The sequence below is a fragment of the Rhinoderma darwinii genome, chromosome 4 (genome assembly GCF_050947455.1).
Source record: "Rhinoderma darwinii isolate aRhiDar2 chromosome 4, aRhiDar2.hap1, whole genome shotgun sequence".
NCBI lineage: Eukaryota > Metazoa > Chordata > Amphibia > Anura > Rhinodermatidae > Rhinoderma > Rhinoderma darwinii.
The window spans coordinates 36831335-36892282 of record NC_134690.1 but is presented as its reverse complement, the minus strand read 5'-3'; the positions used below and the strand labels follow the sequence as shown (position 1 = coordinate 36892282).

Genomic DNA, 60948 nt, shown 5'->3' with positions numbered 1-60948 from the left:
CATATGTACATACCTAATAGAAAAATAATAACATAATTACTTACCTATCCCCATTCCCACGATGGGTGGAGAATCCTTCTCCTCCGGTCTGTGCTGTGAGTGACTCACTACATCGCGCCTGCCTGCGCCGAGCCGCTCGCGGCACAGTGAATACTGGAGCAGGACTCCAGCATTGCACTGAACTGTATTTGCGTCCTGAGGACGCAAATACAGTTGGAAGAGCGGTCAGCACTGGGTGCCAACGGGGCCCTACGGGCTCCACAGGCTTGGGGGCCCGGTCGCAGCTGCGACCGATGCGATCTCTATAGCTACGCCACTATACAGATACATATATAGGCACTTAAACACACACACACACACACACACACACACACACACACACACACACACACACACACACACACACACACACATACTGGAATTTATACACACACAAACACTCAGACTCACAGACAAATGGAGGCACAAACAACAGACAGACTGAGCACACACATCTCTTTCCTCACAGGCTTCTTGCAGGTCGGGCTGTGGGTAGAGATAACTGTGCCTCGGGCACCACATCCTTGCCAAATATGATAGATGATTTTTTTGGTAGGTTTCAGTTTTGTTATTCTAACTGGATTTGTATTTTCTCTTCCAGGCCATCAGGATATGGAGATGATCCTTTTTGGATTACCATTGAGGAAATACCGTAAGTCTGTAGAACAAAAAGGATTATATTTTTCCTGTCAAAATGACGGACACTTCGGCGGAGCCCAGCTGACCCATTAAAAGTCAATGGCGTCTGCAGGGCACCAGTGGTATTCTTAGTGCAATAGATCCAGCATGGTGGTATTATTCAGTCACTACATGGTGGTATTATTAAGTCACTCTATGGTGGTATTATTTAGTCACTGTACGGTGGGTGGTATTATTCAGTCACTGTATGGTGGTATTATTCAGTCACTGTATGGTGGTATTATTCAGTCAGTGTATGGTGGTATTATTCAGTCACTGTACGGTGGTATTATTCAGTCAGTGTATGGTGGTATTATTCAGTCACTGTATGGTGGTATTATTCAGTAACTGTATGGTGGTATTATTTAGTCACTGTATGGTGGTATTATTCAGTCAGTGAATGGTGGTATTCAGTCACTGTATGGAGGTATTATTCAAATACTGTATGGAGGTATTATTCATTGACTGTATGGAGGTATTATTCATTGACTGTATGGAGCTACTATACAGTCACTGTATGGTGGTATTATTCAGTTACTGTATGGAGTTATTATTCAGTTACTGTTTGGAGCTATTATTCAGTCACTGTATGGTGGTATTATTCAGTCAGTGTATGGTGGTATTATTTAGTCACTGTATGGAGGTATTATTTAGTCACTGTATGGTGGTATTATTCAGTCACTGTATGGTGGTATTATTCAGTCACTGAATGGTGGCATTATTCAGTCACTCTATGGTGGTATTATTCAGTCACTGTATAGAGGTATTATTCAGTTAGGCGGAATTCACACGACAGGGTTTCCCGGCCGGGTGCCGGCCGTTCATAAATCGGCCGGCACCCGGCTGCATTAGGAACAATAGACCCCTAATAGGGCTATTCACACGACCAATTTTTTGACGGCTGGAAAAACCGGCTGTCAAAAAATGGGACATGCCCTATTTTCGGCGGGGTACCCGGCCGTCCGGCTCCTGTAGAAGTCTATGGGGCCGGGTAATACACGGCCATCACCGGAATATGTCCTGAGTGATGGCCGGGTCTACCGTCTCTCGCGCACTCTCTCTCCTCCTCCTCACAGTGCAGAGTGCATGTGAGGAGGAGGAGGAGGGTCTTTTTTGCTCCCTGTAGGAGTCGAAATCCCCAATCCCTGACCGGGGATTGGGGATTCCGCTACAGGAGAAGTGCGTGACTACACTGTCCATATATGGACACAGCGAAGTCACTCATTTCTGCAGCGGAATACCCGACTCTATAGCCGGGGATGCCGCTACAGGAGAAGTAAGTGACTACACTGTCCATATATGGACACAGCGATGTCACTCACTTCTGTAGCGGAATCCCCGACTATATGGCCGGGGATGCCGCTACAGGAGAAGTAAGTGACTACACTGTCCATATATGGACACAGCGATGTCACTCACTTCTGCAGCTGAATCCCCGACTCTATGGCCGGGGATTCCGCTACAGGAGAAGTGAGTGACTACACTGTCCATATATGGACACAGCGATGTCACTCACTTCTGTAGCGGAATCCCCGACTCTATGGCCGGGGATTCCGCTACAGGAGAAGTGAGTGACTACACTGTCCATATATGGACACAGCGATGTCACACACCCCTGCAGCAGAATCCCCCACTCTATGGCCGGGGATTCCGCTACAGGAGAAGTGAGTGACTACACTGTCCATATATGTGGCATCACCAACAGGGGGCTGTGTGGCATTACCTACAGGGGGCTGGGTGGCATTACCTACCAGGGGGGCTGTGGCATTATCTACAAAGGGCTGTGTGTGGCAAAAAATGTAAATGAAATTCATCCGATTTTAAAACGGACAGGGAAAAAAACGGATGCAAATCGGGTCCAAATCGGCCGGTAAAAACGGCAACTCGGTCCGAAACGGATGCAAACCGGATGCAGACCGGCCGGGAAAATCGGCCAAAAACAGCCGATTTTCCCGGCCGACACTCGGACCCTGTCGTGTGAATGAGGCCTTAGTGTATGGTGGTATTATTCTGTCAGTGTCTGCAGCTATTATTCAGTCAGTGTATGGTGGTATTATTCAGTTACTGTATGGTGGTATTATTCAGTCACTGTATGGTGGTATTATTTAGTCACTGTATGGTGGTATTATTTAGTCACTGTATGGAGGTATTATTCAGTCAGTGAATGGTGGTATTATTCAGTTACTGCATGGTAGTATTATATAGTCACTGTATGGAGGTATTATTCAGTCAGTGTATGGTGGTATTATTTAGTCACTGTATGGTGGTATTATTTAGTCACTGTATGGAGGTATTATTCAGTCAGTGTATGGTGGTATTATTCAGTTACTGCATGGTAGTATTATATAGTCACTGTATGGAGGTATTATTCAGTTAGTGTATGGTGGTATTATTCAGTTACTATATGGTGGTATTATTCAATTACTGCATGCACACCTTACCCAGCCGCCTTGCACGACAGACCCCATGAATGCCTCCACAGTATAATGCCTCCCATAGCTGACCCCACAGTATAATGCCCCATAGCTGCCCCTACACGGTATAATGCCCCCATAACTGCCCACACACAGCATAATGCCCCCATAGCTGCCCACACAGTGTAATGCCCCATAGATGCCACCACTCAGTATAATGCCCCCCATAGCTGCCTCCACAGTATCATACCCCCATGGCTGCCCCCACAGTATATTGCGACCCATAGCTGCCCCATACAATATAATGCCCCCATAGAGTATAATGCACTCCATACAATATAATGCCCCATACAATATAATGCCCCCTATTGCCGCCACATACAGTATAATGCCCCCATACAGTATAATGGCACCCATAGCTGCCACACACAGTATAATGCCCCCATACAGTATAATGCCCCCTATAGCTGCTCCGTACAGTCTATTGCCCCCATACGGTATAATGCCCCCTATAGCTGCCCCATTCAGTATAATTCCCCCATACACTATAGTGCCCTACATAGCTGCCACATACAGTATAATGCCCTATACAGTATAATGCCCCCTATATCTGCACAGTACAGTATATTGCCCCCCATAGCTGTCCCATACAATATAATGCCCCATACAGTATAATTCCCCCCTTAGCTGTCCTATACAGTATAATGCCCCCATACAGTATTATGCCCTCCATTTTGCCACATACAGGATAATGCCCCCATACAGTATAATGCCCCCTATAGCTGCCCCATACAGTATAATGCTCCCCATACAGTAGAATGCCCTCCATAGCTGCCACATACAGTATAATGCCCCCCTTAGCTGTCCTATACAGTATAATGCCCCCATACAGTATAATGCCCCATTAGCTGTCCTATACAGTATAATGCCCCACACAGTATAATGCTCCCCTTAGCTGTCCTATACAGTACAATGCCCCCATACAGTATAATGCATCCTATAGCTGCCCCACACAGTATAATGCTCCCCATACAGTATAATGCACTCTATAGCTGCCACATACAAAATAATGCCCACATACAGTAAAATGCCACCTTTAGGTGTCCTATACAGTATAATGCCCCCCATACATTATAATGCCCCCTTAGAAGTCCCATACAGTATAATGCCCCCCATACAGTATAATGCCCCCTCAGCTGTCCTATACAGTATAATGCCCCTATACAGTATAATGCCTCATATAGCTTCCCCATAGATTATAATGCCCCCCATAGCTGTTCCATACAGTATAATGCCCCCCATGTAGTATGATGCCCCCTCAGCAGCTGCCATATGAGCCCCCCTCCCATACCCAGTATAATGCCCCCATATGTACATACCTAATAGAAAAATAATAACATAATTACTTACCTATCCCCATTCCCACGATGGGTGGAGAATCCTTCTCCTCCGGTCTGTGCTGTGAGTGACTCACTACATCGCGCCTGCCTGCGCCGAGCCGCTCGCGGCACAGTGAATACTGGAGCAGGACTCCAGCATTGCACTGAACTGTATTTGCGTCCTGAGGACGCAAATACAGTTGGAAGAGCGGTCAGTAATGGGTGGCAACGGGGCCATGCGGGCTCCACAGGCTTGGGGGCCCGGTCGCAGTGGCGACCGATGCGATCTCTATAGCTACGCCACTATACAGATACATATATAGGCACTTAGGCACACACACACACACACACACACACACACACACACACACACACACAAAGACACACATACCCACATACTAGAATTTATACACACACAAACACTCAGTCTCACAGACAAATGGAGGCACAAACAACAGACAGACTGAGCACTCACATCTTCTTCCTCACAGGCTTCTTGCAGGTCGGGCTGTGGGCAGAGCTAACTGTGCCTCGGACACCACATCCTTGCCAAATATGATAGATGATTTTTTTGGTAGGTTTCAGTTTTGTTATTCTAACTGGATTTCTATTTTCTCTTCCAGGCCATCAGGATATGGAGATGATCCTTTTTGGATTACCCATGAGGAAATACCGTAAGTCTGTAGAACAAAAAGGATTATATTTTTCCTGTCAAAATGACGGACACTTCGGCGGAGCCCAGCTGACACATTAAAAGTCACTGTATGGTGGTATTATTCAGTCATTGTATGGTGGTATTATTCAGTAACTGTATGGTGGTATTATTTAGTCACTGTATGGTGGTATTATTCAGTCAGTGAATGGTGGTATTCAGTCACTGTATGGAGTTATTATTCAAATACTGTATGGAGGTATTATTCATTGACTGTATGGAGGTATTATTCATTGACTGTATGGAGCTACTATACAGTCACTGTATGGTGGTATTATTCAGTTACTGTATGGAGTTATTATTCATTTACTGTTTGGAGCTATTATTCAGTCACTGTATGGTGGTATTATTCAGTCAGTGTATGGTGGTATTATTCAGTCACTGTATGGAGGTATTATTTAGTCACTGTATGGAGGTATTATTTAGTCACTGTATGGTGGTATTATTCAGTCACTGTATGGTGGTATTATTCAGTCACTGAATGGTGGTATTATTCAGTCACTCTATGGTGGTATTATTCAGTCACTGTATGGAGGTATTATTCAGTTAGGCGGAATTCACACGACAGGGTTTCCCGGCCGGGTGCCGGCCCTTCATAAATTGGCCGGCACCCGGCTGCATTAGGAACAATAGACCCCTAATGGGGCTATTCACACGACCAATTTTTTGACGGCCTGGAAAACCGGCCGTCAAAAAATGGGACATGCCCTATTTTCGGCCGGGTACCGAAATCTATGGGGCCGGGTAATACACGGCCATCACCGGAATATGTCCTGAGTGATGGCCGGGTCTACCGTCGCTCGCGCACTCTCTCTCCTCCTCCTCACAGTGCAGAGTGCATGTGAGGAGGAGGAGGAGGGTCTTTTTTTGCTCCCTGTAGGAGTCGAAATCCCCAATCCCCGACCGGGGATTGGGGATTCCGCTACAGGAGAAGTGCGTGACTACACTGTCCATATATGGACACAGCGAAGTCACTCACTTCTGCAGCGGAATCCCCCGACTCTATGGCCGGGGATGCCGCTACAGGAGAAGTAAGTGACTAATTAAATTATTTGGGAAAAGGGAAGAGAGGAAAAGAACTGTGGTTCTAGTAGGAAATAAAAATAATAAACTTTATTAATATATTTATGTTAAAATAATTCTATCTTTTTCAATGTAGGTCAAAAATAATTAGCAGTGCAGAAGACCCCTTGTCCTGCACTTAAAGAACAAAATTTGTCTTGTATATGTTTAATTGTAAGTTGCTACTATCATACAATATCAAATTGGACTTTATTGCTTACTAGAGTGAGTAAAGATCTGACTACACTGGTATGTTATGTGCACTACGTATTTCAGCACTGGCTGTCAGTCTCTGAACATTGTATCTGCTGTTCTGTGTACACTGATAGTTGCAATGTTTCTGTTAGTAAATAGACATTGTATCAATTCCTTGGTTCTATGCTATGCACTGTTTGTGTCAATGTTGGCTAGCTAGTTCATAGAAATGTAAGGTTATTTAAATGCTCGTATTTACTGAAAAAATCAGCACTTGCTGCTAGTTGATATTCTCAAGATTGAATTACTGTTGGAGTATCGTGCTAGATTTTATAAAGTGTCTATTTTACAATTGTTATGTTAATATAACAGTCCACATTTGTTTGTTATGCCACGCTGGTCATTTCTACCAGAAATAGCAGTGATGCGGTAACCTGTGTGAATGAGCACTACAGGGAGTGCTCTGATTCTAAATTGCTCAATGTCAGTTCCCACCCTGCGTTTGTGAGAAGCTGTGAATAGCAGGGTGGGAACTGACATTGAGCAATTTAGAATCAGAGCACTCCCTGTAGTGCTCATTCACACAGGTTACCGCATCACTGCTATTTCTGGTAGAAATGACCAGCGTGGCATAACAAACAAATGTGGACTGTTATATTAACATAACAATTGTAAAATAGACACTTTATAAAATCTAGCACGATACTCCAACAGTAATTCAATCTTGAGAATATCAACTAGCAGCAAGTGCTGATTTTTTCAGTAAATACGAGCATTTAAATAACCTTACATTTCTATGAACTAGCTAGCCAACATTGACACAAACAGTGCATAGCATAGAACCAAGGAATTGATACAATGTCTATTTACTAACAGAAACATTGCAACTATCAGTGTACACAGAACAGCAGATACAATGTTCAGAGACTGACAGCCAGTGCTGAAATACGTAGTGCACATAACATACCAGTGTAGTCAGATCTTTACTCACTCTAGTAAGCAATAAAGTCCAATTTGATATTGTATGATAGTAGCAACTTACAATTAAACATATACAAGACAAATTTTGTTCTTTAAGTGCAGGACAAGGGGTCTTCTGCACTGCTAATTATTTTTGACCTACATTGAAAAAGATAGAATTATTTTAACATAAATATATTAATAAAGTTTATTATTTTTATTTCCTACTAGAACCACAGTTCTTTTCCTCTCTTCCCTTTTCCCAAATAATTTAATAAGTAATTATTGGTGGTATACACCTTTGTGGTTCTCTCTAACTCACTTTGTATATAATAAATAAGTGGGGGTATCAGCAAAATCCCTGTTTTTGACGAAGTAAGTGACTACACTGTCCATATATAGACACAGCGATGTCACTCACTTCTGCAGCGAAATCCTCCACTCTATGGCCGGGGATGCCGCTACAGGAGAAGTAAGTGACTACACTGTCCATATATGGACACAGCGATGTCACTCACTTCTGCAGCTGAATCCCCGACTCTATGGCCGGGGATTCCGCTACAGGAGAAGTGAGTGACTACACTGTCCATATATGGACACAGCGATGTCACTCACTTCTGCAGCGGAATCCCCGACTCTATGGCCGGGGATTCCGCTACAGGAGAAGTGAGTGACTACACTGTCCATATATGGACACAGCGATGTCACTCACTTCTGCAGCGGAATCCCCGACTCTATGGCCGGGGATTCCGCTACAGGAGAAGTGAGTGACTACACTGTCCATATATGGACAGTGACGTCACTCACTTCTGAAGCGGAATTCCCGACCTGTGGCAGGGAATTCCTCTCCAAGAGAAGTCAGTGACTCCACTGTCCATATATGGACATTGAAGTCAGTGACTTCTTCTGGAAGGGGGGGATGGGTGCAACCTACAGGGGGCTGTGTGGCATCACCTACAGGGGACTTGGTGGCATCACCTACAGGGGGCTTGGTGGCATCACCTACAGGGGGCTTGGTGGCACCACCTACAGGGGGCTGGGTGGCATCACCTACAGGGGGCTGGGTGGCATCGCCTACAGGGGGCTGGGTGGCATCACCTACAGGGGGCTGGGTGGCATCGCCTACAGGGGGCAGGGTGGCATCGCCTACAGGAGGCAGGGTGGCATCGCCTGCAGGGGGCTGGGTGGCATCGCCTGCAGGGGGCTGGGTGGCATCACCTACAGGGGGCAGGGTGGCATCGCCTACAGGGGGCAGGGTGGCATCGCCTACAGGTGGCTGTGTGGCATCGCCTAGAGGTGGCTGTGTGGCATCGCCTAGAGGGGGCTGGGTGGCATCACCTACAGGTGGCTGGGTGGCATCACCTACAGGGGACTTGGTGGCATCACCTACAGGGGACTTGGTGGCATCACCTACAGGGGGCTGTGTGGCATCACCTACAGGGGGCTGTGTGGCATCACCTACAGAGGGCTGTGTGGCATCACCAACAGGGGGCTGTGTGGCATCACCAACAGGGGGCTGTGTGGCATTACCTACAGGGGGCTGGGTGGCATTACCTACCAGGGGGGCTGTGGCATTATCTACAAAGGGCTGTGTGTGGCAAAAAATGTAAATGAAATTCATCCGATTTTAAAACGGACAGGGAAAAAAACGGATGCAAATCGGGTCCAAATCGGCCGGTAAAAACGGCAACTCGGCCCGGAACGGATGCAAACCGGATGCAAACCGGCCGGGAAAATCGGCCAAAAAGGGCCGATTTTCCCGCCCGACACTCGGACCCTGTCGTGTGAATGAGGCCTTAGTGTATGGTGGTATTATTCTGTCAGTGTCTGCAGCTATTATTCAGTCATTGTATGGTGGTATTACTCAGTCACTGTATGGAGATATTATTTAGTCACTGTATGGAGATATTATTCAGTTACTGTTTGAGGGTATTATTCAGTCACTGTACGGTGATATTATTCAGTCACATAATGCTGGTATTATCTAGTCACTGTATGGTGGTATTATTCAGTTATATATGAGGGTATTATTTAGTCACAGTAAGCATTAAAGGGTTATTCTCAATATGATCATTTATCCCCGATCCATGGAATAGGTTATAAATGTCTGATCAGTGGTGGTTCGACCACTGGGACCCTCACCTATCCCAAGAACAGGTGTCCTGAAGTGCCCTATGTGAATGAAGCGGTACTGTGCATTCTTGGCCACTGCTCCATTCACTTGCTATGGCGCTGCCGGAGATAGTTGATCATGCGCAGCGACACATCCTGTAGACAGCCGATAAATGATCATTATCAGAAAACCGCTTACAAATTAATAAAAATTGTTTATGCCTCCTCGGGTGGGGAGATATGTGGATACATTTTCTAGAAATAACCCTGTTTGTATGTAACTTTTTTATTTGTGGTTCAATAGTGAAGAAGATGAGGATGAAGAAGGAGTGGAAGAAAATTTGACACAAATACAGTTGGAAGAGAGGTCAGCTGTATCGAGCTATTATTCAGTCACTGAATGGAGGTATTATTCAGTCAGTGTATGGTAGTATTATTCAGTCAGTGTATGGTAGTATTATTCAGTCAGTGTATGGTATTATTATTCAGTCATTGTACGGTGGTATTATTCAGTTACTGTATGGAGGTATTATTCAGTTACTGCGTGGTAGTAGTATTATAAAGTCACTGTATGGTGGTATTATTCAGTCAGTGTATGGTGGTATTATTCAGTTACTGTATGGTGGTATTATTCAGTTACTGCATGGTAGTATTATATAGTCACTGTATGGAGGTATTATTCAGTCAGTATATGGTGGTATTATTCAGTTACTATATGGTGGTATTATTCAATTACTGCATGATAGTATTATGTAGTCTCTGTATAGTGGTATTATTCAGTCACTGTATGGTGGTATTATTTAGTCACTGTACGGTGGTATTATTCAGTCACTGTATGGAGATATTATTCAGTCACTGTATGGAGATATTATTCAGTCACTGTATGGAGGTATTATTCAGTCACTGTACGGTGATATTATTTAGTCACATTATGCTGGTATTATCTAGTCACTGTATGGTGGTATTGTTCAGTTACTGTATGAGGGTATTATTTAGTCACAGTAAGCATTAAAGGGGTATTCTCAATATGATCATTTATCCCCGATCCATGGAATAGGTTATAAATGTCTGATCAGTGGTGGTTCGACCACTGGGACCCTCACCTATCCCAAGAACAGGTGTCCTGAAGTGCCCTATGTGAATGGATCGGTACTGTGCATTCTTGGCCACTGCTCCATTCACTTTCTATGGTGCTGCCGGAGATAGTTGATCATTTGCAGCAACACATCCTGTAGACAGCCGATAAATGATCATTATGAGAAAACCGCTTTAAAATTAATAAAAATTGTTTATGCCTCCTCGGGTGGGGAGATATGTGGATAAATTTTCTAGAAATAACCCTGTTTGTATGTAACTTTTTTATTTGTGGTTCAATAGTGAAGAAGATGAGGATGAAGAAGGAGTGGAAGAAAATGTGACGCAAATACAGTTTGAAGAGCGGTCAGCTGTATCGAGCTATTATTCAGTCACTGAATGGAGGTATTATTCAGTCAGTGTATGGTAGTATTATTCAGTCAGTGTATGGTAGTATTATTCAGTCAGTGTATGGTATTATTATTCAGTCATTGTACGGTGGTATTATTCAGTCACTGTATGGTGGTATTATTCAGTCACTGTATGGTGGTATTATTCAGTTACTGTATGGAGGTATTATTCAGTTACTGTATGGAGGTATTATTCAGTCACTGTATGGTGATATTATTCAGTCAGTGTATGGTGGTATTATTCAGTTACTGTATGGTGGTATTATTCAGTTACTGCATGGTAGTATTATATAGTCACTGTATGGAGGTATTATTCAGTCAGTATATGGTGGTATATTTCAGTTACTATATGGTGGTATTATTCAATTATTGCATGATAGTATTATTTAGTGACTGTATGGAGGTATTATTCAGTCACGCTATTGAGGTATTATTCAGTTGCTGTATGAGGGTATTATGTAGTCTCTGTATAGTGGTATTATTCAGTCACTGTATGGTGGTATTATTTAGTCACTGTACGGTGGTATTATTCAGTCACTGTATAGTGGTATTATTCAGTTACTATATGGTGGTATTATTCAGTTACTGTTTGGAGCTATTATTCAGTCACTGTATGGAGGTATTATTCAGTTACTGTATGAGAGTATTATGTAGTCACTGTATGGAGGTATAATTCAGTCACTGTATGGTGGTATGATTCAGTCAGTGAATGGTGGTATTATTAATTTAGAGGCAGAGAACAGAAATTGGATCCAGCGCTGATGAGGTTAAAAAGGAAACTTTTTTCCAAGTTTTATTTTGTCATTTAAAAGCAGAATCGGCAGGATAATGTCCTAGTACAGAGGGAGGTTCAATGGTGTATATCTACACTATTGAACCTCCCTCTGTACTAGGACATTATCCTGCCGATTCTGCTTTTAAATGACCAAATAAAACTTGGAAAAAGTTTTCCTTTTACCCTCATCAGCGCTGGATCCAATTTCTGTTCTCTGCCTCTACTTCTTGATCGTGTGCCAACACGAGGACCCGGGCGCTACTAGCAGTGCAAGTCTGCATACAAGGTGAGCTGGAGGCTTCCTCTTTTTTCTATTATTCATTGACTGTATGGTGGTAATATTTAGTTACTGTATGGAGGTATTATTCAGTTACCGTAAGGTGGTATTATTCAGTCACTGTATGGTTGTATTATTACATAGTTAATACGGCTGAAAAAAGACACATGTCCATCAAGTCCAACCAAGGGAAGGGAAAAGGGAAGGAAAAATTTCTACACATAGGAGCTAATATTTTTTTGTTCTAGGAAATTATCTAACCCTTTTTTAAAGCCATCTACTGTCCCTGCTGTGACCAGCTCCTGCGGTAGGCTATTCCATAAATTCACCGTTCTTACTGTAAAGAAGCCTTGTCGCCTCTGCAGCTTGAACCTTTTTTTCTCCAGACGGAGGGAGTGCCCCCTTGTTTTTTGAGGGGGTTTTACAAGGAACAGGATATCACCATATTTTTTGTATGTGCCATTAATATATTTATATAAGTTAATCATGTCCCCCCTTAGTCGTCTTTTTTCAAGGCTAAATAGGTTTAATTCTTTCAATCTTTCCTCATAACTTAAATTCTCCATGCCCCTTATTAGCTTCGTTGCTCTTCTTTGTATTTTTTCCAACTCCAGGGCATCCTTTCTATGAACTGGAGCCCAGAACTGAACTGCATATTCTAGATGGGGCCTCACTAATGCTTTGTAAAGTGGCAATATTACATCTCTGTCCCGCGAGTCCATGCCTCTTTTAATACACGACAATATCTTGCTGGCCTTTGAAGCAGCTGATTGACACTGCATGCTGTTATTGAGTTTATGATTTACAAGAACACCCAGATCCTTCTCAACAAGTGAATCCGCCAGTGTAGCTCCCCCTAGGACATATGATGCATGCAGGTTGTTGGTACCCAGATGCATAACTTTACATTTATCTACATTAAACTTCATTTGCCAAGTGGACGCCCAAACACTTAGTTTGTTTAAATCTGCCTGCAATTCACAAACATCTTCCATAGTCTGAACTATATTACATAGCTTGGTGTCATCTGCAAAAATAGAAATAGTGCTATTAATCCCATCCTCTATATCATTAATAAATAAGTTGAATAATAGTGGTCCCAGCACTGAACCCTGGGGTACACCACTTATAACCGGGGACCATTCAGAGTAGGAATCATTGACCACAACTCTCTGGATACGGTCCTTGAGCCAATTCTCAATCCAATTACAAACTATATTTTCTAAACCTATAGTCCGTAATTTACCCATTAGGCGTCTATGGGGGACAGTGTCAAATGCCTTTGCAAAGTCCAAAAACACTAAATCCACAGCGGCCCCTCTGTCTAGACTTCTGCTCACCTCTTCATAAAAACAGATTAGGTTAGTTTGACAACTTCTGTCCTTAGTAAAACCGTGCTGGCTGTCACTTATAATGCTATTTATTGTCACATAATCCTGTATATAGTCCCTCAATAGCCCCTCAAACATTTTCCCCACGATGGATGTTAAGCTTACTGGTCTATAATTACCCGGGGAAGACCTAGAGCCCTTTTTGAAAATAGGCACCACATTTGCCCTGCGCCAGTCCCTTGGCACTATACCAGTCACTAGAGATTCTCTGAATATTATGAAAAGGGGGACAGAAATAACTGAACTAAGCTCTTTAAGAATTCTAGGGTGTAACCCATCTGGTCCCGGAGCCTTGTGCACATTTATTTTATTTAATTTAGCTTGGACCATCTCTACATTCATCCAATTCAGTATATCAGCCGATATATTAACAGCACTGGCACCGGCTACATCAGCTGCTCTTTCTTCAGTTGTATATACAGAGCGGAAGAACCCATTTAGTAACTCTGCCTTCTCTTGATCCCCTGTGATCAACTCCCCATTACCACTATCTAAGGGTCCTACATGTTCAGACCTTGGCTTTTTTGCATTTATATGCTTGAAGAATTTTTTAGGATTTGTTTTACTATCCTTGGCCACCTGCCTTTCATTTTGTATTTTTGCTAATTTTATTACATTTTTACAGATTTTATTAAGCTCTTTATATTTTACAAATGCTACAGCTGTACCCTCAGATTTGTATTTTTTAAATGCCCTTTTTTTGTCATGTATTGCCCCTTTCACAGAAGGTGTAAGCCATGTGGGGTTTAATTTGAGTCGTTTATACTTATTACCTGTAGGAATAAATTTTGCACTATAATAACTCAAAGTAGATTTGAAAATCTCCCATTTATCATTTGTTCCATTATTTGACATTAGTTCTTCCCAGTCTATATCCTGAATTGCAGCCCTCATCCTGGGGAAATTGGCTTTCTTAAAATTAAATGTTTTTGCCCTCCCAGCCTGCGTTTGTTTTTTACAGTATAGGTAAAATGTAACTATATTATGATCACTGTTACCAAGGTTTTCACGAACATTGACATTCCCAACAAGCTCTGCATTATTAGAAATGACCAGATCCAACAGAGCTTCACCTCTAGTCGGGTCTTCCACAAACTGGCCCATAAAATTTTCCTGCAACAGGTTGAGGAAATGTCTCCCCTTTGCAGTTGAAGCCGAACCATGACACCAATTAATATCCCGGAAATTAAAATCTCCCATTATCACTACAGTACCCGCCTGTGCAGCCCGCTCCATCTGTTTATATAGCTGAACTTCCATCTCCTCAGTTATATTGGGGGGTCTATAGATTACATCAAAAGTAATTTTTTCAGTGTTTACCTCCCTTTCTAGTTCCACCCACAAGGTTTCAACCTCCTCACAGTCTTCACCCACTATTGTCTCTTTCACACTCGCCTTCATATCACTTCTCACATACAGACATACACCACCACCTTTCCTATTTGCCCTGTCTTTACGAAAAAGTGTAAAACCCTGTAGATTTACAGCCCAGTCATGTGAAGAGTCCAGCCATGTTTCAGCAACACCAACTATATCTATATTTTCTTCCAGTATCAAGGCCTCCAGCTCCCCCATTTTACTTGCTAGACTTCTGGCATTTGTGAACATACACTTTAACTTGCCTGTCAGTTTTTCACTTTTATTATCAGAAATGTGATTTGACATTAATCGGTCCTTTTTATTTACACTGATGTTTTGTAACGAAAGGATCTCCTTATCCTGTTGTCCAGTCCTCTCCCCACATTCTGTTTCTCCCCCACCAATATAGTCTGACCCCTCTCTAACCTGGCTACCCCTTTTTTTTCTACATTGACCTGGTGGTATTATTTAGTCACTGTATGGAAGTATTATTCAGTTACTGTATGGAGCTACTATTCAGTCACTGTATGGAGGTATTATTTCGTTACTGTATGGAGCTATTATTCAATCACGGTATGGAGGTATTGTTTAGTTACTGTATGAGGGTATTATGTAGTCTCTGTATGGAGCTACTATTCAGTCAGTTTATGGTGGTATTATTTAGTTACTGTATGGAGTTATTATTCAGTCACTGTATGGAGGTATTATTCAGTTACTGTATGATGGTATTATGTAGTCTCTGTATAATGGTATTATTTAGTCACTGTATGGAGGTATTATTCAGTCACTGTATGGTGGTATTATGTAGTCTCTGTATGGAGATATTATTCAGTCACTGTATGGTAATATTATCTAGTCACTGTATGGTGGTATTATTCAGTCACTGTTTGAGGGTATTATTTAGTCACAGTAAGCATTAAAGGGTTATTCTCAATATGATCATTTAGCCCCGATCCACGGAATAGGTTATAAATGTCTGATCAGTGGTGGGTCGACCACTGGGACCCTCACCTATCCCGAGAACGGGGGTCCTGAAGTGCCCTATGTGAATGGATCGGTACTGTGCATTCTTGGCCACTGCTCCATTCACTTGCTATGGCGCTGCCGGAGATAGTTGATCATGCGCAGCGACACATCCTGTAGACAGCCGATAAATGATCATTATGAGAAAACCGCTTTAAAATTAATAAAAATTATTTATGCCTCCTCGGGTGGGGAGATATGTGGATAAATTCTCTAGAAATAACCCTGTTTGTATGTAACTTTTTTATGTGTGGTTCAATAGTGAAGAAGATGAGGATGAAGAAGGAGTGGAAGAAATTTATGTAGAGACAGAAAATATTGAACATGTAAAGAGAGAGATTGAGACAGAGAAAGCATATGAATATGATAACATCATTGGGTATGTAAAGAATCCGGCTACAATGAGCTTATGGTATACAGACACTAAATAACGTACATTATAGATATTGATTTGATAATGAATGACTTGGGTTATCCAGACAGAGTAATACATGGCGATACAAATATGACATAGAACACGTGCCGGATAAGTACACAGGACACGTCCACGGGCTAACAATAGGACTAATGTTAGATGAAGGTATATTATTGGGGTTGGGTTACACTCTTGTGCTGGACATTATAACTCATGATACCATTATAACATTGAGCTACTTTATCTGTATTTTAATACTGTCATGTGTAACACAATATGGGTGTGAATATTTCTATGTGGGCAGGGGTGATGTTCCTTAATTATACATCCGTAGAGCAGATAGAGTGCGTCCTATACTCTCACAATCTTTACTTTCTAATAGTATGGAGGAAAATGAGGACGAGACTAAGATAAAACAGGAGAAAAAGAAGATGAACACCGAGAAGGGAGAGATGATGAAGGTGGAGGAGGATGAGGAGGAAGAAGGGATGATGAAAGTGGAGGTGGATGAGACAATGGACAAACATGAGACCACCAGTCGGTAAGTACAGAATCCTGCCACGATGATCTGATTGTAGGCAGACGCTATGTTATCCAGACTTAGAGTGGCATAAAGTATGGTGGCACATATACCGGGTTACAAACATAATTTACACTAGAGGGCGCTAGTCATTTATCATATTAGACATTACAGGGTGACATGAGTGGGTATGTTTCATGTTTCATGGCCCCAGTTACTTTTAAGTTCTTTATACAGGAGAAAGCCTGGTGTGTTTAAAAATATTCTGTATGTAAATAAAGGACAATCGCTCTGTAGAAATATATGTGTCACGGGGCCTATAGAGGATGGTGTGGATCCACTATGTTGCCAACGAATTTGGCGTGGGGCTAAACTGAGGAGCGGAGTCTAAGGGATAGCTAGGTTTATATCTTTTAACCTCTGTATGGAGATGTGGACTTGGCTGCTAGTATGCCAAGGTCGCTACCCCCAGAGGAGTTTCTGTTGGCAGCAGCTGACGTGTAGAGGCGAGGTACAATAACTGCAGACAAGATGCAGCATCCGGTCAAGTTCAGGCAGGGTCGATAATAAATAATCTCAGGAGGATACAACTAGCAAACTGGAGTTTTGAACCTAATTGTTCAGGCAAAGAGCAATGGGAAGGCTTGGTGATTTGGCACGTGCTGGCACTATAAGAAATGCGTGCCTTAGTGGCCAACAGAGGAACAACAGGAGAGTATCGGCGAGAAAGGCAATTGCCGAATGTGGATTCATTCAAGAAAATGTATACTTGGCTGAATTTCCACACTGGAGTCTAGGGGGTCACTTATTTTACTCCTATGAGCGCCGCCTCATTCAGTCTCCGCAGGACAATCTTATTGCATAGACTAATCCTACTAGTCCTTCACTCATGACATGGAGCTGATCTTATTTTATTTTTTTACTTTTTTCTTAAAGAAGACACAAATGGTGGCTACCGAAAAGCTTAAGAGGTACCGGGACAAGAAACATGTGAGTAATTCACGGAGAGTTGGTCCTGCTATATCACATAGTAAGAACTACAATTATAAGTATAATTCTAGTATGACGTTTATCCTACCATAGAACATGTGATGGGATTATACAGGTTATACATCCGGGTTATTAGATGTTTTCTGACGTCACTAGGATTATACTTAAAGTGTAACTAAACTTTCAAAAAACTTTTGACATATTACAGTGACATGTCACAAGTTTTGATCAGTGGGGGTTTGAGCGCTGAGTGAGTGCTGTGCTGCTTAATTTCAGATCAGCTTCACGAGGAAAGCCGCACCAGCGGTGTACGGGTTTATAGACTGTCTATTGACTCTGGAATTCGATGGCTCGGCTTTCCGAGACAAGCTGATCAGAAACAAAGTGACACAGCTTTCATCCGAGCGCTTCTGCCACTATGTTTTAGCAATCAGTGGGGGTCTCAGTGGTTGAACCCCGACTGATCAAAACTTCTGACACAACACTATGACATGTCAAAAGTTTTTTAAAAGTTTAGTTACCTTTTCATATTTCTATTACTAACATTTCACAGGCTATTTATTTATCATTAAATCGTATTTTTTCACCAGCAACGGAAACAGCGGCCGTGCAGCAGAAACACGAACATCAAGGTAATAAATGCAGGTTCCATGTGGGCTTTATCACACCTTATTTTTTTTATGAATGTTCTTGCTGGCAGGAAAGACCAGCTTTGTTTCTCCCCTGCATTTCCAGGTAATACTAGTCCAGTGGTTACTAGACATTATTCATCACTGCCACTATATGAGCAGAAAGCAATGCACAGAAAACAGTTTGTGTTCCCCCTGACATCCCTACACATGCATCAAATACAGAAAGTCCTTCGATGCTATCACTAGCCATGCTTCTCTATCACATAGCGCTCCACTGGACGCCTGTATTGTGCTGATCTAGACATTTACTATATGATTTCCTTCTGATGAAACACTTGTTTTCTTTCGTCAAAGATTCTTCAGAGCAATTTTCTGCTGCGCCACCGTCAACACATCAGAATAAGCAGTAAGTATGTGAGACCCTCCCCAGACAGGGACATTCTCCAGTCCAGGACATGTATACTCTTTGTGTATATAGCTCTAAGGCCACTTTCACACTCAGTATTTTGCATCAGTATTTATAAGCCAAAATCAGGAGTTGGTCCAAAACATGGAAGACATGCAAATCTTTCCATTATACTTTTGCTATTCATGTTCCGCTTCTGGGTTTGGCTTATAAATAGTAAAGCAAAAGACTGACCAAAATCATGCAGTGTGAAAGTGACCTGTCAATCAATCTGCTGAACTCATTCCTCTTTTTTTCTAGAAAATAATATCAACAGTTTCAGAAACATCAGATTAAACAGTGAGTATATAAGACCCTCCACGGACAGGGATATTCTCTAGTCCAGGACATGTATTCTGTATGTGGTATCAATCTGTTTAACTCATTCCTTCCCTTTTTTCTAGACATTAACATCAAAAATTGTCATCAGTAATTTGGGCAGCATAACATCAAAACATCAATAGGGAGTATACGAGACCCTCCCCAGACAGGGCATTCTCCATTCCAGGCAGTGGCGGATCATCATTAGGGAGGTTCGGGTGAACCGCACAGACCCCCTCATGCCCGGTGGCGTCGCTAGCACAGGAGGGGGCCCCGGTGCCAGGGCTGCACCTGTCATGAGGCAAAGTGAGATTCTGTCCGACTCCCAGCTATTAGCAGCCGTGGTCTGTGCTGCTAGCTTACATCTCCCTGTACTGCTTTAGAAGCTCCCCCTCCAGCCCCCCTTCCCTGCTCTACACACCTCTCCTCCTGCTCCTCCTCCTGCTACTGCTGTTACCAGTCGGGATGTGAGGGAGGGGGAGGGGAGACTGTCTGCGGCACTGTGTCGGGCCATCAAGCTGCTGAACGCCCTTCACAAATATCCTACATAAAAGGTAAGTGCATGTGTGTTTACAATGTGTACTTTATATGTGTATAATGTGCATATTCATGTGTGTACAATGTATGTATAGTGTTTGTTTGTATGTATATATAGTGTATGTATGTATATATAGTGTGTGTGTGTGTGTGTATGTATGTATATATAGTGTGTGTGTGTGTGTGTGTGTGTGTGTGTGTGTGTGTGTGTGTGTGTGTGTGTATGTATGTATATATAGTGTTTGTGTCACGGACACAGGGTATGCGAGACAGACTGGGTTAGACTAACAATGCCCAGGCAAGGATCAGAAGGCCTGGGGCCTTCTTATAGACCAGGAAATCATGGCAGTTGATGATGACGATCCTACGGTACACAGCAGGACGGAGCGGAAGTGAGCGCTGGCGTCTCCTAGGAAGTAGACAGAGGCCAGCGCTAACGGATCCATGGCTGCGGGCATCGGGAGGTGTTTCTCTGTTCACAATGCAAATAAATATATATAATTTTGACAATGTGATTTTCTGCTTTTTTTTTAATATAATCTATCTCTCACTGGTAAAATTAACCTAGCCTAAAAATTCTAGACTGTTCATGACTTTGACAGTGGGCAAACTTACAAAATCAGCAAGGGATCAAATACTTATTTCCTTCACTGTATATATATATATATATATATATAGTGTATGTATGTGTATATAGAGAGTATGTGTGTATATATAGTGAGTGTAAGTATGTATGTGTGTATATATATATATATATATATATATATATATATATATATAGTGTGTGTATGTATGTATATATATAAATAGTGTATGTATGTGTATATATAGCGTATCTGTATATATATATATATATATGTATGTGTATATATAGTGTATGTATATATTGTAACAACCTGGGGACCACTTAGCTCACAGGATCGCCATCTCCCGGGTGAGATGGTTGGCATACATAGAAAGTTCACTCCAACTCCTTGAATAAAAGGTTTAAACCAGCCGCAGCTAGCTTTATTGTCTTCACCACAGTAATCAGTGTTACAACAATAAATATACAAAATAAACCCTAGGCCGTCCAGCCTCTAACCAACACATTCAGTGTCCCTCACTACGAGACACTGAGCATTGTGCCCAGCACCTCAAAACCTTCACAGTTTTACCTCACACGGTGGTGACTCTCACAGGCTAGCATGCCTGTCTTCCCCAGACTGAGAGCTCTGTGTGAACTGTACGCACCTTAATTAAAGAGCCGTCTCAGGTGAAGCCTAACTAAGCTCATCAGACAGCCCTATTCCAGGCTTTACACCCAAGCAACAGCAGAGAAAACCCTCTCTGTTGTACATGCTCCCTGGTTGCTTAACACCTGAGTTTCTGCACCGTCCAGTAGCTGCACTGCTACAATATATATGTATGAGACGTCGTCACCTGTGAGTCACTGGAATTGTAGAGAATCTGTCCCCTCTCCTGACATGTTTATTATAGAAAATCCTTGTATTCCACATGAAGTCTTTGTGCAGTCCAGGACTGATAGAAAAATTTGTGTTACCAATCCCCTTGTCAGGAGGATGTGTCCCTAGACAGTGTGATACTGTCAGTATGTAGGGGCACAGCCCTGTGAAAGAGGAATCAGAACATCCATTTGTTAATGCTTGTGCAAAAAGGTAGGGTTAGCAATAGATGCGGCGTGGCGGTGGAGAAGGGGTGGGCCTAAGTTTGGCTAACAGCCCAGGGCCTATGGTCTACTTAATTCGCCACTGATTCCAGGATATGTATTCTGTCTTTGTATTATGTATATAGCTATGTCAATAAATCTGTTTAACTCATTCCTTCCCTTTATTTTTAGACATTAATATCAATAATTTTCATCAGACATTGGCAGCATAACATCAGGACATCATAACATCATTAGTAAGTATATGAGACCCTCCCCAGACAGGGACATCCTCCAGTCTATGGCATGTATTCTGTCTTTGTATTATGTATATAACTATGTCAATAAATCTGTTTAACTCATTCCTTCCCTTTATTTTTAGACATTAACATCAATAATTTTCAGCAGACATTGGCAGCATAACATCAAGACATCATGACATCATTAGTGAGTATACGAGACCCTCCCCAGACAGGGGCATCCTCCAGTCTATGATATGTATTCTGTCTTTGTATTATGTATATAGCTATGTCAATGAATCTGTTTAACTCATTCCTTCCCTTTATTTTTAGACATTAACATCAATAATTTTCATCAGGCATTGGCAGAATAACATCAGGACATTATAACATCATTAGTGAGTATACAAGACCCACCCCAGACAGGGGCATCCTCCAGTCCAGGACATGTATTCTTCTCTTTGCATATATATTTATTTATGAAGTCAATCAGTCTGTTTAACCGCTTCCCGACAATTTGTCGTATGAATATGTCATGGAAAGCTAGTGCTTCCCGCATTTTGCCGTATCTATACGACAAATGGTGGACACCTCCTCAGAAGCTGAGTCGGTGCCACCATCCCCGGGTGTTGGCTGTATGTTACAGCTGACACCCTGGGGTTATGGCATTTAAGGGGTTTGCAGCTCATCGGCACCCCAGCAATGAAATTGCTGGAGTGCCGGTGACTGCAAAGGCAACCGGAGGCCTAACATTTTCCTCCCGGAATGCCTAGTACAGAAGTTTTTCTGGGCCCGCCTGGAGGCAGGGCCTAAAAGGCTTCCAGAGCCGCCTGTAAGCGTCATCAGCGGTGGATGTCAGCTGTATGATACAGCTGACATCCACCAGTAACGGCAAGAACCGGAGCTAGCTCCGATACCTGCCACTAACCCCCTAGATGCAGCGATCGAAATTGATCGCTGCATCTTAGAGGTTGGTAGCAGATCGGCAGCCCTGCCATGCAATCAGGGCTGCCGACTGCTGCTATGGCAACAGGAGGCCTAACAATGGCCTCCTTCTCTGCCATTACAGAAGCCAATTAGGCTTTGCCCGGAGGCGAAGCCTAATCGGCTTGCTGTCAGTGAATGACTGACAGATATAATGCATTGCACTACATTGGTAGTGCAATGTATTAGAAAAATCTGACAGTTGGACCTTCAAGTTCTAGTGGGACTAAAGAAAAGTGTAAAAAAAGTGAAAAAAAAAAAGTTGTGAAAAATATAATAAAAGTTTCAAAGTAATAAAATAGTGTAGTACCGTCTTAGTCAGAGACAATATGAAATGTTAAATACTTTTGTGTCAAAAAAGACAAAAGTATAATAGGTATGATACCTTTATTGGCTAACCATAAAAGTTATATATGCAAGCCTGAAGAAGGAGCCTGTGTGCTTTGAAAGCTTGCATATAGAACTTTTATGGTTAGCCAATAAAGGTATCATACCTAATATACTTTTGTTTTTTTTTACACAAAAGTATTTAACATTTCATAAAGTAATAAAATAAAACACAATCACCTTTTTTTCCCTTATCAGGTCCTTTATTATTAAAAAAAATAAAAATAAACCATACATATGAACTTTAAAAATTGCATGTTATTTATTCCATGCGGTGAACGGCGTAAAATAAACCCCATAAAAACAATGCCGGAATTTCTGTTTTTTGGTCACTTTGCCCTACAAAAATTGGAAAAAAAAGTGATCCAAAAGTTGCATGTTTCCAAAAATGGTACCTATAAAAACTATAGCTCGTCTCACAAAAACAAGCCCTCATAAAGCTCCACTGATGAAAAAATTAAAAAGTATAGGTCATCAGTATATGATTGGTGGAGATCCGACACTCGGACCCCACACCGATCAGCTGTTCCGGCTGCCTCTGGGCATCAGATTTTATGCAGTTAACGGTGTCGGAAGCAGATGGCTCTTTTCACTTGAATAGGAGCAGAGCTGCTGTCTTGCAGAATGGCCACTATACTGTGACTGGAGCCATCTGCTACTGACCCTGACATCTATTGCTCAGAGTCAGCCGAAACAGCTGATCGGTGCAGGGACCAGGTATCCTGTGCATACGTAATCAGTATGAAAACTACTCCATGCCTGGACAACCCCTTTTGTCATTTCTTCCCTTTTTTTATAGACACTAACATCAATATTTTTTATGAGACATTGGCAGCATAACATCTTAACATCATTAGTGAGTATAAAAGACCCACCCCAGACAGGGGAATTCTCCAGTCCAGGACATGTATTCTGTCTTTGCATATACTGTAAGTCAACCAATCTGTATAACTAATTTCTTACCTTTTCTTCTAGACCTTAACATCAATAATTTTTATGAGATACGGGCAGCATAACATCAGGACATCAGAAGTGAGTATATATGTCAAGGTCGGTGGCAGATTTGCAGACCTGTGACCGAAATGATTAGGCAGGAGGGTGATAATATCAAAAGCGCTCAAGTACCAGTCCAGGTTTAGTACGCACTTAAAGGGGTTTCCCACCTTGGACAATTCCCTGGGACCCGAACCTATCTCTAGAACAGGGCCCTCTAAACCCACTACTAGCTCACTCTGCTCCCGCTGCCTCCTGGCCACATCCTGGTTAGGTGGTCGGGAGTTACGGAAACAGAGTACCACGGCGAGCTACGCTGTTTCCGTAGCTACCGAGTTCCTGAAACAGCGTAGCTCGCCGCGCTACGCTGTTTCAGTAACTCCCATTTACTTCTGTGGGAGTTACGGAAATAGCGTAGCTCAGCGAGCACTTAGAGCACTTAGGAAGTGGTCGGGAGGCAGCGGAGTCGAATAAGCTAGAACAGGGTTTAGGAGGCCCCGTTCTAGAGATAGGCGCGGGGACCCACATGGGACTCTGGGACCCACATCTGTCAGACTTTTAATGCATATCCTGTTGATATGCCATAAATGTCCAAAATGGGAAAACCCCTTTAAGCGGCAACAGATTATAGCGTGAGGCAGAGATGTTAGGAAATAATCTCAGTTTGGTTCACATATAAGAAGCAACAGGTTGCAGTATTAAGCAGATATGTGGTCAGGAAACAATTACATTTCGGTACACAAATAAGCTGCTACAGTTTGTAGCGAAAGGAACTAGACTACAGGCGGGAACCTTAATAGTCTGACAATCAGGAAGTGCAAGGGACAGGTTTATATAGTAAGCCAAAAGAGTGAGACCAATCGGGCAATAACGAAAAGGACTCCAGAGGCAAAAGTCAATAAAACCTACACAACAGATTCAGGAGTGGAGCTGTCCAACATCCCCTATAGCTCAATGAGAAGAGCTACTGCCTCGGACACAGGAGTTTCTGTGTTTGAATGGTGATGATATGAGACCCTCCCCAGACTGGGGCATTCTCCAGTCCAGGACTTATATGATGTCTGTGTATACAGCTACAGTCAATCAATCTGCTTAACTCATACTTTCCCCTTTTTTCCCCAGACAATAACATCGTTGATTTCCATCAGATATTGGCAGCAAAACTTCAGAAGACCAGAACATCGGCAGTGAGTATATGAGTCCCTCCACGCACAGGGACATTCATTCTTCAGTCCAGGACATGTATTCTGTTTGTGTATTATATATATATACAGCTATAAGTAACTTGCTCATTATTTTGCATTATTATTTATATGCCAAAAAACAGAAGTGGGCCCAAAACATGGAAGAGGTGAAAATTTTTCCATTTGGGTATGTTTGCAGATTTTCCACAACGGATATCGTTATGTATTACCGTAGCAGCAAAGTGGATGAGATTTGAATAAATTTCATCGACAGAATGCAGAAAAAATCTGCTTAGAAAACAATCATAAATTGACCTGCGGTGCGTTTTTTTAATCCACAGAATGTCAACGGAATTGTTGCACTTTTGATTTGGGTTTTGCCTATTGAATTCAATGAGGAGTTAAAATCCGCAACAAATAACAAATGTTGATATTTTTGCGCAGAAACGATGCGATTTAAAATCTGAAACAATACAAAACCGTTTTTTGTTTAAAATAATAAAAAAGTCTATCTTTGTCATAGCAACGGCTCCTATTCTTCCCAGCTGCTCTTCATGCAGCCCGGCCTTCTGGGATGATGTTTTAAACCAAGTGACAAATGCAGCCAATCACAGGCTGCAGCGGTCACATGGGCAGGAGCATCATCACATTCTGCAGCCCAGGACATGTATTCAGTCTTTGTATTATATATACAATCAATCAATCAATCAATCAATCAATCAATTTGTTTGACTTATTCCCTTTTTTCTAGAAAATAACATCAACAGTTTCAGAAACATCACAATAAACAGTGAGTATATAAGACCCTCCCCAAACAGGGACGTTCTCTAGTCCAGAACATGTATTCTGCCTGTGCAATAAATTATCCAATCTGTTAAACTAATTTCTTCCTATTTTTTCTAGACATTAACATCAAAAATTGACATCAGAGATTTGAGCAGCATAACATCAAAAATTGACATCAGAGATTTGGGCAGCATAACATCAGTACATCATAACATCATTAGTGAGTATACGAGACCCTCCCCAGACAGGGGCAACCTCAGGTCCAGGACATGCATTTGGTTGGTGGATTATGTGTATAAAGCTAAAAGTTAATGGTTCATTCCTTTAATTTTTTTCTAGAAATTAACATCAAAAATTTTCGAGCAGACATGGGCAGCAAAAGATAAGAACATCCGAACATAAGTAGTGAGTATATATGTCAAGGTCGGTGGCAGGTTTGGAGACCGGTGGCTAAAATGATTAGGCAGGAGGTTGATAATAGCAAAAGTAATTAAGAAACAGTCCAGGTTCGGTACACAGATAAGCAGCAACAGGTTGTAGAATGAAGCAGAGACGTGGTGAGGAAACAATACAAGTTCGGTACACAAATAAGGTGCTACAGTTTGTAGAGAAAGGAACTAGTCTACAGGCAGGAACCTCAATAGTCTGACACTCAGGAATTGCAAGGACAGGTTTATATAGTAAGCCAAAAGAGCGAGACCTAAAAGGCATTAAAGGAAAGGAATCCAGAGAGGCAAAAGTCAAGAAAACCTGGACAACAGATTCAGCAGTGGAGCTGTCCAACATCCCCTATAGCTCAATGAGAAGAGCTGCTGCCTCGGACACAGGAGTTTCTGGGTATGAATCCTTACAAAATGTGACCCTCACCAGGCAAGGACATTCTGCAGCCCAGGACATGTATTCTGTTTGTGTATATAGTTATAAGCCCCCTTTTCCATGGCAGTCATTTGGTCAGTATTTTGTATGGGTATTTATAGGCCAAAACACGGAAGAGGTGCAAAACTTTCAATAATACTTTTTATATTTATGTTCTGTTTCTGGATTTGGATTATAAATACTAATGCAAAATACTGACCAAAATACTGCCGTGTGAAGTGGCCTGTCTATCAATCAACTTAACTCATTCCCTTTTTTCTAGACAATAACATCAACAGTTCCATCTATTGGCAGCAAAACATCAAACTAAACAGTGAGTATATGAGACCCTCCTCAGACAGGAACATTCTCTAGTCCAGGACATGTATTCTGTCGGTATTTTATGTGTATACAGCTATAAGTTAATCGGTCTGTTTAACTCATTCTTGCACTTTTTTTTTATAGAAAAATTTCAGCAGATATGGGCAGCAAAATATCAGAGCATCCTAACATCAGTAGTGGGTATATATATAAGGCTTTATGCACATGACCGTGCCCATAATCACAGTCTATGATTACAGGCATATCCGGCCGCAGACGGCTGTGGTCAGTCATACGCATTTGTGGACAGTGTTTCCATTATATAGTATGGGAGCCCGATCCATAAAATAAAAAAATAGGATTTTTTACGGAAGGTTTCTACGGTAAGGACACCTTCCCGTAAATATACGGGAAAGTGTCAGTCGGACATAATAATGAATAGGTCCGTAATTATGGACGAAATCTATGGTCGTTTGCATGGGGCCCTAATGTCGGTGGCAGATTTGAAGTACCGAGGCTGGAACAATCTGATAGGAGGTTCATAATAGCAAAAGTAGTTAACTAGCAGTTCAGATTCGGTACACAGATAAGCGACAACAGATTGTAGCGTGACGCGGAGAAGTGGTTAGAGAATAATCTAAGTTTGATACACAGATAAGAAGCAACAGGTTGTAGCTTAAAGCAGATAAGTGGTCTGGGAACAATCCAAGTTTGGTATACATATAAGTGACAACGGGTTGTAGAGTGAGGCAAAGGTGTGGTCAGGAAACAATTTACTTTCGATACACAAATGAGCAGCAAGTTTGTGAAGTGACGCAGAAAGAAACTAGACTACAGACAGGAACCTCAAAAGTCTGACAATCAGGAAGTGCAAGGACAGGTTTATATAGTATACCAAAAGATTGAGACCAATCAGGCAATAAAGCATGGAATCCATAGAGGCAAAAGTCAAGAAAATCTGGACAACATATTCAGCAGTGGAACTCTCCAAAATCCCTTATAGTACAATGAGAAAAGCAGCAGGAGTTTCTCGGTTTCAATCCCGACAATATAAGACCCTCTCCAGACAGGGACATTCTCTAGTCCAGGACATGTATTCTGTTTGTGTGTTCTGTGTGTGTACTAATAAGACCCCTTTTAAACATCAGTATTTTGTATTAGTATTTATATCCAAGATCGGGAGAGGGTCAAAAACACGGAAGAGATGTACATTTTTCCATTATACTTTTTCTATATATTTTCTGTTTCAAGTTTTGGCTGCAAAATACTGACCAAAATACTGGCGTGTGAAAGTGGCCTGTCTATGAATCAACTTAACTTATTCCATTTTTTCTAGACAATAACATCAACAGTTTAATCAATGGGCAGCAAAACATCAGACTTAACAGTAAGTATATGAGACCCTCCCCAGACAGGGACCTTCCCCAGTCCAGGACATATATTATGTGTAAATAGTTATAAGTTAAGCGATCTGTTTAACTAATTTCTCCCATTTTTTCTAGACATTAACATCAAAAAGTTTCAGCAGATATGGGTAGCAAAAGATCATAACATTCGAACATCAGTAGTGAATATATATGTTAATGTCAGTGGCAGATTTGAAGTCCTGTGACTGAAACGATCAGGCAGGAGGTTAAAAATAGCAAAAGTAATTAGGTAACAGTCCAGGTTCGGTACGCAGATAAGCAACAACAGATTGTAGCATAGAGACATGTTGAGGAAATTATCTAATTTTGATACACAGATAGGCAGCAACAGGTTGTAGCGTAAAGCAGAGATGTGGTCCGGAAACAATCCAAGATTTGTGCTCAAACAAGTGACAACAGGTTGTAGAGTGAGGCAGAGATGTGGTCAGAAAATAATTCAATTTCGGTACACAAATGAGCAGCAACAGTTTGTAGAGTAAGACAGATGGAACTAGACTACAGGCAGGAATCTCAATAGTCTGACAATCAGGAAGGGCAAGGGACAGGATTATATAGTAAACCAAAAGACTGAGACCAATCAGGCAATAAAGGAAAGGAATCCAGAGGCGCAAAAGTCAAGACAACCTAGACAGCAGATTCAGCAGTGGAGCTCTCTAACATCCCCTATAGCTCAATGAGATGAGCTGCTGCCTGGGACAGGAGCTTCTGGGTTTCAATCCAGACAGGGACATTCTCCAGTCAGGACATGTATTCGGAAATGTATATATATATATATATATATATATATATATATATATATATATATAGCTATAAGGCAACTTTCACGCGTCAGTATTTTGCATCAGTATCTGTAAGCAAAAAATAGAAACTGGTCTAAAACACAGAAGAGTTGTGAATATTTATATTATTCTTTTTCTAATTATGTTTTGGTTTTGGCTTATAAATACTGATGAATAATAATGACCAATATACTGCAACGTGACAGTGACCTGTCAATCAATCTGCTTAATTTCTTACCTTTTTTCTAGACAATAACATCAACAGTTTCCGCTATGGGCAGCAAAAAATCAGACTGAACAGTAAGTATATGAGACCCTCCCCAGACAGGGACATTCCCCAGTCCAGGACATGTGTTTTGTATATGATCTGTATACAGCTATAAGTCAATCAATCTGTATAACTCATTCCCTTTTTTCCAGACAAGAATATCTATAATTTCAGAAAATGACATCAGAATATGAGCACATCACCAGTGAGTATATGACCCTCCATAGACAGGGGCAGACTACAGTAAACTCTCTATTCTATGAATTTTCAGTCGCATCCATTTCCCACACCTATTAGTCCTGGTGGGTGGGGTGATGTGGGGCCATATATTGCTCTGGGGCCCTGTGACTGCATGTTACTCCGCTGTGTGTCATGGTCGTATTCTTCTGGTTATAAAATATGTGTTCTTCTACAGGTCACCATGAAGAACCATCATCACTTTTTAATACGCACAATTTGACATCTTATAAAAAAAAAAATGCAGAAAATAACTTTTCTATCAACCAACATTGAAAAGTCAACGAAGACTTACTGGATCCTCGAAAGGGAAAGGGAGTATTTTATTTGAGGCGGCATATAGGACATCAAACACAAAGCTACGAGACAACATGTAGAGCCCGAACATCAATCATCATCAGCGGCAATACCTTTCCCAAATTTGCCACCTGGATTTAGTTAATTCATTATCATTGCGGAAATTAAAAAAATAAATTTTAAAAACTCTGTTCTTCTGTTTTCTCTTTCACTTCATGTCTTTCCTGCTTTATGGGTAAATAAACAGAGTTATGTGGCTGTGGAGAGGGGAGAGTCTGGGAAAGTCCTGGAGGAGTTCTGATGATGACCATAATGGTTGTCACTCGGCTTTGTAACCATTCTCCATGGAGGAAATTAATTCCCATCAATGGAAATATCTTTTTTAACCCCTTAGTGACCACCAATACGCCTTTTCACGGCTGTCACTAAGGGGCTTTAGGCTAAGGCGCCGCCTTTACACGGCAGCGCTTTAGCCTAATGTAGCGCCAAAATAAATGATCAAAGCTCCGTTCTCTCAGTTACCGGAGGTAGTTGAGGGTTCAGAGCAACAACCAGAGACCATAACGAGTGGTCTCTGGTCACGTGATCGCCGTGATTCGTTAAATCACGGCGGTCACTGCAAAGCGGCAGATCGTTACCCTTTCTCTCTCCTCTCATAGAATAACTCCTTAGAGAGAAAGGGTAATAAGTGTTCCCCAGTATACCCCAGATGAATCACCCCCCCTCCCACGTCTGATTCCCCCCTTCCGATTCCCCCCCTCACACACAAAATGGCGCGCGCATGCACTGTGCATAACCTGCCTGTGTCAGCAGCTGGCACAGAAACCATCAGGGACCGTTGTGACTGGTCCCTGATCAGGTGATCTGTGTGATAAAATCACAGAGATCAAAGACAGTTATTTTAATAACACAGCCAGGACATGGGCTGTGTTTCTCTCTCCTCTCATTGTAGTTGTTCCTTGAGAGGAGAGAGAGATCAGTCTGCGTCCTGTGCTGTAAAAAAAAGTGAAGAAACAAATCACCGCTTTCTAGTATATATATATATATATATATATATATATATATATATATATATATATATATATATATATATATATAATATAAAATCTAGACTAGCGTTAGTGCTAGTTTAGTGTAAGTGTTAGTTTAGCGTTAGTGCTAGTTTAGTGTGTTAGTTTAGGGTTAGTGCTAGTTTAGCGTAAGTGTTAGTTTAGCGTTAGTGCTAGTTTAGCGTTAGTGCTAGTTTAGCGTTAGTGTTAGTTTAGCGTTAGTGCTAGTTTAGCGTAAGTGTTAGTTTAGGGTTAGTGCTAGTTTAGCGTTAGTGTTAGTTTAGCGTTAGTGCTAGTTTAGCGTGTTAGTTTAGCGTTAGTGCTAGTTTAGCGTAAGTGTTAGTTTAGCGTTAGTGCTAGTTTAGCGTTAGTGTTAGTTTAGCGTTAGTGCTAGTTTAGCGTAAGTGTTAGTTTAGGGTTAGTGCTAGTTTAGCGTTAGTGTTTAGGGCCATAATAGCCGTAAGACTACATTAGGGCTTTATTTTATTACGTCTGTTATAAAAAATAAAAAAAATAATAGTTAGTGTAGTTTTTAGGTTTACTTTAGGCTGGGTTCACATGACAGCGTCCTATAGGGCTGAAATTACGGAGCTATTTTCAGGAGAAAACAGCTCCTGAATTTCAGACGTAATTGATTGTACTCGCGTTTTTCGCGGCGGAAATTACGTTCGTAATTGGAGCTGTTTTTGAATGGTGCCAATGAAAAACGGCTCCATTTACGTCTCAAGGAGTGACAGGCACCTCTTTGACACGGGCGTCTTTTTACTCGCCGTCTTTTGACAGCGGCGCGTAAAAAAACAGCCGGTGTGCACAGAACATCGTAAAACCCATTCAAATGAATGGGCAGATGTTTGCCGGCGCTTTGGAGCCTTATTTTTGGACGTAATTCGAGGTGTAAAACACCCGAATTACGTCCGTAAATAAGGTGTGTGAGCCCAGCCTTAGGGTTCTTATCGCACTTATAGGGCATATATATATATATACTGTACATACATACATACATATCTATAAATATAATGTCTCAGAGACTGTACAGCGCGAAGCAAGCCTACGCCTTGCTATGTTCCAACAGTTCTGAAAGTGAAACGAGCTTGCGTTCTTTTGGCCAAAACGACAACTAATACCCCATGTTTTTTCATGGTTACTTACATTGTACATACCTTTTTTTCAGGACGCGCACGGATCTTATGATGCTGGGAAAGCCTAGTGTGCGGATGTTTGGCATTGCATGCAGGGCAGCCCGCTCTCTTACAGTATGGGCATTATAAATAGGCTGCTATTCGGCGATATATGCTGTGCCTCACTATCCAAACACTATGCCTCCATGTTTTACACACTACACTCACGTTTTGTTTCACTCACAGCCCTGATTTCTACACACTACACTTAGCCATGTCCCCTATACCTCACATGTACACTATACACAGTACTTTATTATTTATTTATTATTATTACACATTTACTTCCATGCCCAACACACCACTCCCCTCAAGGTTAGTGGGAGCGGCTATCATTATTTAAACACACCTGGGCACTTTCCTTCAACAGCATTCGATGACCTGGTTGCGTCCAGTTTGGAACGGGTTTTTTTACCCACCACCTAATCTGTGAGTATGGCCTTTTCTGTGGTTTTAATTACATTCTATGTCCCATTTTTTTGCATATCTGAAAGTGAAACTGACACCGCTTCAGAACTTTTTCCCGACAGTGACGATTCCTATTCTACCGCTGAACCCCATAGTCCTATGGTGGTAGATACAGCAGTCGCTATAGAGGTGTACCTCGGTAACAGTGATCATAATATAGTTACATTTTACCTATACTGTAAAAAACAAACGCAGGCTGGGAGGGCAAAAACATTTAATTTTAAGAAAGCCAATTTCCCCAGGATGAGGGCTGCAATTCAGGATATAGACTGAGAAGAACTAATGTCAAATAATGGAACAAATGATAAATGGGAGATTTTCAAATCTACTTTGAGTTATTATAGTGCAAAATTTATTCCTACAGGTAACAAGTATAAACGACTCAAATTAAACCCCACATGGCTTACACCTTCTGTGAAAGGGGCAATACATGACAAAAAAAGGGCATTTAAAAAATACAAATCTGAGGGTACAGCTGTAGCCTTTGTAAAATATAAAGAGCTTAATAAAATCTGTAAAAATGTAATAAAATTAGCAAAAATACAAAATGAAAGGCAGGTGGCCAAGGATAGTAAAACAAATCCCCAAAAATTCTTCAAGCATATAAATGCAAAAAAGCCCAGGTCTGAACATGTAGGACCCCTAGATAATGGTAATGGGGAGTTGATCACAGGGGATCAAGAGAAGGCAGAGTTACTAAATGGGTTCTTTAGCTCTGTATATACAACAGAAGAAAGAGCAGCTGATGTAGCTGGTGCTAGTGATGTTAATATATCAGATATACTGAATTAGCTGAATGTAGATATGGTGCAAGCTAAATTAAATTAAATAAATGTGCACAAGGCCCCGGGACCAGATGGGTTACACCCTAGAGTTTTTAAAGAGCTTAGTTCAGTTATTTCTGTCCCCCTTTTCATAATATTCAGAGAATCTCTAGTGACTGGTATAGTGCCAAGGGACTGGCGCAGGGCAAATGTGGTGCCTATTTTCAAAAAGGGCTCTATGTCTTCCCTGGGTAATTATAGACCAGTAAGCTTAACATCCATCGTGGGGAAAATGTTTGAGGGGCTATTGAGGGACTATATACAGGATTATGTGACAATAAATAGCATTATAAGTGACAGCCAGCACGGTTTTACTAAGGACAGAAGTTGTCAAACTAACCTGATCTGTTTTTATGAAGAGGTGAGCAGAAGTCTAGACAGAGGGGCCGCTGTGGATTTAGTGTTTTTGGACTTTGCAAAGGCATTTGACACTGTCCCCCATAGACGCCTAATGGGTAAATTAAGGACTATAGGTTTAGAAAATATAGTTTGTAATTGGATTGAGAATTGGCTCAAGGACCGTATCCAGAGAGTTGTGGTCAATGATTCCTACTCTGAATGGTCACCGGTTATAAGTGGTGTACCCCAGGGTTCAGTGCTGGGACCCCTATTATTCAACTTATTTATTAATGATATAGAGGATGGGATTAATAGCACTATTTCTATTTTTGCAGATGACACCAAGCTATGTAATATAGTTCAGTCTATGGAAGATGTTCATGAATTACAGGCAGGTTTAAACAAACTAAGTGTTTGGGCGTCCACTTGACAGATGAAGTTTAATGTAGATAAATGTAAAGTTATGCATCTGGGTACCAACAACCTGCATGCATCATATGTCCTAGGGGGAGCTACACTGGCGGATTCACTTGTTGAGAAGGATCTGGGTGTACTTGTAAATCATAAACTCAATAACAGCATGCAGTGTCAATCAGCTGCTTCAAAGGCCAGCAGGATATTGTCGTGTATTAAAAGAGGCATGGACTCGCGGGACAGGGATGTAATATTACCACTTTACAAAGCATTAGTGAGGCCTCATCTGGAATATGTAGTCCAGTTCTGGGCTCCAGTTCATAGAAAGGATGCCCTGGAGTTGGAAAAAATACAAAGAAGAGCAACGAAGCTAATTAGGGGCATGGAGAATTTAAGTTATGAGGAAAGATTGAAAGAATTAAACCTATTTAGCCTTGAAAAAAGACGACTAAGGGGGGACATGATTAACTTATATAAATATATTAATGGCACATACAAAAAATATGGTGAAATCCTGTTCCTTGTAAAACCCCCTCAAAAAACAAGGGGGCACTCCCTCCGTCTGGAGAAAAAAAGGTTCAAGCTGCAGAGGCGACAAGGCTTCTTTACAGTGAGAACTGTGAATCTATGGAATAGTCTACCGCAGGAGCTGGTCACAGCAGGGACAGCAGATGGCTTTAAAAAAGGGTTAGATAATTTCCTAGAACAAAAAAATATTAGCTCCTATGTGTAGAAATTTTTCCTTCCCTTTTCCCTTCCCTTGGTTGAACTTGATGGACATGTGTCTTTTTTCAGCCGTACTAACTATGTAACTATGTATATACTCAAGAATGTGGAACCCCACAAGTGTCCCAGAAATGAAAAAAAATTTAGGCATTACCCTCAATATGTGGTTTGGTTAAAAAAAAAACATCTGTCCGGTCCTACTGGACTTCTAGTGCTGTCCACGCTACCCCTGTATTTGCAGCAGTGATGTCCAGAAACCGCTATGAGGCCCTAATGCGGTTCATGCATTTTACCGACAATTCCCAAGTCCCCCAAAGAAGTGACCCAGCCTATGATCGGCTTAATAAATTAAGGCCATTAATCACCCTTCTAAATGATTAATTTCCAATTTTGTACACCGCTGACAAAAATTGGTCTGTAGATGAGCTTCAAAGGCCGGCTTTCTTTTCGTCAATTCATCCCTTCCAAACGAGCCAGATATGGGGTGAAATTATACAAAGTGTGTGAGAGCACAACGGGTTACACCTGCGGTTTTAAAATATATGAAGGCAGGGACCGCCAAATTCATATCCCAGGCTTCCCAGAAACTATTGGCATCTCTGGCAAAATAGTGTGGATCCTAATGGAGCCATTTCTGCACAAGGGGTACTACGTCTATACAGACAACTTTTATACAGGTTGTCGTGGAAATCCATCGCTCAAAATATATTAGACTGAAATTTATACGAGTCCCAACAGACTCTCAAGGCCAGACTCCATTAGTCAGAATCCTAATTAGGATATTTCACCGATATATATCGAGAGACGAGAAGAAAACACACAGACACGCTGAAATGTTCAAAATTCTCATCTGAAGGATTTATTACCAAACTCAAACTGTTAAACTGAAATTCAGAAGGGGTGTAGGCTTGAGGTAAACCAATCAGAGACAATGTAACAATATTTGTTATTCAGTAAAAAGCATACAATAAAATACATCATTATAATTCTTCAGACATTATGTTTACAGGTTTCTTATCTCTCTTTTGGACAGAATGTCCTCGTGGAGATGGGGGGGGAGACCTTCCCTCACGCATACTTGCCATCCCCCCATCTCACTCCCATCTCACTCCCTGTCCATCTTCGCATGGGAACCAAGGTCAAAGATAAAACATACGAAATCAACATTACTTGTATTAAAGGAACAATGTCTTTCTTATTCACTACAAAAGAACCAAGGTGGGAACTCCAGACAAGACGCTGCTGCATGAAACTAAATCATTTAAACATTATCATCACTTTCACATAATACATATCTTAGTAATTCGGCCTCCTGCTTGATAATTCACAATGTAATTTCATACAGAGAATATAAGCAAATAAATCATCCTTCACAAACCTCCCTTTTTCTCATATTAAATTACAGAAATGATATATTATGATTATGAAACTCAAACAATATATCAATAGGGCCACAACTAATATGATGCCATCACCAATGTCCGGTTAGGGTATGGGGTCCCACCAGTGTATCGACAAGTCATGTACATCATCGTCCTCTTCTTCTCCTGTCTTCTGATTAGAACACTTGATACTGCTGACGGATTCACTCAGGTCTTTGGTCTTTACTTGGAATTTTGCTGATGTCATCACGACTTGATTTGGTCCTTTTCATCTGTCAGACACCATCTCTTTTAGTTTACGTCACCGGGCTATACACAACACCTCATGCTGTGAGCCTGGTGTGAGATCCCACGTAGGCGGATTAGTGGGGTGTTATTGTGACCCCACAAACCCTCCGCTCATCTGTCTTCTTATCTTGTCTGGGCGGCTGCTTGGAATTGTGACACTGCCGTCAGTTCATGACAAACGCGTTGTACTGGCTCCGGCTGCTCCTGCCGCACCTCAGTAATGGAGTTCATCGTATTAAAAATCTTTTAGTTCATGTTTACTGCCACTTGCTCGGGGACCCCAACCCTTGTCAATTGTTACTAATCTGGTGATAACATCTACGTAACAATGTCAGGCCCTTAAACTAAATCAAACAAACACCTTTTATATAAGAAAAACGTCTCTGTTCCAATGGACAGGGCACCTAGAAGATGTGTAATTATTGGGTACATTTCATTTGCACTTGGTGTCACGCTTTCCAGCAGGATTTGTACCTTGATCTGATCTGATTGCCTGGAACATTTCCAGCTCACCAAAATATACACAGATTCAACATGTTTATCTGACAAATGTTGCAAACCAATTTTCCTTACTCTAATTTGTATTGCATGGGGAGGCCTCTCAAGGTCTGTTCTCTTCGTGGGAGGCGGGTATGATAAGGTTGGCACCGGTCTACCAGGACTGTTCTGTAGGCAAATCAAACAGCTCTAACAGAATTTAGCAGCAACAGCTGTAAAGCCTGGGACATACCAATTAGATCTCACCAAATCGATCCTTGCAGTCTTGGGGCCTATGTGAGGTCATACACCATCAATGCAAAAGCCATCAAGAGTGCCTTGGGTCTTACCGATTCACGTTCCCTTATCCGTCCACATTCTGTTAGAATCTGGTTCTCACGCCTTCCGCTCCCAGTTGGACTCTTCCTGTGGAGAACAAACTTTTTCATTGTATAAACATTAATTGATCTTAATCAAATAATTAATTTGAAGAAAAACATTAACAAATAACATCTTTACATCAAACGTTCACATTGAGCAATAACTAGAAGTGATACATGCAAACTCATTTTTCTTCTTTATATATAAATATATATATATATATATATATATATATATATATATATATATATACATACACACACACACGAACACTGCACAGAATTTTCCTTTCACAATAACAACGACAAAAAACAAATAACTAAAAATGTTTTCAAATGGGAATATTCCACTTCTGTACCTTTTATCTGACGCATGACTCTAATAGTCCAATGCTAAGGCTGATCCAGAACTTTACATAAAACTTAACTTCAATATTTAATATTCCCACAACACTTCTTAAATACAATTGTTAAACAAACTAACTTTGGAATAACATCTGGAGAACTGCTGATATCTTATTGTACAAACATCAGGTCAATACTTGGGATAACGTTGTTCCCCTGTCACTTACACACAACGTCTGCAGTGGGGTTAAATACAGGCCGGGCTTCAGCCCCCCCTGAGAACAGGTCTACACACACGAGCACCGCGTCATACACGTCTACCTCGGGTAGTTGTATGTTCTGCAGTCGCTGGGACTGTTAATCTGGCCAGGCTGCACTTTTCACAGGTACCTTTGCTGTTTTACCTATGTCATGCCGTGCGCACATCATGCCGGCTGCTACAAACCTAGTGGTGGCATTATTGTATCCAGGGACAAGCCAATTTACTGATACCTGGCTGCATATACCCTTGTTGTCAGTTCTGTTTTCTCTTGCTCTCTCAATTGGCTTACCCAATGATCCAATAAAGTTCCTACTACCAATGGGCCCATAATTGTGGGCGATGCCAAAAGCGTACCTAGAGTCAGTGTAAATGTCGGCCGTCTTACCTTCTGCCAGGTTACAGCCTCAGCGAGCACCTTCAACTCCGCTCCTTGAGATGAACAAGAAGGTGAGAGTGGTTTCTGGGTAATTTACCTGGTGCCTCGTATCCTGTTCTACACATGCTGTATATGATAAAGTATGTCTACATTACAAATTTACATTGGAAACCCATGTCACATATAGATAGAACATTTCAAAAGGGTGGAGTTTTATTGTTCCACATTTATCTGATGATCCAGAACACTTGTAAATCCCACCCACCAGGTCCTGTAAATACCTGATTAATACAAAAACAAACAAAATATGTTACTGAAATCTGGCATAAAAGAAACAATATTTTTTTTTTTTTTGCCTTCTCCCCATCTAAATCTGTAAAGACTCATCTGTGAGTGACGTCACCTCTGCCTCCTGTGTAAATTGGCTGGAGGGGGATCTGGAACCATCTACACATAAAAACCTCAAAATATAAATTACTGTCATACACATTTAATCTGGGTTACTCCTTGAAGCTCATACACATTTAATCTGGGTTACGCCTTGAAACTCATACACATTTTGTAGATCTCCTAGAACCAAATTCATTAATTCAAAACAAAATAAAACACAAAACAAAACTACCTGATCAGTCCCTTCAACATTGGGAAATCTTCAACCCTTTCTCAGCCACTGGGATAGGGCAGTGCTTGGCATAGCTCCCTCTGGCTGTGAAGGGGTCATAAAATTGCCTGTAAAAAGGAGAACAAAAAAACAAAAACTACCAATCAGTCCCTTCAACATTGGGAAATCTTCAACCCTTTCTCAGCCACTGGGATAGGGCAGTGCTTGGCATAGCTCCCTCTGGCTGTGAAGGGGTTATAAAATTGCCTGTAAAAAGGAGAACAAAAAAACAAAAACTACCAATCAGTCCCTTCAACATTCCCTCCTATTTGGACTCTGCGAAAATAATGTAGCAGGGTTCAAAACTACATATTAACATAATGAAATTAGACACTCTATCTGGGGGGGGGGGCACTAGTTTAACCCCCTGTAATACACAACAGCCTGGAACAAAAAAGATTACTTTCTCCTGACAAAAATACATTTTATCTTTAAAATGACCTGCAACCATTTACCTGTAAAACATCTCACATTTTCAAAAATAACATTTAGGCAGCCCCATAGCACGTGCCTCATGTGTGAAAACAAAAACAAGACAAATGTAATTAGTTATTCAATAACACAGAAAATAATATATCTGGTAATATTAATTACTGCAAACCAATAAGCTGTACATAAGAATAGGGAACAAAGGGGGCACATACATGTTCAAGACCCCGTGTCTCACAATATCTGTAGTTTAATACATTTGAATTAACATTAAAACATTCCAACATTAAATCTTATCACATTATAACACATTAATCTGCAGTATAGCTTTATCTTTTTACAAACAGATCCAGCCGGCTGTAATATTTTTCTCGCTTGGTGTAGTTACAGACGACTGCGCTGCGCGAAAATAAAAGACGTTCCATTAAAAAATGAAAAAAAAAAAAAAAAGTAGAACTGATTTTAACCCCATACACAAAACACTAACATTTTTAGACATTACTGCTGTTAAAAATAGGAAACATACAATATAGTTCTGCTTTTATTGTGGCCATTAGTTTCAAACTTCAGACATGTTACACTCCACACATCACACAGATGTCACATCACATCACACATGTTACATTACACACATCACACATCACACAGATGTCTCATCACATCACACATGTTCACATTACACTCCCCCCGTTCTGACCCACGTTAGTCACTGCAATGTACCCGGCTGCTCCGTTTTCTTCACTCTTCCAATGAAAATTTACACCTGTATTTAAATTGTCCTTTCTCACATCATCTTACTTGTAACCACCTGTAATCACCTGCTTTGTCCTTTTAACTTATGCCTTGTCCTGGCCACTCCACTCCTTTTCTCAACTTTCCACAAACCATTGTCTTTATCACATGCAAACATCCATCTTACGGCTGCCAGCCTCTTCAACAATTTTTTTTTTTTTTTTTCAGTGTGTTATTTTGCCTTCACATACTTTATAATTAAAGCCCCAGCTCCTTTTGCTCATTCTAATGTTGGCCGGGACCAGTTCCCCAAAGCATCTTTGTCCAACTTCCTCCTGACCCCATGGTCGGAGAGCAGTAGGGTGATTTCCGGTAAATCCCCCACCTCCAGGCAAACAGGCCACGTTTGCCGACAGATATCTCAGACCAGTCTATCTCCTAGACTGTCTTACCAATACGATATCAAAAGTCGTTCCTCCAGACATTCTAGCAGCAGGATCCTCTGATCCCTCACTGGATTGAACATCAAGAACAGACAAAATGCTGCCAATCAACAATTACAAGAGCAAATTCTTCAACACAATCGACATTCATGAACCTCCATTGATTCAAGCAGGAGTTGGTCACTTCACTTATGCAGAACACTTGCTGCCGGGGTGTGTCTTTCAGTTCATAGAGCCCATGATGTAACATATATCCCAAACTCTTTCCTCTAGCACTTTGCAATGGTTTCACATGCAAATTATATTTGGTAACATATATATATTATCCTCCCCGCTCAGCCGTTCACTCTGTGGGTTGTAGTTTAGGGGGCTGTTATCTATGTTGGTGATAATTTCTTTACGGGCTATGGGTCTGAGCCAATACCAATGTTCTTTACTGTAATTACTACTACGACACAGGTGGCACCTGGGATAAGTGTCAGGGTCATTCATTGAATACAGGATGTTATATTACAACGGTATTCAATCCAGCGGTCTGATGTTATACTACTACAGACTTAATTACTTGGATGTTATTTTACATCAAAGTGTATATGCCGGATTATCATGTGCTAGAAATCAGTCTGTACTGATTCCCACCTTATGCCAGTCTGGCAATGCATACAACTGGTTTATGGACCCTTACACACAATATCACTGTTTGGCAATTAGCCAGGAAAATATAAATGATTTTCTAATACAGTATTCAAAGTTTTTCCCTATTGTACTGGGTAATGGTATTGAGTGCAAATTCAATATAGACACAATTGCTCCTCCTTGCACTGGATTCTACATTATCAGGACTTAACCATTGAAGCCCCTGTGGTACTACAGGATATTACTCACAACTATCTCACCTACAAACAGTCAATACCTCCCAACTATAATCCCAGACAAACGGGTAACAGAACAACTATTAATCCTCAACAATTTTACACAACTAAATAACAAATAACGCTACAACAAAGCAGCAAGCAGAAGTTTTGTTTTTTCCTCACAGTCCAAAACAACTCTTTGCATTTCAAATACTTCACATGTGAGTTACGACTTCTCTCTGCCATGCGCTACGTTACTGCATTCCAAAGGCTTCTCACAATTTTTCCTGGTTAACTATGTATTTGCTGGCAAAAATTCTCTCATGTCTTTCATATCAACAGTTTAAGATCACGTACACACCTGTAATCCTTCATCACACAAAAAGCTTCAACATACCTTTTTGGATCCATCTTTCAACCCACTGACTAAGGAGTCTCGTCCATAGAAGTGACGTTCTGACAGCTGGATTCCAAGGCTTACGCAATACATGTGTGAATGGTGTAAGAATAAGCTCCTTACCTACCGCGGTTTTTTGTAATTCACAGATGCAAAGCCAGACCTCTCCAGTGACAGCTTATCAGACGTGCAATCTTCCTGGGTTTTATCGGCACCATTACTGTCGTGGAAATCCATCGCTCAAAATATATTAGACTGAAATTTATACGAGTCCCAACAGACTCTCAAGGCCAGACTCCATTAGTCAGAATCCTAATTAGGATATTTCACCGATATATATCGAGAGACGAGAAGAAAACACACAGACACGCTGAAATGTTCAAAATTCTCATCTGAAGGATTTATTACCAAACTCAAACTGTTAAACTGAAATTCAGAAGGGGTGTAGGCTTGAGGTAAACCAATCAGAGACAATGTAACAATATTTGTTATTCAGTAAAAAGCATACAATAAAATACATCATTATAATTCTTCAGACATTATGTTTACAGGTTTCTTATCTCTCTTTTGGACAGAATGTCCTCGTGGAGATGGGGGGGGAGACCTTCCCTCACGCATACTTGCCACCCTCCCATCTCACTCCCATCTCACTCCCTGTCCATCTTCGCATGGGAACCAAGGTCAAAGATAAAACATACGAAATCAACATTACTTGTATTAAAGGAACAATGTCTTTCTTATTCACTACAAAAGAACCAAGGTGGGAACTCCAGACAAGACGCTGCTGCATGAAACTAAATCATTTAAACATTATCATCACTTTCACATAATACATATCTTAGTAATTCGGCCTCCTGCTTGATAATTCACAATGTAATTTCATACAGAGAATATAAGCAAATAAATCATCCTTCACAAGGTGCTGCCCTTTATAAAGCCCTCCATGCTGCAAATACAGGGGCCTGTGGGACAGTACGGAAGAACAGAGTGGGATTCCCACAACAGTTGGTGTCCAGGCATTTGGAAACAGGAATATTCATGGCCCTTGCAAGTGAGGAATTACTTGCAGTGAAGTGGACCGACAGGAAGGATGTCTACATGCTGTTCACCGTACACACGGACACCACTGTGGCAATTAGGGAGAGAGGGCTACCACTGCAAGCAGAAACCTGTCTGTGTAACAGACTACAACAAATTTATGGGGGGTGTAGACCTTTCCGACCAGGTGCTTCAGCCTTACCTGGTGAAGAGCAAAAATAAGGCCTGGTACAAAAAGGTAGCAATCTACCTCATCCGGGTTGCTACCTATAACAGTTTTGTTATTTTCAAAAAGGAACGCTCACTTTTCTTCAATTTCAGGAGAAGGTCATTGAGCATCTCCTTTTTGAGTCCACTATACCTGCACAATCCTGTGAATCTAAGGATATGCGCAGGCTTTCAGAGCGCCACTTTTTACACCTTCCACTGAGACCCAAAAATATCCCCAAAAAAAGGTGCCGGGTATGTAGCAAGCATGGCAGGATGAGGGATACCCACTTTTATTGCCCCATGTGTCCATCAAAACCAGCCCTTTGTAAACTACCCCTGTTTAGAAACCTTTCACACGGTTTCAAATTACTAGCATTTAACACAAAAAAAAATGGGTGGGGGGGTATTTTTAGGGAGTCAATTTCTTTATATTTTCTTTTTAGTTTGTGGGCTTTCCAAGTAGGGATTATTTCTTGTGGGAGAGGTTGTAGAGCACATATTTTTCAGACCCGTGAAACAAATTTTACCCCTTATGATTTTTTTTTATTTATTTGTGGGTGATTAAGTCATAGAATTAATTTTCCAGTACAAAATCCCACATCCACAATTTTTTTATTTTGACTGTTCTCATGACTATGTCCTGAAACAAACAGCTGTTACATTCCTAATTCTGTACCGTGATACGGGAATGATCTTTTTTTTATTTGGAGGATCTCTAATAATCGAGCTGTTCCTTATCAATACACCATGGGCTTTGTTACAGTTCTTCTGGAAATACTGACATCATTTTGGGGTTTAGTGATCCTTTACTGTTCCTATAGATGGTTTTGGGCACTGCCCCTCTATATATTCTGTAGGTGATTGGTTGTTTTGTGCACATAGCGGTTCCTATCTTGCCGGGCAGGGGCCTGTTATGGTGTACCGCGTCACTTGGCACATTCGTCCCTCATAAGGATTGATGGAGCCAAAGAGACGTTGCACAACCAGTTACAGAAAAGAAAAAAGCTTGTCATGACAGCCCTGCAGGTGTTCTTCTATCTAGTGAACAGACTCGTGTTTGCAACATAGTTGGATACATTTTCCTCCATTTGTATATATTGCCCTTCACTCCAGCACAGATTATTTTTTCCGCTACAATTTGTTACACATCAGACCAGAACGCTGTTCACAACGGCATCAGAATGATACAAATGTCTAAAAACTGCTTTGTTAGCAAGACATTGTCTATATGACTGTCAAATGCATTTCTAGGCACATGCCTCCCTTATTAGAAAATAGCGTCGCTTTTCTTCTGTACGGCCGCCCAAGATAAGAATGCAATATATTTCTAACACAGCAGCCGATTTACACAGATATATTTTTCTATCACTTCATTTAAAAAAATGTATTAAACATTTGCATAAAACAATATATATCCTGATTATCTGAGAATTCCCATTAATTCATCCTTTTTACATTTTTGCGTTGTGTATCTCTACACCCCTAGATAAATACCTTAAAGGACCAGTGTCACGAAAAAAAATTTTTTTTAGATCAATTTGATTTTAGTGTTTTACTTAAACTTTTATATTTATTTGTGTGTTTGTGTTTTACTTTTTTTTATTTTTTCACTTTTTCTTCCCTATGGGGGCTGCCATTTTTTTTTCCCATTTCTGTATGTGTCGATTAACGACACATACAGACATGGAATACGGCACATACAGTCCCATAGTGAATGCGAACGGGGCCCGTTCCATCCACTATGCTGTACGCCGTCTGTGTGGGAACGGCGCATGCGCCGCTCCCACATAGTCCAAGTTGAACTGTATGACGTCCGCCGCCATTTTCTTGTGGACCGGAAGTCGCGGCCGGACAGTAAGATTACTACTTCCGGTCGCGGCTTCCGGACTTGTGCACTTGGAGCGGAGGTAGCAGACGGACCGGAGGGAAGGGCGGCGGCAGGAGCAGGTAAGTTATTTCTATGTATGTACGTGTTTTACTGTGTATTTACTACTGTGTGTTAACCTACTACACTGTGTGTTAGCTCAAAAAATGGCGACACACAGTGTAGGAGGTTTGACCGTTCAATCCCCTCGTTTTTCCCGGCACTAGCCAGGATAAAGGACGGGGGATACTGAGAGCTCACTAGAGCGAGTGAGTTTTCTCAAATTTTGCAGCATAAAGCAATGTGGTTGCTTTACCACATGCAATGCTGCAATTTTGGGAATTGCTCCATCTAGTGACCAGCACTGGGAAATATTATAAATTAGAATCTAATTTATAATACTTCCTGACTCGTGAAAAAAATAAAAAAAAATAGAACAATGTTTAATACACGAATACACTAATTGTTTAACTAAAAAGTGAGTAGCTGAGTAGCTGACAGTTCTAATACACTGCACTACGCATGTAGTGCAGTGTATTAGAATAGCGATCAGGGCCTCCTGCCCTCAAGTCCCCTAGTGGGACAAAGTAATACAGTAAAAAAAAAGTTCAAAAAAGATGTGTAAAAATAAGAAAATAAAAGTTTTAAAAGTATTAGGCTGGGTTCACACGACCTATTTTCAGACGTAAACGAGGCGTATTATGCCTCGTTTTACGCCTGAAAATAGGGCTGCAATACGTCGGCAAACATCTGCCCATTCATTTAAATGGGTTTGCCGATGTACTGTGCAGACAACCTGTAATTTACGCGTCGTCGTTTGACAGCTGTCAAACGACGACGCATAAATGGACTGCCTCGGCAAAGAAGTGCAGGGCACTTCTTTGCCACGTAATTTGAGCTGTTCTTCATTGAACTCAATGAAGCACAGCTCAAGATTTACGAGCGTCTCAGACGCCTCGCAAAATGCGAGGAGGAGCATTTACGAGTGAAACGAGGCAGCTGTTTTCTCTTGAAAACAGTCTGCCTTTTCACACGTAAATGACAGCTAGCGTGTGAACATACCCTTAAAAGTAAAAATCCCCCTTTTTACCTTATCAGTCATTTATTATTAATAAAAATATATAAACAAACAAATAAACTATACATAATTGGTATCGCCGCGTCCGCAACGGCCTGAACTACAAAATTATTTCGTTATTTATCTCGCACGGTGAACGCCGTAAAAGAAAATAATAATAAACCGTACCACAATCACAATTGTTTGGTCCCTTCACCTCCCAAAAAATGGAATAAAAAGAGATCAAAAAGTCGCATGTACCTAAAAATGGTACTGATCGAAACTACAGTTTGTTACGCAAAAAATAAGTCCTCGCACGGCTTTATTGATGGAAAAATAAAAAAGTTCTGGCTCTTAGAATAAGGTAACACAAAAAGTGAATGATTTTTTATCAAACGTATTTTATTGTGCAAACGCCATAAGACATAAAAAAAAACTATAAACATTTGGTATCGCCGTAATCGTATCGCCCCGCAGAATAAAGTGAATATGTCATTTATAGCGCACGGTGCAAGCTGTAAAAAAAATAGAATAAAAAAACAATAGTAGAATTGCTGTTTTTTAGTCACCACGCCACCTAAAAATAGAATAAAAACTGATCAAAAAGTCGCATGCACCCCAAGAAAACTACAATGGATTCCTCAAGGGGTCTAGTTTCCAAATTGGGGTCACTTTTGGGGGGTTTCCACTGTTTTGGCACCACAAGACCTCTTCAAACCGGACATGGTGCCTAATAAAAAAGAGGTCTCATAATCCATTGGGTGCTCCTTTGCTTCGGAGGCCGGTGCTTCAGTCCATTACCGCACTAGGGCCACATGTGGGATATTTCTCAAAACTGCAGAATCTGGACAATACGTATTAAGTTGCGTTTCTCTGATAAATCCAATTGTGTTGTAAAAAAAATGGAATAAAGAGGATTTTCTGACAAAAAAAAAATGTAAACTTCACCTCTACTTTGCTCTAAATTTCTGTGAAACACCTAAAGGGTTCATAAACTTTCTAAATGCTTTTGTGAATACTTTGAGGTGTCTAGTTTCTAAAATGGGGTGTTTGATAGGGGTTTCTAATATATGGGCCCCTCAAAGCAACTTCAGAACTGAACTGTAACCTAAAAAAATAAATGAATGAGGCAATACTTTGCTTCTTACATTATACTGATAATGAGCCGTGCCCACCCCGAGATGACCCCAGTTTTGACCGTTTGTATAAACGGAGACCCCTATTAGACCGTTTCAGTGCCCAGTTTTCCCAAGCATTCATCCCCAAGAAGTGTATTTCTATTGATGAGTCCCTGGTACATTTTAAAGGGAGGGTTCAATTCAGCGAGTACCTGCCGGGTAAGAGGGCAAGGTATGGCGTGAAGATGTCTAAGCTGTGCGAGAGTGCATCAGGGTATACCTACAGGTTTAGGATATATGAAGGAAAGGCCACCCCCAAACCAGACTGCATCCTGGACTACAATAGGTACATGGGAGGGATGGACTTGTCAGATCAAATCCTGAAGCCCTAGAGCGCCATGCGGTGTGGTATAAGAAGCTGGCCGGGCACATCATACAGATGGCTTTGTACAATGCGTACGTGCTACGTCGATGTGCAGGCCAGAGGGGAACTTTCCTGGAATTTCAAGAGGTGATTATCAAGAACCTAATCTTTAGGGACCAAGAAGGAGGGGGGGGCACCCAGTACTTCTGGAAGCGGGGCCACACGCATCGTACCAGGGCGGCAACACTTTCCAGGAGAAGTTCCCCAAACTGGCAAGAAGGGAAAAAGTCAAAAGAGGTGCAAAGTCTGCTATAAGGGAGGACACAATATATCAATGTGACACGTGTCCCGAATAACCAGAGCTCTGTATGAAAGAGTGTTTTAAAATTTATCATACATCCCTTGGTTTATAATTTACCCCAATTTTACTTACCCTGATGCACTCCGCACAGCTTATCCCCCTCGTCTTTCCCCTCTGAGCCCTGCTGTGTGCCCAGGCAGCTGATAACAGCCACATGTAGGGTATTGCCATACCCGGGAGAACCCACATTACAGTTTATGGGGTGTAGGTCTCCGGTCAAAATGCTCACTACACCTCTAGATGAATGCCTTATGGGTGTAGTTTTTAAAACGGGGTCACTTCTTGCAGGTTTCAACTGTACTGGTACCTCAGGGGCTTCTGCATACATGACTTCGCACTAGAAAATCCCCAGTAGGCCAAATGGTGGTCCTTTCCTTCTGAGCCCTCCCATGGGCCCAAACGGCAGTTTATCACCACAAATGGGGTATTGCGGCACTCAAAACAAATTGCGCAACAGAATGGGGTATTTTGTTTCTTGTGAAAATAAGAAATTTTCAGCCAAAACTACATATTATTTGAAAAAAATAATTTTGTTTTCATTCCCAGCCCAATTCAAATAAGTTCTGTGAAAAAACTATGGGGTCAAAATGGTCACAACACCCATAAATGAATTCCTTGAGGGGTGTAGTTTCCAAAATGGGGTCACTTCTGGTGGGTTTCCATTGCTTTGATACCTCTGGGGCTCTGCAAATGCGACATGGCACCCGAAAACCAATCCAGCAAAATCTGGACTCCAAAGAACAAATAGCGCTCCTTTGCTTCTGAGCCCTCCCATGGGCCCAAACAGCAGTTTATCACCACAAATGGGGTATTGCCGCACTCAGGACAAATTGGGCAACAAAATGGAGTATTTTATTTCTTGTGAAAATAAGAATTTTTGAGCTAAAATGACATATTATTGGAAAAAATATATTTTTTTTTCATTCCCAGCCCAATTCAAATAAGTTCTGTGAAGAAACTATGGGGTCTAAATGGTCACATTACCCATAAATGAATTCCTTGAGGGGAGTAGTTTCCAAAATGGGGTCAATTCTGGTGGGTTACCATTGCTTTGATACCTCTGGGGCTCTGCAAATGTGACATGGCACCCGAAAACCAAACCAGCAAAATCTGCACTCCAAAGAACACACAGCGCTCCTTCCCTTCTGAGGCCTCCCATGAGCCCAAACGGCAGTTTATCACCACAAATGGGGTATTGCTGCACTCAGGAGAAATTGGGCAACAAAATGGAGTATTTTGTTCCCTGTGAAAATAAGAAATTTTGATCACAAATGACATTTTATTGGAAAAAATGTCATTTTTTTCATTTCACAGCCCAATTCAAATACGTGCTGTGAAAAAACTGTGCGGTCAAAATGGTAACAACAACCATAAATGAATTCCTTGAGGGGTGTAGTTTCCAAAATGGGGTCACTATTGGGGGATTCCTACTGTTTTGGCACCTCAACACCTCTTCAAACCTGGCATGCTGCCTAAAATATATTCTAATAAAAAAGAGGCCTCAGAATGCACTAGGTGCTTCTTTGCTTCTAGGGCTTGTGTTTTAGTCCACGTGCGCAGTAGAGCCACATGTGGGACATTTCTAAAAACTGTAGAATCTGGACAATACATATTTAGTAGTGTTTCTCTGGTAAAACCTTCTGTGTTACAGAAAAAAATGAATAAAATCGAAATTCAGCAAGAAAAATGAAATTTGCAAATTTCACCTCCACTTTGCTTTAATTCCTGTGAAATGCCTGAAGGGTTAAAAAACTTTCTAAATGCTGTTTTGCATACTTTGAGGGGTATAGTTTTAAAAATGGGGTGTTTTATCAGGGTTTCTAATACATAGGCCCCTCAACGCCACTTCAGAACTCAAGAGGTACCTTAAAAAAAAGGCTTTTGAAATTTTCTTAAAAATATGAGAAATTGCTGTTTATGTTCTAAGCCTTGTAACGTCCAAGAAAAATAAAAGAATGTTCAAAAAACGTTGCCAATCCAAAGTAGACATATGGGAAATGTGAACTAGTTACTATTTTGGGTGGTATAACCGTCTGTTTTACAAGCAGATGCATTTAAATTCTGAAAAATGCTATTTTTTCAAAATTTTCTCTACATTTTGCAATTTTTCACCAATAAACACTGAATATATCGACCAAATTTTACCACGAACATGAATGTGTCACGAGAAAACAATCTCAGAATCGCTTGGGTAGGTTTAAGCATTCCGACGTTATTACCACATAAAGTGAAATATGTCAGATTTGAAAAATGGGCTCTGAGTGTAACGACGGGGGTAGGGAAACGAACGAGTGAGCCCTAATCTACCCGCCACTCTGTCCCTGCCTACTTGCAATGACCCGCCCTAGGCGACGGGGTACAACTGGGCGGCGGTCCCTACGCTCAGTAAGTGCACGAGACAAACATAAAAGGAAATACAAAGCAAAGGGAAAGGGGCAGTTGCCAATGGAAACACCGTGAGCAACCAGAGAGGTGAAAGAGCCAAGTCAAACCAGGAGAGCACGAGGTACCAAACACAGAGCAGGAGAGTAGTCAGTAAGCCAGGGTCAGTATGGAGCAGGATCAAATAGTTAGGAGCTGTAGCTGGGCCAGGAAACCACACGAAAAGAATCACAAGCAAAGGAGGAACAGGAAAGGCAGGTATAAATAGACAGAGGGCGGGAGCTAGCTCCATCTGGCCAGGCTGCGATAGGCTCTCCCACTCCTAAGCCTGCCATCCTGAGTGATGGAAGATGGAGTCAGTCTCAGAGACGTAGATTCAGGTGTAGACTGATTACCTATGGGAGTTAACCCCGAAGCTGTGCCTGGCAGATCCTTTACACTGAGCCTTAAGGCCAAAACTAGGCTGCGTCCTTAAGGGGTTAAGGGGTCTAGTGTATCCAGGCAGCGTATTAGGGCCACACTGGGGGCATTTTTGAACACAGGAGAAATAGGGTGATAGATTTTGGGGTGTGTTTCTTCATTCTCATGTTCACTTTACAAAGAAATATGTCTTTAAAATGATACATTTGTAGAAAAAGTGATTTTTTTTTATTTTGCACCTGTTTTGCATGAATTCTTACAAAAAAGCTGTGGGGGTCAAAATACTTACTACACACCTTAATAAATACCTTAAGGGGTGTAGTTTTATGGTGTAATTTTTAGTGGTTTCCATCATTCAGACACCTATGAGCCTCTGAAAACATGGCTTGGTGCAGGAAACATTTTTTTACTTCAAAACGTATTAAATTATTATAACAGTTGTAAGTCTCCTAAATTGCTAAAAAAAAATATATTTATTTTTTTCAAAACTGCTTCTAAAATAGAAGTACTTGCAAAAAGACAAAAAAAAAAAGAGAAGAGACGGCGCTCCCTAAGGTGATAACGTACAGATGACAAAATTCAATTGTAGAAGATGAAATGGAGCTCACCTTTTTAAGTTGTGCTATGTCGTTAGCACAACTTAACTTTTGCGCTTCTAAGATGTTTATTCCTTTTTGGACTTGGTCACACTGTGCTTGCCTCTGGAGCTGTAACCGCGTAGAGTGGATACGTGTAGGAAACCTCTTCCTCGTGATTTTCAAGGAAACGAACTTTGGAAAAAAAGAAGCTCCTTGGAATGGGCAAATATGTGTTCACAGGTATTGTTTCTTATTTAATTTGTGTAATTGTGTCTGAATTTATGCTGTCCTCTTGTTCTATATTAGGAATGGATTGCTTTGTTATAGAAAACATTTCTATCATTGTACCTATTGGTTCGCATTCGTTGATTTGTTAATTGTCGGGAAAGAAGCTCTTATATTTTGCTGCATGTCCACGAGGGATATTCATATTAGATCTTTTGAGGTTTTATCTCTGTCAACTCATCTGATGCATTGATGTTTGTTTTTTATGATGTAGAAGTTATTAAACAATGTCTTTTAAAATATTTTCTTTATGTTTTATTCTATTTTGAGCTATTCGTAAATTCCGATAATTTATCACTTGCTAAGAATATGTGAAATTCTTTTTCTATATCTTATTTTTCTGATTTAAACTAGATCTATTTTTTCATTGAGTCCATTTGGACTTAACGTTTCAAATTTAAATATCCAGAACGATTCACGTTTGTTCAGGAGGGAAATTCGGTTATGTATTTTGGGGTTTATTTGCTCAATAGGGGAGATTTTTATATTATTACAATTTGATGCATGATTATATAGCAGACGTCTTGAAAGGCTATGTTTTAAAAACCCATTTTTAGCATTAAAACGGTGACCATTTAGTCTACTTCTCAATGTCTGGGTTGTTCTCCCGACATATTGTAATCCACACTCACATTCGATCATATAGACTACATGATCGGTTTCACAGGTCATAAAGGTGTTTATTTGGAACGTTTCTTTCGTCACGTTTGACATGACCTGTAATTTACCTGCATTTATGCTTAGACAGCATAAGCAATTTATTTTCCCACATTTATAAATACATGCAGGTTTAAGATGATGGTTAGAGATGGAAAAAGAGGTATTTAACCTCAGTCTGTTGGGTGACAATATATTTTTAATTGTTCTCCCTCGACGGAATGTTATACCTGGTTTTGGGGGAATAATCTTATTCAAAATTGGGTCATTTTGAAGTATGCTCCAATGTTTTTGTAATGAGCCTCTGATGGCGTTGTGCTCATGATTAAAAGTTGTGATAAAGTTGTTAGAATAATTATTCGTCGGGATTTCTTTATTGTGTTTTTCATGTACTTTTTCTAATAAGCATACTTCTTGGGAAGTATCCAGATTTCTTTGGTACGCATGCTTAATCAGGTTTTGAGGGTACCCTTTCTCTTCAAACCTTTCTTTGAGAATTTTGGATTGTTCTTTATATATTTCTATTGAAGAACAGTTCTTTCTTATCCTTCTGAATTGGCTATGTGGGATATTTGTTGTCCATCGCTTATAATGTGCACTTTTAAAATTCAAGACACTGTTTTTGTCAATATACTTAAAATGTGTTTTCGTTATGAATTTGTTGTCAAAATGACAAATTTCTAGGTCTAAAAATACTATTCTTTCTTTAGATATACTTTGTGTGAATTGAATTCCCCATGAATTTTTATTTACATTTTTTATAAAACTATTAGCTTCTTCATCAGTACCTGACCAGATAAGAAAGAGATCGTCTATATATCTGCGATAATAGACAATTTTTTTTCTATACATGTGTTCATTCTCTATGTTTTCAGATTCTAAGTGACCCTAAACTTTTGAACGGTAGTGTACATTTTTCCTCAGAGTGGAAAGAATACATGACTATATGTTCTAGGGGTATGATGTAACGTCTTTTTACAAAAAGAACGTCACTATCAGACCATTTTTCTAAACTCCTCAATATTACATGGGTCAAGCTAGAATTATACAAAAAACATCCGGACTTTTCAAAAATTTAGTCATCCGTAAAAATGAGACTAACGAGATTAGAAAGAGATGTAATAGAAAAAAAAGCAGCCAAATTCTAACGAGATCGACAGGATTATGCATGTCGATCTTCAGACACACCAACCATGGGATCTGCTGATCAAAAACATAAAAAACAGCCATTTCAGAACCATCACATTCGGACATATGAAAACCTTAGATCCGACAAAGATAAAAACACAAATACGAGAAAATAGAACAAAAATACCTATAGAAGAAGCACCTCTATATCTCATCACGAAAATACAGTCTCCAGCAATACTCATAACAAATACAATGATAATACTACAAAAGTTTCTGTCCACCACAATACCATCAGACAAATAGACCCAGAACTTAAGAGTGCAGAACCCTGGATCCCACCCAACATAAACCTACCCCCATTATTTCACAAAGCCCCGTCTGAACCATCACACGTAGATATGATATATCACACCAATTCCATTGATAATACATTTTTTACCACCTACGACTCACCAGACGGCACCAATACTACCCTCCGTTGGATAGGTACACCCTTTCATAATGACGTGCGCCCGGAGACGGCTTTCTCATCTCTGTTAGTATTACATCTCAATAATACAGATAGACCTAGTCCAAATTTGTTTGCTCCTGAATTGAAATCACCAAATCCCTCTCCAAGCAGCACATTGACAAATGTTTGTTTTTAAGAATTCCCTCCAGTTCCAAACACCAGCCCTCATATACACACCCCAAAGAAGTCAATATCCACAGGGAATCATGTTATCACAAAATACTTTCGAGCCCTACCGAACCAAATACACTCACCCAAGCCTATAAAAAGAAAAGAAAGATCAGAGGATGCAGAGGAGGGAAAAAAAGAAACATACAAAGAAAGCAAGGAGGATTAAAAAATACTCCATCTGAAACAATAGGAATTCCAATCTCCACACACCAGTCACTCACTCCACTCACACATCTGGCACCCAAACTCGCCCTGGGCGAACATACCTCTTATGGGCACTCGATTTCCAATGACCAATGTTCTTCACACTCTCAACCATTACAGCCAAAGGAGACGCTTTGGGGGCAGCCCCCACTATGAAAGAATGGGTCCCAAATTCCCCTGCAGCCCCCCTAGCTTAACTATAGCCTTCTGGAGGATAGACAGAAACTGAAAGCGAGACAGAAAGGACCCATCAACATGGACAAAAACCAGCCCCGAACTGCCAGGAATCCTAAACTTCTGGAAGGAGTGAAGGTAGGTAGATAAAAACAATGGGAACCAGGTGGGAACCACTGTAAAAAAAAGAGACACCATCCAGGCGCAATACTTCTACGAGTCCAACACGTTTTTGAGAAAAAATATATATATATTTTATTGTCTTAAACAATAGAATCTACATAAAAAAGAGAGATAGAGGGTCTCTTGAGGTACAACACATTTCGGAGAAACAGAACCCCTTTATCAAGTAATCATGAGACCATCAAAGGAGTGGAAGGCAAAAACTAGACAGATCAGCCTGTCCGTAATGGATGAGAATGCAACAAACACTCCCCTTCCTATCTGATCTGTTCTGGATGCCTGAAGCTAGATCCTCACCGACTCTGGATCCCAAATCACGTCTTCATACAAGACACCCTCAGGACGAACTTTACTCGAACTCAACAGCTCCCCACCCGAAAAGCTCAGAAGAAGGCCCAAGTGAAAACCAGCAAGAACTAACTGGCCTCATAATAGGACGAACAAACCACATCCAGCACCACAATCACCTTTCAAGGCAGCGCCACTGTATCCCTACATACTGACAGTTTCACACTGTGCAGGGACACGACCTCCTGACAAGGGGAATTGTCTATCAGTCCTGGACTGCAGGAAGACTTTTTGTGAAATACAAGGATTTCCTATAATAAAAATGTCAGGAGAGGTGACAGATTCTCTATAAATCTAGTGACTCACATGTGACGACGTCTCAGATTCTAGTAGTTTTTTTCCTCTTTTCTTCTCCATCCGGTCCAGAGCACATGACGACTTCTCCCAGCCATGACTGATTTCTGCAGAATTTGCCACTCAGATGTCTTCGACACTTTTCCAACATTTCCACACCTGTAAATGAAAATAAAGCTATCATGGTGCCACATACTGTACCCCTAAATATAATAGCACCAAACACTGCGCGCCTGAATATAATAATACCACACACTTTAAAACACCACATACACACAGCCCCCTGTACATAGTGCCACACATAGCCCCCTGTACATAGTGCGTCATGTCCGTGGCTGCGGGCTGTCAGCTCCGTTCCTCCCCTGACAGCCGCAGCCACGAGTCGGCAAGCGCTGGCCCCAGCCTCCTCCTCAGATCCCATAGGGTGTGCGCGCACGCTTTTGCCCGCTCTTAAAGGGGCAGCACGCGCACCGGACCTCGTTCCTGACCTTTGACCTGTGTGTACTCTGGACTATAAGAGGGGTCCAGCCCCCTAGTTCTATGCCTGAGCTTTGTTGTTGTATCCCTAGTCTGTCTTGCAATGGCCCCCTAGTGTTTCCTGCTCCCAGTGGTTTCCTGTTCCTTTTTCCTGTTCCTGTTTCCTGTTCCTGAATCTAGTGTCGTGCTTGCTGTAGCCGTGCTGTGCTGTATTCCACGCTTGACCTGCCTCTCCACACCTGACATCCACCTGCTGCCAAGTTCCTGCCTAGCCTGCCTCGCTTCTATCCGAGCTGCCACAGGTACCCTATACAAACTATAGACTTTGACCTGCGTCCTGTTGGCCAGCTGCCATACCGCCAAGACGGTACGGCCCAGTGGGTCCACGAACGCTTCACGACAGTAAGCTCAGGCTATGGATCCCGCTGGTCAATTCAAGACCATGACGACGTCATAAGAGATGCGGGCGGATTTGCTAGATTTCCAGTCTCGACAGGACCAACTCCTCCAAGCTTTGAACAATCTCGTTCGTCAGCAGGAAGCAAGAGCTGCCGTTCCTCCTACTATACCTCCTGGCAGTGTCGACCCGCGTTTTTCTTTGCCACTTCCGGACCGCTATGATGGAGACGCAGGTTCCTGTCGTGGATTTTTTTGAACCAGTGCCAGATCCATTTCAGCCTGTGTTCCAGGACATTTACATCTGACGGAGCCAGGGTTGCATTCATCATTTCTCTCCTCACCGGAAAGGCTCTTGCATGGGCGAACCATTTCTCCGGACCTGTCACATGGTATTTGAGGAGCCTGGATGGGCCTCGTCTGCAGTGGCTGCCTTGATTAAACTACGCCAAGGAGACACCTCCGTGAGTGAGTACGCCATCCACTTCCACACCGTGGCGGGAGAACTGTTGTGGAACAATGAGGCTCTGGTGGCGGCATTCTGGAATGGACTGTCCCCTAGGATTAAGGACAAACTTGCCGCTCGAGACCTGCCATCTACCCTGTATGACCTCATCCAGATTGACATACGGATCCGAGAACGCCTCCAAGAGGTTAGTCGGGAGGGAGACCCTCCTAGTCTGGGACCTACTTTGCAGCAACCCCTGCTGTCCTCTGATGTCAATTCTCCTAGGGAATCTGTGATGATGGACCGGGGTAAGCTATCCACCCAGGAGAGACAACGCAGACGCACTTCGGTACTTTGTCTCTATTGCGGCCTCGGTGGCCATTTTGTGTGCCTGTGTCCCCTAAAGCCCCAAAGCCTAGGGTTGCTAGGAGTGACAACCCTGGGTAAAAAAGGACTTTCATCCAAATTGTCCATACCGGCGACCATAGTGTCCGGCGAGAGAATGCATCAGGTCTCTGCATATCTGGACTCGAGATCCGTGGCTAATTTCATCCATAGAGACCTGGTGGACCTTCTTCAGTTGCCTACCACCCCTATGGAGAGCCCATTGACAATTGCTTCTGTAGATGCTCTACCCCTGCCTAACCCAGTTGTTGCTGTGACCAAACCACTGAGGTTCCAAGTAGGGGCCCTCCACTCAGAACTGCTGCCGTTCTATGTCCTACCCAGAGCCGTTGACCCTGTGTCGCTGGGCCTGCTTTGGTGCAGATTCATTCGGTCCAGCCTCTGCCTCGGTCATTGGCAGGATTGCCTGGTCATTATGCTGCATTTTCGGATGTCTTCAGAAAAAGGGAGGCAGAGACACTGCCCCCACACCATGCGTATGACTGTCCTATCGAGCTGATCCCTGGTGCATACCTTCCCCATGGTAGGATATATCCTCTCTCCTTGCCAGAGACTATGTCCATGTCCGCCTATGTTAAGGAGAACTTGGAGAGGGGCTTCATACGGAAGTCTTCCTCCCCGGCAGGAGCCGGGTTCTTCTTCATCACAAAAAAGGATGGCTCCCTGCATCCTTGTATGGCACCAAGGCGGTGCAGCCCAGTGGGTCCACGAACCCAACGTGACAGGAACAGAGCACTAATGCATGCCAATCAATGTATGTCTAGCTGCGTATAACATGTGGGGAGGTAACCCCACAAAAAAGAATTGGATATACACAAATAGGAATACCTAGTCAAGGATATACAAATTCAGCCTGAAGCCCAAAAGCCCAAAAGCTTGACATAAAAAATATGTGAAAAAATACTGAGAACTGAAAGGTTGATGCATACCCTTGGTCATGATGGATACAAAGAAATAGGGATCGAAACCGGAAGAGATAGGGACACCTCAAAAGCATGCCTCGACGCGCGTTTTGCCTGCGGCTTCGTCAGGAGGCATGTTTTTCCCTAAACAGCAAGTTCAAACGAAGACATTGCAGCACTAATAGCTTCAGCAACCTGACCACCGGGTCCGACCCAGCTGACAATTTATTGACTGCGTGTACCACGCCCATATCATCTGAAAGAAATACCACCCTCCGGTTCTGAAAAAGGTCCTCCCAAACATGTACGGCTACCACTATGGGGAATAACTCCAAAAACGTCAAGTTCTGCAACAAGGGGAAGCACCCCTCAAAAAGACGGATATCGCGCCACGCACCATCTCCTCCCCAATAGCGCGCCAAAGCCGACACTAGAAGCTGCATCCGTCTGCAGACCCAACTCCACTGAGGCAACTCTCGAAGCCTAACCTTCCGAAGCCTACCTAGCCGACAAATCCCGTCCCGTAGATTAGCCAACTTGTCCACTGGTAAATGGCAAACCCGACTAATCGAGTCAATTGAGTGATCCAAAGAAGTGAGGCAGGGAGCTGGCCCCACTGTCGTGTTTGCCGCCATAGGAATGCCAAATTCTCAACAACGTACTCAACATGTGGCAACAAACTGGGGACCCAGCCGGGCCTACGCACAAGAAATTGTCTAGGTAATGGATGGCGCTACCAAAACCGGAAGACCACCCACTCCACAAAACTACTAAAGTCCTCAAAATATGAACAGGACAGGGAAAGACGCATGGGTAAACAAATGTGCCCAAAATACCCACCATCGAAAAAGAAGCCAAGAAAGTGATGACTGTCTGGGTGAATAGGAAGTAACCTGAACGCCGACTCGACATCCACTTTTGCCAATAGGGCAGCCCGGACCCGATTCCCGTACCAAATCCACTGCCCTATCAAATGAAGCATGCGACACAGAGCAAAGGTCCCTATCTATGCTGACATTAACAGATGAGCTTTTCGGAAAGGAAAGATGATATATCATCCTAAACTTTCCTGTCTCCTTTTTCGGAACTACTCCCAACGGAGAAACAGACGTTTTTAAATTTACTGGAACCCCGGAACCAATCCCACCTCCAGAGCCCGGAATGCGAAACCCAACCGAAAAAGCGTCCCTCAACAAAATTGCATGTGCCCTATTGCCATACCGCTTGACCCATTGTAGCATCGCGCCTAGTTCACTTGATTCCTCCCCTTTCCCAGAGTCGTCCCCAGGGCGCTTAACGGTTTGCTTAAAACAACAAGAGTAGGGGTGGAGACCAGCACATGCTGAGCACTCATGCCTAAATTTGCATGACAGCCCCATTGAAGGGCCAAAACACACTCCCTGTTTGTTAAGGGGCGGTTGGGCAGAACCTTGCCCCCCCCCATAAAAGGGGGCACGGCGCTGGGACATTATGAGCTGCATCCATAATGGCAGGTCCAACTGATCCCAATGCATAGAGGGGCATGCCGCCAAGCGTTGACGAAATTGTTAGTCGTATCTCCACCAAGCCAAACCCCCATAAGTCTTGCATGCAACCCAAATGCCGGCCACGTAACAAAAAATCGACTCGCATTTTTCCAGAACCTTCACCCCCCAGATGTTCGCATAAATGCAAAAGGCACGCAGCCAATTGCCAAAAGTCTTAGAAATCTTTCTGCACCTACGTTTGCGCACTTCCTCCTCACATTTCTTCTGTTTTTCACCGATGTCCACCTCCTTCGTCTCTGGAAAGTTATCCAACGGCAAAAGGGAAAATAACTCCACAAACTCCTGTTTTTCGATCCCCAGAGGACCCAAGAGGACCTGAAAAGACCAGATAAGATTCCCTATATGCCATATTTGACACCGGACCCACACCAGCCTGAGTTGAATCCCCTTCGCCAACCTGTGAACCCTCTAACACCGTACTTGATCCTTCATCCGGCCCCAACACACTCCCCGGAGGGGAAGACAAAACCGTACCCTGAACCTGTTTCCAAGCCCTCTCTATCCCGAAATCAATCGCCAAAGTCTGAGGTCCCCCTTTCGCAGCTAACAAAACCTGCCGGTCCACTGCTCTCTGGAAAAACCGGCCGACCAACGCTTGTTGGTCCAACGGTGCCCCTGCATAATAACGAGACATCAGTCGACCCCTCCATCCACGATCAATGTACGGCCCTCCCGACAGGTGATAACGCCTCCGGATTCCTCATGGATGGTGCCCTCCAGTCATCAGAACGACCACGCGATCCATCCTGATCGTAGTGGTGACCTGAGCTGCAATTCTCCCCCGGCCTGGACACTTGTCTTTCAATGAGCCATGCACCCGGTCCCAACTCACAGTCCTTGTCCTGAACCTCCTGAATTTGCCACCAGCCGGTAATCGACGCGACGACACCCTCTATCATGGGATCCTGCGTGAAGACAACACCACATCAGCCAGACATCCTTATTCAGAACCAGGTAACCTCACAATACGTTCCTCTACCACTAGCCCCACACTGGGGGCCCCAGCTTAGCTTCAGGTGGCCCAAAAATTCTCTTACAATGCACCTCTCCGACCGTGATCCAAAGGCACAGCGCCAACCGGGAGACTGCACTTCCCCTCCATCTCCCCTATCAGCCTGCGTTCCTCCCAAAAATCTGCAGGAGGCAGTGTGCCCGCCCCGGCGTAATCCCCACCAACTTGCCTGTTGCGGATCTCCGGAGACAGACCAGAGGGGTACAGGTACCGGATTCCTTCCCCCACATTGGCACCTCGTGTCACCATAATGACAGGGGAT

The 60948-nt window shown here is 42.0% G+C and overlaps 1 long non-coding RNA gene across 1 annotated transcript; it reads left to right on the top strand.

Annotated features, from left to right (window-relative positions):
* Positions 1-20575: 20575 nt before the first annotated feature.
* On the top strand, positions 20576-30314 carry LOC142759144 (uncharacterized). The gene is made up of 13 exons (XR_012883099.1): positions 20576-21815; positions 21941-22005; positions 23954-24010; positions 25094-25158; positions 25907-25945; positions 26059-26161; positions 26281-26346; positions 27080-27130; positions 28454-28504; positions 28620-28684; positions 29573-29623; positions 29744-29796; positions 30007-30314. It is a non-coding gene; the product is annotated as an uncharacterized LOC142759144 (long non-coding RNA).
* The last annotated feature ends 30634 nt before the right edge of the window (positions 30315-60948 follow it).